At 39.6% G+C, this 72,089-nt stretch overlaps 1 protein-coding gene, 1 long non-coding RNA gene and 2 pseudogenes across 3 annotated transcripts; 2 read left to right on the top strand and 2 right to left on the bottom strand.

Moving 5' to 3' along the window:
• Positions 1-4,833: 4,833 nt before the first annotated feature.
• LOC149831003 (UDP-glycosyltransferase 88B1 pseudogene) lies at positions 4,834-6,267 on the bottom strand (annotated as a pseudogene).
• Positions 6,268-11,850: 5,583 nt separating this feature from the next.
• On the top strand, positions 11,851-17,283 carry LOC149831002 (uncharacterized). Its single transcript, XR_016432978.1, has 3 exons — positions 11,851-12,025; positions 12,845-12,931; positions 17,080-17,283. It is a non-coding gene; the product is annotated as an uncharacterized LOC149831002 (long non-coding RNA).
• Positions 17,284-26,174: 8,891 nt separating this feature from the next.
• Positions 26,175-28,890, top strand: LOC149831001 (squamosa promoter-binding-like protein 4 pseudogene; annotated as a pseudogene). Its single transcript, XR_016432961.1, has 3 exons — positions 26,175-26,312; positions 27,758-28,041; positions 28,483-28,890. The product of XR_016432961.1 is annotated as a squamosa promoter-binding-like protein 4 pseudogene (transcript).
• A 15,315-nt stretch (positions 28,891-44,205) lies between these two features.
• Positions 44,206-71,585, bottom strand: LOC149831000 (putative protein phosphatase 2C 39). The gene is made up of 5 exons (XM_090013604.1): positions 71,474-71,585; positions 46,286-46,552; positions 45,772-46,048; positions 45,143-45,297; positions 44,206-44,618 (listed from the first exon to the last, which is right to left on the bottom strand). Exons 1-5 carry the CDS (start codon positions 71,504-71,506, stop codon positions 44,481-44,483), a joined length of 870 nt encoding a protein of 289 aa, XP_089869730.1. The 5' UTR covers positions 71,507-71,585; the 3' UTR covers positions 44,206-44,480.
• Positions 71,586-72,089: the final 504 nt, after the last annotated feature.

Raw genomic sequence — 72,089 nt, 5'->3', positions numbered from 1 at the left:
CCAGATACACATAATAATCATTCAGATAGGATGAAGAAGCTCTAGATCTCTTATGACCACTTAAACTTTGATAAGTAGAGGAGCATGGATCAGTTGGTTCATTGCTTGACTGATCCACAGTTGGTTCATTACCAAACTGTTCATCTTGATCATCAAAATCATCTAGTAAATCAAAGGGATCCTCAATAGGATCACTGGATTCATTGTTGTGTCCTTCTAGGAACTCAAAATCTCTACTCTCAATCAATCCCAACCTTTCGTGGTATAACTTGTAGCCTTTTGATCCTTTAGGATATCCGATAAAAATACCTCTTACAGATCTATTGTCCAACTTATCCATAGTTGGGTCCAAGATCTTATCATGTGCTCCAGAACCCCATCTCTTAAGATGGCTCAGATCTGGTTTCATACCAATCCAGCTTTCATACGGAGTTGTTGGGACAGCTTTGTAGGGCACTCTATTTAGAGTATACATTGTTGTATTTACAACTTCACTCCAAAAGATTTTGGGTAATTGTGCTTCTATGAACATGGTCCTAACCATATTCAAGAGTGTTCCATTGCACCTCTCTGCAACACCATTTTGTTGTGGTATTTTTGGCATGGTTTTATGTCTATTAATACCAAGATCTTTACAAAATTCACAGAACTCATTCGAGGTGTATTCACCTCTTCTGTTTGACCTAATTATTTTAATACATCTTCCAAGTTATCTCTCAACTTCGCTTTTATATTCTTTAAATTTTTCAAGAGCTTCTTATTTATGTTTAATCAAGTATAAGTAGCTGTATCTTGAGAAATCATCAATAAATGTTATAAAATATAGTATTCCATTGTGAGTTTGGACTCTAAATGGTCCACAAATATCAATATGAATTATTTCTAACAATTCTTTAGCACGTACAACATTTGATGGAAAAGATTTGCTAACCATTTTTCCATGTATATAAGTTTTACATTTTTCAAAGTGTGCTTCATTAAACGTAGAAATTATTCCTTGTTGTGCTAAGTTTTCTATTTTTTTTATGCTTATATGTCTAAGTCTTTTATGTCATATATTTATATCAATGTTAAAGACACAATCAATATAAGCGAAAACTGATTTTTTATTATCACACAACTTAAATATACAATGTTCTTTTACAAAAGTTTCTTCAAATAGGACCCTGCTATGTTTCTCTATTGTGACTTTTTTCGGAATGAATCTGACTTTAAAACCTTTTCCAGTCAATGCCATAACAAAAACCAAGTTCCTCCTCATTGAGGGTACATAAAAAACTTCATTAAGAAGGACACTTGTTCCACCTACATTAAGTCTATAAGACCCAATTCAACGTACACCATTGTAGGTGTTATTACCCATGTACATCTTGTATTCACCTGGACCTAATTCTTTCATGTTTAAAGATCCATTTATGGTTTTAGCTATATGTCAGGTTGCTCCATAATCAACCCACCATCCTGAGTGTTCGTCGTTTGCAAATAGGCATTCAAACACCACGTCGACAACTTCTTTATTATCAGGTTTTCTTTTGTTGTTCTGTTTCCCATGCTGTCCATTGTTCCTGTTGAAGGTCTTCGTCCCGCATTTTCTTTGGATGTGTCCCATCTTCCCATATTTGAAGCACTTTACTTGAGGTCCAGTTCTCTGAGGTTTTCTGGAGTTAATATCATATCCTTTATTGAACCTGTTGTTTCCTTTTCCATTAAAGTTATTGTTGTTCATTTTAAATGGTACTTGATTGTTGGATGGGGCATCTTGAGCTATCATGAGTTCTGACTTTTTGTCCTTAACCATGTGTTCTTGCTCTATCGCCAGTTGCAGAGGTAACTCATTAAGGTTTAAACTTTTAGTATTCAGCCTAAGTGTTGTGGTTATCATCCTCCAAGATACAAGCAGACTATTCAAGATTGTTGAGATTTGCATCCTTTCAGGTTTCACGTTTTCATCTATTACTAAGTCTTTTGCCATGACCAACATACGGTTTACATGATCTACTACGTTTTCTGACTCTTTCATTTTATATGAATTGTATTGTTCTAAGAGTAGTTGAACATGTACTTCAGATGTAGTATCATATTTAGACCCAATTGCTTCCATCATTTCATTTGTTGTTTTGTAGTCTTCAAAAACTCTAATCAGGTCATCATCCATATAAGTCAAATAATAGTTCTGGCTATAAGATCATCTCTTAAGTATTTTTCATATTTTTCATTTTTCTCTTTTGACCCTATTTCTCCAGGATTTTTTACTTGTTTGTGTAATACATATTTCAAACCCTCAAGTGTAAGAGCTAAAGGTATTCTCCTTTTCCAGATTGAAAATTTTGTTCCATTTAGCTTGTCAATTTTGGCAAGTTCAGAAGCACACACACGACTAGTCATCCTATCTCGTTTTATATAGCAATTTATTTATTTTATTTTTATTATTTTAATAATAATTTATTATTTTTATTATTATTATTATTATTAAGAAACGAAAAAATAGACCACGAATAAGTTTTCGCCTATAAAGTATTACGCCAAAAAAATAGTAATAATAGAAGCGGTCTTTAGCAGGAATTATGGATAAACACTAATACTAAAACAGAAAAGCTTGTTTCTGTAAATTTAAATATTCTTGGGCTTTATAATGGAATTTTGATAAAATCACACATACAACACTCTTTTAGCAAAAATTAAAAAAAAAAGATATGTGGGTTGCAATTTAATCTTTAACAACAGTTTTTCTAAATAATCTGCAAAAAGGAGGGGTTTTTTGGGTAATTTCGACCACAGGGTATAAATACCCTAAAGTCAACTGAAAAATTATTTTTTCAGTCGACTTTCTCTCTCTTCTCTCGAAGGTTCGCCAGGGATGCCGCGAGACTCTTTCGAGTTTCCAGCCACGGATTCTGGTGGAAAGCCTTGCCGTGTGTTTGGGTCGGTGTTCCTGGCTCAGATCTATCTTTGAGAGAAGACCCAAACCAGAACGTTGGCCAAATGCCCGACTTCCGGTGTTCTCTTTGTTTTCTGGTGTTTTCTCATATAAGTTTTTCGGTGTTTTTGTTTTGATTTCCTTTTTCAGAAACCTTGGTGGATGTCTTCCCTACCGGTTACAGATTCATACGAGGTGAGAGAGAAAACAGAAAAGGCCAGTCAAAGGTCGGGGTCGTTGATAAAATAGCAGTGGTCGCCAGAAAAGAAAATCGACGACAAATCAATGGAGGATAGTTTTCTTCTTTTTTATTTGATTTGTATTCTTATTTTAGATTTCTACAAAAAAAAAAAAACTATTCTCACATATATGATTTTTCAGATACGCAGAGGCAGCACAGAAATCAAACGAAGAAAAATCTTTAAGCAGCACAGTTCGAGCCCCGTCGGGACCACATTGATGTTTTTCAGTTTCGGGTCTATGCTCTTAGAGTCCCTCAGGCGAGAGAAAAAAAAATTCTGTGACTGTGCAAGTTTACAGTCACAAAAAAAAGAGAGCTTTCTGAAGCTCAACTAACCTGTCACACTTTCCTTGCAGGTTTTGATAGGCGAAAGTAGAAGGATGCAGCGGACTCCAAGGATCTCAATTCGCTCTGATGCCACTGATGGGTGGATTGTGCAGCAGATGAACGAAGCAGCAGAAGGACTGAGCAGAGATCTTTGAAAACAGGAGAAGAGAGAGAAGAAGATCAGTTGTTTTAACCTTTTGTAAGGTTTGCTTCGAGAAGCTTTTTGGCTTGTGCTATATGTCTTACACATCGTGTTGAGCATGATTTATAATTTTTCCCATCTATCAAATTCCTTTTTTTTTGGGCTCAGCTATGCAGATAGGTTCAGGAACGGGCATTTTAAACGGTTTTATTAAAAAGCTTATTTGAAACTTTGTTTTTATAACTGCCCAGGCATATTCACGAATGAGCGCATATTCACGAATGGGCCCATGTTCGTGGATATGCCGAGATGAGCGGATAATGGCCACTCATCCCAACAAACACAAGCTTCCCTTTTCACGTGGAAAGGATGCACGGTTTTCAATGCATTTTCACAGGCCCCCACTGCGGTAACGCAGAAAAGGGCTTCCCTTTCCCTGTGGAAACTGGGAAGGGTACTTACCCTGTTTTCAATGGGGACCCCCCCCCCTTCTGCAGTATCCTTTTTCCATGGGGAGGTTGGTCCTACTCCTTTTCAGTAGGAGGGGTTTCCGCGGAAGAGATGCTGCGGAGCACTGTTTCTTGGGACACAAAACGGGCGCTTAGGGCATGTCTGATAAGTGAGAAAGTGAACTGTTTTCATATGAAAGTTGAAACTTTCACATGTTTAACAGTAAGAGCACGTTTGCTTGGTCCCAGATGAGAATTGTTTTCCTCATAGTTGTATGAGGATTTATTTTTTACTCTCTCTCTCTCTCTCTCTCTCTCTCTCTCTCTCTCTCAATGAACTCAATTACTAAATCAGTTGGATGTAGATCTAGGTAACATTAAAATCAACTTAATTGAAACATATTAAATGGATTCAGAATTAGGATTCTCTTTTGAAAGCATCACACATCATTCGGATATAGATACGATATATTTGACTTTACATCTACTCTCAACATATCTCAAACGCACTCGATTGCTACAAATACTGAATACATAAGAAAGCTTTATGAAAGTGAGAAATAAATACCCACACCAAGCTAAGAAGAAAACCTTAAGGGTGTGTTTGCAATGCGCGACAAACTATTGGGGAACAACAACGCGGTCCTTGAGGCGGGTTTGTCCTGTGTTTGAGTAATGCCTATTTTTGGGGATGCAAGAGTCGGACCCCTCAAGGCCTAGGCCAGACGAAAGTGTCAAACCCTCACCGAGAACCGGGTCACTTAATGGTCCATCTTTCAATTAACGTAGCCAGATTTGTGTACGAAGAACCCCCTTCTTCCACTGCTTTCCTTCCCAGCTCTTTCATTTCCTTCATCTTCTCCCTCACCTTCTTACCTTCCTCACCTTCCATCAAACTCCTCACTACCCTCTCCAACTCCTCCCCTTTCACTAATGCCTCACTGCCCCCACCCTCCTTCTTCAAGCCCAAACCGAGTCCCAAATCGTTCACCAGCTCGACAGCGTTCATCGCCTGCTCCGCGTATAGCGGCCAAGTGATCATGGGGACGCCGAACCATACGCTCTCGAGAGTCGAGTTCCACCCGCAATGCGACACGAACCCACCGACCGCCGGGTGCGACAGGATTGCGATCTGTGGAGCCCACCTCGGCCAAACCAACCCGCGGTGTCTGGTCCGGTCCAAGAACCCGGCCGGCAACACCTGGTCCAGGTCCGCGTCTCTCGGCTGGGAGAACCCTAGAGACCCGGTCTCCCGGACCCGGACCGACCACAAGAACCGCTGACCGCTCCGCTCGAGCCCGCACGCGATCTCCCGGATCTGATCCGTGGAGAACGCGCCCATGCTGCCGAAGCACATGAAGACCACGGAAGAATCTGGCTGTTGGTCGAGCCACTTGAGGCACTCGTGACCGGATGATTCGGGTCCGGATCCGAGACCGAGCAGGGGTCCGACGGGGTACACGGGCGGGGTGCGGAGACCCGGCAGGCAGAGCCCGTCGGTCAAGGCCTTCATGGCTCGTGGCTGCAACTCGTGGAAGGTGTTGACCAGCACTCCGTCTAGTCGAGGGTAGAACCCAGCGGCGCTCACGAACCATTGATAGATCGGGTACTTCTTCTCTTTGACCGGAACCGGTACAGCAGAAGAAGGAAACGGATCCCGACCCGGAATCTCGATCTCCTCATCCCTCAGGTCCTTGAAATCCGACTGGTACTTCTGGTCCAGCGTCGGTATGTGGAGGAGGAAGGCGAGCATGGCCGCGCCGGAGGTGTAGAGGACGTAGGTGGGGATGCCTAGATTGACGGAGACGCCGGTGACGGCGACACAGAACATGTCGACGACGAAGCCGGCGATGGTGGTGGTGGTGGTGGTGGTTGACAGTGAGGCGAGGGTCTCCGAAAGAAGGGGCTTGTGTGCTTCTATGAGGCGGAGGTTCTGTATGAGGCCCTCGCCTTCCGGGGCGTCCAGTTGGGGGAGGTCGATGAAGTCGATTGCGAGGCCGGAGGCGGCGGTGAACTCGACGTGGGAGGAGGTGGCGGAGGAGAACAGAGCCGAGGTGAAGGGAGGGTGGATGAGGAGGATGGTGACAGAGAGGTTGGGGGTGTGGTGGAGGATCCGCTTGGCGAGCTCGACCATGGCGACGAGGTGCCCCGCTCCGGGCGTCGGGAACATAACCACTTTCCTTGCCTTCATCTCTCTCTCTCTCTCTCCTTCGAAAGCTAGAAAGGAAGGTAGTCCTTTAGTAGATGAGTTTGGCCCGACAGTCAAGGGGTCAACCTCATCCTATTTTTTCGGTGAAAATTGACCCAATTCAATTTGTATTAATTTATTTTTGTTTTATAATTTACAATTTTTTTTTATAACCTCAACAAACCACACCAGACACAGACCTGACCGACTCAGCCTGTCATATTTATGTTCATCATTCTGATGACAACGTAAAACTCCGAGACCAAGACTCCTGCCCTTGGGGCTTATGCTAAGCGTTGGCATGTGCATAGGAGCGACCTGAGTTCCAATTAAGATTCATAAATTTTCAATGTAAAAATGATAAAAAAAATATAGTTTTACCAGGTCTGGTCTGGGTTTAGTTCATGCAGTTTTTATCGGATACAAGTATGGTTTTTCTTATAGTGAACCCAATTAGACTCAGGTTCAAATCCGATACCATACCCAAAAATCTAATCCAAGTCTGGCTCTACTTGAGTCCGACCCGTTGACACCCCTACTTTTAATTGGAGTTTTGCTTCTAGAGTAACAAGTTAAGGCGGAGAAAATGGTATCCGGGTTTGATGTTATTGGCTTATGTACCATTTCTGTTGCGGAAAGAACGTGTTTGCAAAGAGATTCTAACAACAATTACTAACGAAACGCAGGGTTGAGCTTCAACCCAGTTTGGCAAACCTTTTCCGTGAAAGAGAAGAAACGTGTTTGGCTCTTACGACTCAAAGTTGAACTATGTTGTAATGTCATCCGTGACGTAATCACTCGTAAAGGAGAGCAAATCAATTTAAAAAAGTGATTTGACATCTTCACCGTCCCTTGACAATTACACATTTACTCCTGATCGGTTGATACATATCGTATCGTTACTGACCTGAATACGGATGTTTTTTAATAAATATAAAAATATTTTAAAATTAATTTTTTAAATTATTTTAATAGTTGTATCAAGTTGTGTGATTGACATGAAATATTTTTTAATTATTTTTTTCCGATTCAGAACGATTCACTTGAGCATCACGTGATCGGCCGATTCAATTGAATAGTTGGCCAAACTATATATACTGACAACATTTCATAACCACCACGTGATACGTTGTTTTCCCATTAGTTGACGTGCTCGCACGGAAAATCACAAAGCTGTCTGCCAACTGTTTAAGTTTTTTGTTTTGATTCGGTTTTTAAGAAAAATAAATAAATAAATTGAGTGCTTATCAGCTCAACCTTGGATGCCGTTGATCTATGATATGAACGGCAATTCAAACACCATCATTTTTTGCTTGTTTTTCAGCCTTTAGTTTTTTGTGCTTTAGATGCCGTTCATCTTGAACACGAAGGCTCTGAAAACTTTTGTGGGATCTATCTGTGAAATAGGTATCCAAACATGTCCTCCATGGCATCAACGAATGCATCCAAGCACAGGGGAGTCAGGATTCTGGGCACAATCACAAAGTAAAAAGAAAAAATGATTATTAATAAACTGTACTAATTCATGACATTAAAAAAAATAAATCAAATATCTAATCCTACAAACAAGCTTTATAAATTATGTATTTATGTTTGATAAAAAAAATTAACATGTTAATTGAGAAAAAACTTAGAATCATAAACTAATATTTATGTCATTCTAAAAACTCCACATCAAAACCCTAAATCTTGATAAACATCATTCATAAATATGTTAACTAAAAGAAAAGCAAAACTCAAAATTAAATATTTATGCTATTTGACAAACCAAAATAAAAACTTAAATTCTAACAAAAAGCAAAGATTTAAGGGTTTGATAACCAAAAAATAAGCATTCATTAATAGAATCATACTTAATAATAATTGAAAAGAAAATAGCACAAAAAAACCCTAAAAACTTAATTACATACATATTTATATCGTTTGAAAAAACCCAAAACAACACTCAAAGTCTTAAAAAAAATCATAAATAAGTTAATTGAAAAAATCCCTAATTCTAACAAAAATCAAGCATTCATTACTCATGCCTATTGCTAATTCAAACAAACAGACAAAAACCCTAACTAAACATTCATAGTATTTTCAATAAAAAAAAACTACATAAAAACCTAAACTCTAACAATACATTAGGCTAATTGAAAAAAAAAACATAAAATTTAAACCCTATCAAGCCTTTTGAATAATATAGTTTGAAAAGAATAAGGAGATTTAGCATCTTAACCACCAAGGTTAGGGTTGTGTGCCAGAAAAGCAGACAGACCCAATTCAGCAAAGCTAAATATAGTGAGAGAGAGAACCACAAGGGGGTGTGCACTGCTGTTGCCCATTCGTCTTACAACGAATGGGCAGACGAAATGGCAAACATTGGCATCGGGGAGAATCTGGGGTGTAGAGAGAGAGAGAGAGAGAGAGAGAGAGAGAGGAGGGCCGGGGCATGGGTCGGGTCTAAGTGTGCCAACCCTGACCCGACCTTACATAGAGTCTCAGGATGAGAACCAGCAACCTACCTAAACGGGTCAGGTTGGGCACTTTCCACCCAGATCCAAAACCCCTATTGGAAAATTTTAGGTTACGAAGAATAGCAACAGAAGAAGCCCCCCTTTTGTCATCTCTCAAATAGAAATATGACCTCTCAGGGTGCCTTGAATTGGGCCTGCTCTGCCCGACCCGATGGCCATCCCAACTCCCAACTCCAAGACCGTATCCTATTACAAGAAAATACGATTACGACGATCTACCAGAGTATGGTCCTTTTATATCTCCAAGTGAAACTGCATTCCCTTTTCTATGAGAAGCTATTGGCAAACGAGGAGTTTGCTTCTTCTAGTGTGCAAGTAAACTTTTTTTTTATATAAAAATGACCTTTTAATGATAAGAATTTTCTATCCAAGGGGTCTCCGCTTGCCTGGCAGGAGCAGTTAGTACCTTGTGTTGGGATGTCGCAAGTTCGAATCCCAATGGTATATAGTTTTATATCTGATAGGGTCTGCCAAACCCCAAATTTTTCTGTCAAAAAAAGATAAGAATTCTATATATTTTTTCAAAATCAAAGGTTTGTGTGTGTTTGAATTCCTTTTCTAATAAAATCTGGTTTTTACCGAACCTTCATCTATAAAATAACGTCTTAAACCTCTTTTAACCAAAAGTAGAGATTTCTATATTTGAAACCACCTAAAAATCACTTCAATGAGGGGAGGAGTTATAACTAAAACAAGGTTTTAGATCTTAAAAATGACTTGTCCCCAAGCTAGGGCCTACTTTAAGAGCATTCTTGGCTTTTCAAATGATCAAATTTGGTTTTGAGCCAACGTTGTTAGCTTTCAAATTCACCAAACCTTTTGTCAAATAAATTTACAAATCTCAAGTTATAGGTTTTTTCTTTTAATGTGTCAAGAACAAGTCCTGAATTTTTATATGATCCAAAACCAAATCCAATAAGATCCACACAAGTGCTAAGCACTGGTGTCGATCAGATTGGGTTTGGACTCGATCCAAACCTAAATTCAGTTTGATTTGGTTTCAAATCCAATAGATCCATGCCAATAGAAAGTCCCGGTGTCGATATGATTGGGTCTAAATTGGATCAGATAGATCTTAATCCAAATCCAAATCCATGAGATCCAGGACAATACAAGGGTCAATCTATTTGGATTAGCACTAAGCCTAGATCCAATGTATTAACAACATGCCTAGATCCAAATTCAAATCCATGAGATCTAGGCCTAGATCCAATGAATTAGCGCCCATCTAAGAGAATGACACCAAACTATTTAGGTCTGGACTGGATCTGAATCTGATTCAACCCAGGTTCGACCCATTTTGGGAGATCAACACAATTCTTTGGGCCAACATTGATTGGATATGCCCCAATCTTTGACACATGTTCCAGATCCAGATCCAGATATGAACCTGACCTAGATTTGACCTAGCTTGAGGGGATCAATGTGGGCTGACTAGATTGTCGGCAGTGCCATAGATTGGTGCTAATCTTGGGTGCATAATCTAGCAGGAAACCTATAAATACTTCCCATTGCACCTCAATTTACACATTATGAATTTGGGTGAGCTTCCCTACTTGAGTATGTGCGCATCGATGGAGAATTGTGACTGCATACCTTCTTCCTTCAGTTCGGAGAGCGGCTTCTCTAGGTAAAATTTTCAACTCTCTCTAAGCAAGGTAGCTCATTTAAGTAGCTTTCTTAACTAGTTTTCCTAAATCTTAAGCTAGATTTCTCATTTGGTTGACCATCAAGCTTGAAAAATATAAAAGAGGTACTCTTTTTACCTACGAATAATTTACTTTTATGTTGTTTTCTCATTTTATAAAATAGCATTTTCTATGAACAATTTCTTTTTCACATAGGATTCTTGGTCATAGTGGGGAGACGGTGCCAGATTGTTGGTTCATGCTTGGGTGAGGAGATTCCACCAATGCACGAGCAAGGGCTCACCAAAAGCCTGAGTAAGTATTTTCTCTCCATCTCTTTATTTAAATATTTATTTTCTTATAATTTTTCTCAAATCACTTTTATTAACTTGCATATATATACTTGTTTTCTTTTTTTAACCCTTGGGTGAGTCTATCACTCTAGACTTACTTCAGAGTTGCTCAAGGAAGCTTGAGAAGATCACATTCTCAAGAAAATCTCTACCTTAGTTGGGTTATCCTTCGTGACATGGGGATGAACGCTCTGACCTCATATCGACGAGGACCCCACATCTCTTTGAAAAAAAGTCAGTTTTCTAAAAAAAATATCTTCTTTTAAAAGTCTCTTTCCAAATAAAAGATTTTCAAATGTAGGATTTTGGTCCTATAATTCTTTTGTGGCACACCTGATGGGACTCACTAAAAGAAATTGATTTCTCTAAGCATCTTTGAAGTGTCAACACATTTTTAGGACATTGCATATCACATACATTATAAAAAAATAAATTTCTACCCCCAAAAATGCTTTCAAAATTTTGTTTGAGAACAATGTATTCGTCATTCTTGCTCTCTTCTCTTTATCCTAATTCTTCCTAGGTGAAAGCCACTCAGTTTTCATGTGTGCTCATTTTTAAAATACTTTGTCCTATTTCTTGGATCGAAAGATCCCCTTGCTCATACCAAGAGCATTCACTCATGTATATTGACAGCTAACCAAGGAGTTAAAATTTATACCACACAAACCAAAAGCATTAGCTTGGGTATATAGTGGACGATCTAGAAGGAAGATCATTACCTATAGAACTCTGGAGTGAGCCTACATGAAAGCTTAATAACTAAGATACCCTAGTTTTCAAAATTGTTTGTAAGGTGATATTATTTGCATTCTTGTTTATTGTCCCAAGCCATGATAGACCTAAGAAGGAGGTTATCGTGGAACCAACCAATGATGTTGAGTTGTTAGCTGAGGATGTAAAAACTCACATAAATTTTTTTTGACCCGGGTCGGATCCATATCCGACTCGGATCCAAACTTAGTAAGACCTCCCCCATGCTTATTTAAAGCACGCAGGGGGGTAGGGTTTCTGCCTTTCTCTCTCCTCATTTGCCCAAACCTCCTCTCTCGAGTTCCCTCTGCCGCCAGAGCCCCATCTCACCGACAAGCTCAATCCGACGAGCACCTCCCCCCGCTCTCGTCTCCCGCTCCTTCCTCTCGGGTTCTCACCCTCTGCTAAATACCCTCTCTCTGACTGCATCAACGACTTCCATCAGACGCTCCTCTCTCTCGTGCACATCGTGTTCCGATAGACCCCCCGTCCGACGACCCCTTCTCAGGTAACCCCTCCCTTCCCTCAAGTCTTCTTCTTCTTCTTCTTCCTTGTCTTCTTCTTTGTCTCCTTCTTTTCTTTTTTGGCAGGCTGACAGGGACAACGCCCCCTACCGCCTATGTTAGATTGATCAGCGGAGCCTATTCCCCTCCCTCTCATTTTCTGGCAGGCCAGCAAGGGTGATGCCCCATGTTGTCTGCATTTGATTGATCGACAAGGGCTTTGCCCCTGCCTGCTGGAAATACACAGGTGGCAGGGGCGTTGCCTTTGTCGGCCTGCAGGAAAATAAGAGGCAGGGCTGCCTCCGCCTCTCTATTTCCCTTTTTCATAGTGGAGGGGTTGAGCCCCCTCCCTGTGTCCCCTGTTTGCAGGAGAGGGGCTGAGCCCCTCCCCGTTCCCTCCGTGCGCAAGAAATGGGTTGAGCCCCTCCGTGCGTCCTCTATTTGTAGGAAGGGGGGTGACCCCTCCTTGCTCCCTCTTTATGTAGAGGAGGGGTCGGACCCCTCTCTCCATTCTCTCTGCATTCTTAGGCATACAATGGCTAAACCCCTTCCTCCCTCCTCTTCCTTCATCAGGTTGGGGCCAAGCTCGGCCTGACAATCGAGCCCACCCTTGCTCCCCCTCGACTGCCTTTGAGCCAAGGTTAGGCCTGGCTTGGCAGCCAAGTCGACCCCACCCCTCCCTCCTTTATGTTTTCAAGGTTGGGGCCTAGAGAGCTCACTCCTGTGAGTGAGCTAAGTCCCCTCCTTCTCCCTGTTTAGGGTCTTCGACCCCTTTATTTTTTTCGAATAGTTGTATATATATTCACACTTTTTGTCTTTCACAGCTCACACAACGGATCTTGCTCTCATCTCGCGGCCTGAGCCCTTCGTTACTTACTCCTGAAGGCAAGCACAACCTCAAGATCCCCAAGGTACGAAAAAGTTACGCAAAGGACAATAAACAAACTAAATTAAGCATTTAATATTTAAACAAAAATAAATAAATATATGTGCATTTTAACTCAAGGATGTAGTTTTGCGATCCTTGTCATTTTCTTTATGTCATTTTATTTCGCCGTCGTGCTTTAGTGCATAGGCTACTGCTTTTGTATTTATTACTTTATGTCATTTATTTTGCCACCGCGCTTTAGTGCACATGCTACTGCTTTTGCATTTACTGCTTTATGTCATTTACTTTGATGTCGCGCTTTAGTGCATATGCTACTGCTTTTGCAATTACTGCTTTTTGTCATTTACTTTGTCGTCGTACTTTAGTGCACAAGCTATTTGCTTTATGCATTTACCTGCTTACGCATTTATTTAGCTGAGGTACGGTTTCGTACTTCATGCACTGCTTACGCATTTTTCTACTTAATGCATAGTTTCGCACAATAAGGATTACTTGCGTCATGCAGTTGCACTATATTATGCTCGGGCTCACATTTTTACTGACTTACACTTACATAAGTGCAGCCTTGATCATATCCTATTTTTGCTCGTTGTTTTAAAAGATGTGAGTCACACTTATGCACTTGAGTTCTCTAAAAAAGGGATTCCTAGTGTGAACCTATTTTTCAAATGTGTAGTTGTAAAAAGCAGAATTTGAAAGTCCTTCCTGATTGCAAAATCACAACAAGTCTCCTAAATCGATGTATTTGGAAAAAGTATTTTTACTACTTCGGTTTGTGTATCCGATATGACTCGGATAACCCCGATTAGGGGCATGAGCATATGTTTGGGTGTAGTTCTGTTGAGAAACCCTTACCTTGTTTATCAAAACCAGTATTGTGAGATATGTGCATCATACAGATACTGCGATAGATGGATGAGAGATTCATGGAGATCTCGTTTCTTGTGAGTTGCATAATGATGTACCCACGATTTGAAGGATAACTCATGTCAAAATAAGATATTTGGTTATAATGTATTCTATTTATGCTCTTTTTTGAAAGATGCGGGTTTTCGCGTGGGCGCTGAAATTCTTAAGAAAAAAATTTCTTTTTGTGAATCTAACTTGTCAAATATATAGTTTTGCAAAGTAAAGTTTGAGAGCGTATAGGTGAATGACGCATCACGCCTACAAATGATTAGTTTTGACTTATTAGGTAAATTGAATGATGCATCATGCTTACAAATGATTAGTTTTGACTTATTAGGTGAATGATATATTACGTCTACATAGTTTCATTGCAAATGATTGCATTATGATTGTTAGAGTGAATATATCATACTTGTATATCATAAATGATGAGTATCATGAATATCTAACTAAATTATTTAGAAAGTATGTACGTATGTTTTACGCTGGAATGGTTGAACGTGATTCGACTTATTGTATATAAGAATTATGAATACACATGAAAATGATTCAATGATCTAAATGTCTTAGATGCATATATGACTTGAATCTTGTGTGCATAACTCAAACTACGTAAGAGTAATGTATGTTAAGGTTTAGTCGTTTCATATTATGAATTATGCATGTTCACGTGTGCATACATAAAACTTATGTTTTTTTTCGCATGCTTTGAGGTTCAATTTACAAAATAAAATATTTCTTATTGCCATGATATGATGTGTAGAACATTATGCTTCTGTATGATATGATTTAAATGTCACGTAAAATAACATTATGAATGTATGCGATAAATGTTTGAGTTCAATAGTGAACAATAGTTCATGAAACCTTACCGGTGAAATATATGGTTTTATGATTTAAGTGTCATATGAAGTGATATATGATGTGATGCATATTGATGGTATACATGTTTGTTCCCGTGTTGGTCGCTATCAACCCTGAAAATGGTCAATTGTATTTATGCATGTATTATAATAGTTTTCACTGAATATGGTACCTATTGAGGACATGTCCCCAAAGGATTTTCTGTAAGGGTACATATGATCAAGATCAGGTAATCCAGCTAGAGCGGTAAATCTCTATGAGAAAGTACATTATCCAAGAACGGGTAACCGCAAAGACGGTATATTCTTGTAAGGAAGTATATTATCCAAGACCAGATAGACCATCTACGACGATAACTCCTTGTAAGGCTATACATTTTCCAGACCAGGTGATCCAGCTTGGATCTTGTGAATTTTGATTATATAAAGAGTTATGGTAAATTGTGATGATTTTCTGAGGTTGATTGAGATAGCCAGTTACGAATCTATAGTTTTGGCTTTTTTGTTGTAGCATGATTAGAGAATCGGATCTTTATTGATTTTAGATCTCAATATGATGTTATGTTTGTGTCTTTTGTGAAAAGATAGACCATTCTGAAAAAGAATGACACTTTAAGCGAAGTCACGATAGAAGACAACTGTCCGCACAAGGCCTTGAGAAATTGGAATAAGTTAAGATTATTCAGGACAAAGAGTCTGTTAAAAATAGTGAGAACAATAAACGATGACCTAAGAATGATAAAATACAGAGAACCCCATTCAAGAAACCTGTATCGTAAACAGTATCGCGAGTCCTGTGCAACATGCTGATGCTGCGATATATTGGATGAAAGATCTATGATGATCTCGTATCCTTTATTTTATATAATGTTGTTCAAGTGGTTAAAAGACATGATCTTATCAAACTAAATATTTGTTGCATCACTTCTTTTGTGAAACAAAGCTGGAGTTTTTTTTAGAAACACGTACCTCTCTTATCGTGATTGTACTTTTAGACAAGTACGTTACCCTACAATGAGTAGGATGAGAGGTTTGTGGTTACCTCGAATGTGCAATGGCACATTATTGATGTTTCGCCTTCACCGGCAAGATGCTTGTGATGGTTTAAAGGACCAGAGCATGTTAAATATAAATTAAAATGATTATATCGCTTCGTCCACACCATATTAAAGTTGGGGTTTTCTTTGAGAAACTCATATCCCTCTCATCATGGTTGTACTTTTAGACAGGTACGTTACGTACTACGATAAATAGGATAAGTGGTTTGTGGTTACCTCAAATGTGCAATGAAACGTTGTTGATGTTTCGCCTTCACCGACAAGGTGCTCGTGTTGGTTTAAAGGACCAGAGCATGTTAAATATAAATTAAAATAATTGCATCATTTATTTTACAATGCATTAAAGTTGGGTATTTCTTTGAGAAACTCATACCCCTCTCATTGTGGTTGTACTTATAGATATGTACGTTGTATACTATGATAAGTAGGACAAGAGGTTTATGGTTACCTCGAACATGCAATGGCACGTTGTTAATATTTTGCCTTCACAAAAAAGATGTTCGAGTGAGTCGAAAAGATCAGAGCATGTAGAATGAGTCTTTATTTAAATAAAACTCGAAGCACTCATTCAATCTGTTGTTTTCCGTCAAGAGAGAGGATGGGATGGTACAAAAACTCTAATGGATAGGTTGTTAACAACCACCCATTGGGAAAATGACTTGGTGTTCCTAGTCATCGAAGTTAGGGGATGAGACTACCAAAAATTATCCTATGTGATAGATCTCACAGACTTCTGCAGAAGTTTGATGCATCATTTGTTATAAATGCCTTTGAAGAATTCTCTCTCGATCATTCTGTCTCCTTAGAAGCAGACTGAGCAAGCTACTTGGGGTATCTAAAATACATGACATAATAAACTCCCATATTAGTCTCTGTTGTTTCTATGTGTCATGCCTTGTGCGCACCCGCATTTTAGCTAATATCGAAATAAAGTTATTGTGTTGATATTACTTGTTGAATCTAGATTTGTTCATGTTAACTTATTGAATTGTGTATCATGAATGCATTTGATGCATATGTTAGCTTTATTCACACTACTTATGATTGAGCCTCTTTGTGTTAATTAATTGTTTATTTGTGTTAATTAATTGCTTATAGCTTGAGATTATAAATTGCTTATATTGTGATAGTTAACTGCTTATTTGCTTGCATTAATCAAATGCTAATGCTAGAGATAGATTACTTCTTGTATAGTTAAATGCCCATGCTAGTGTAGTTTAATTACTGAATTAAATTGCTTATCATGCTAGCATAGTATGCTTTGCTTTAATTTGTGTTTCATATTGTCTTACTTGAACACCTACCAGTTTTTTATAAAACTGACCTATTTTATGGTACAGGTGATGTTTAGGTTTACGAGATAGGCGATAACACGATGACGTGATGGTATTAAGATGAAACATTTTTCCTGGTGTTTCGCTCCTGAGGACATTTCTATAAGTTTGCATAAAGGTTTCACAAGTAATGCGTCCAAGGTCTGTTAACTTGTTTTAAAAATACCATTTTCACTAAATTATTATTTAAAACTCTGATAAACGAATGATTTCAAGGCTTTCAATTTTTTTTCTAAAAGTTACAAGTCTGGGGATTTTGGGACGTTACAGAGGATCCTAAGATAGAGGGGGGTGTCCAAAATCCTAATTCATTTATGCTGCTTACAAGGGGACAAAGACTCCTTATTCAAAATTTTGAGATCCAATAAGAGGTCTAAGAGAAAGAAAGTGACCCGAGTGACCAAGACTCAGTGAAGGGAAAATCCTAGGATGAGAATACCAAAAATGAGGAAGTAGAAGCACATAAGAAAAAAAAAATCCTTAAAAGGGAAATGAAGAAAAAAAAAATAAAATCATTAAAAAGAAAAGAGTTGATTCACCACATAGCTCCCGATCAAAGAAAGCCCAATGATAGCCTGAAATTTACAAGTTCATAGAAATTGCTCAATCCTATAAAGAGGTTATGAACATCATGATTTGTGCATGATTGCTAAATTTGTCAGCTATCCTTGATCTACCAATAGTGAAGGAGAGAGGCCCAATCAAGTACTGCAAGTATCATAGACTCTCAGGTCATGACAGCACACAATGCTTTGTTCCAAAAAACATTGTTCAAGATAACTTAGAGAAGGGTGAGATAGTGTTGAAATGTTTAGATCAACCTTTAACCTCAAACCATGTTCTAGGTAACTACCAAAATCCTTTTTCCCAATCATCAATGTTAAAATCTATAGGGCAATTAAAGAAATCCATAGTTGGCCTATATTCCTTGAGAAACCTCAAAGCCCTCCAAATTTCAGTCATTCAGTCTTCCACAATAAGTCTTCATGCATGACCAATTGACTTTTCTCTTGAGAAAATCCCTAACATGTTTCAAGTTGAGTATTCCTGAAAAAATTCTCAAAATTTCACTGACTCTATCTTTTTTAAAGCATTGATGCCTAATCCTTGGATCTTTGAATCCCAATAATAGAAAAAATTGACTATGATCAAGCACAATAGTTCTCTAAAAAGAAATTTTCTTGTCAAGAAAAGACACAAGATTTACGTAGTTCGACACTTAGGCTTACATCTATAGGCAAAGTAAAATAAAAAATCCACTAACAAGATGCAAGAAAATACAAAAGCTAATACCGAGCTCTCAAAACCTAAATCCCTAATACACCTGAAACTCGCACTCTTAACTCTCAAAAGGAGGTGGATATATATATATATATATATATATATATATATATATATATATATATATATATATATATATATATATATATATATGATAAAGGGCATAAAACCCTAACCGGTACAAAAAATAGAGAAAATTACCAACTAGATAGGTATGATCCCTTAGCTGCCACCGTAAACTCCATTAAAATTTTATATTGTACGGTCACCATAATATTTTAAGACCAGCCAAGGATCAGAGTGAGTCTAGAATTAAAGACACCCACACATTTATAAATTCTACATTATGCCCCATGACTACTATTCTCATTCTTGACACCTAATCTACTTGTGGTACTTAGGTGTCCAACAAGATTATCTATTTCATGTAGAAATTCGTCAGGCATAGTTTGAAGCCACGAACAATCCCCATGAAATCACGAGAAAATAAATGAACTGCAAGATTTGTAAGAGCAAGTAAGATGGGCAATAAAAAGGATTCAAATATGTTCCTTTGACACTGAAAGGACTTCATGGGTTGGAACAGATGTAGCAGAGTTTTTAGCGATCGTTTGATCTGCTTTCACTGATACCACAAGACAAAACGAAGAAGGGGAGAAATGTTTAATGCCATTTAGTCAATAAGGCCTATAGTGAACAAGTATAAGAGGTTCAATTTAATAATATTCCTCTACAATTTGATAGAATTTCATCTCTTTCATCTTTCTTAGTCATCTCCTTTAAATTTAAGAAGGTTTACAATTAGGGGTGGCCATCAGGCTAGTCTGATTAGGGCCCGACAGGCCCAATCCATATTCTAGCCTGAGTCTGGCCTGAAATCAGGCTCTGCTCAGGTTTGCACCACATCCAACCTAGTTAACAGGCTGAACCGTATACATTTTGCAAATGGGCACGGCCCATTTTGGGCCGGATTAAGCCTACCAGGCCCAAGTTTAATCAGGCCTAAGCCCAACCCAAAATGAACCGGGTACCCGACAGCCCATCAGACGCGCCCCTATATACAAATTACATTAGTTTTTGGTGATTCATCCTCATTAGTATCATTGACAACTTGTATAGAGAATCAGATTGCATTGGATCTATGTTTTAATCACTGAATTTAAATCTTATGCTGTTTTATGATTGGCATGATGGGGTTAGGCAGACCCTTACCAGAATTACATAATAAGATCACAATCACATAAAAAAAAAGAAGGAAACCAATATGGGGGTTTATCTTTGCATACCCTACCCCTATCAATGCAATTTAATTGAGCAAGTCCACCCACAAGGGTAGTTTCCGATCTTTGTGCAATTAGAGACACTAAACACCGTCTAACCTCCATAACCTATAAAAGAGAATATAAAAGGAGATACTATGCCCTTTTTTACCTTTGATATTGAAACATATTTTTATTGATCAATCAGGATTACCTCCTAAAAACCGTCTCAAAAAGTCTAGCTTTGTGACCCATCCCAAAGATAATTCCTCATCAGTTTGTTCATGCACTGACATATATATATAATCCAACACACACTACAAATGAAACACCCATTTTTTTGAAGTCGACCAAAAAAGCCCATTTTTTGAGAGATGTTTAGAACATGAAAAGCTACATTTAAAATCAAAATATATTCTTCAAGAAAAGACCCAATTAAGGGTTTAATTTTATTGGATATCAAATTTTATACTTCACACACGTGTAAAGACACGTACATACATGCATACTTACATGTATATTTTCAAATCTTGTTTTATAAAATGGAAACCAAATTGAAGTTCTCCACATTGTACGTTTTAATGATCATTTATATGCCGTTTTCTCATCTGTTTTTTAAATGCAAAACCCTTTTAGTCATGTTTCTATTGAAAGTGGAACTCTATGTTTCTGAGAAGCTCATCCTAATGAAGACTCCAAACTCCTTCCATCTTCGTCTCTTGATAAGCTCAAGAAGGAAAGTATGGAACGACTTCTTAAAAAGGGTTTCCTATCACCCACTCCAAAAAATTGGTCTTCCTAGGAAAGTCAAAACTTTAGAGTTTAATGGGTAATCAATCTATGGGGTCTTGGATCTATTGCTCTTAGATCTAGATCAAAAAGTAAAAATCCAGGTCTATTATGGTGATATTGGGTTTGAGTCTTGGATTTTTACTTTACTGAGTATTCTATACTCAGTTGTGGGTCCTAGCTTTCGCAAATTGTCTAATTTTTCTTTTGGTTTGGGTTATAGATCCATGTTTGAATAATTCTGTGTTTTATGGATTAGCTTCTTTTTTTTAACATTTCACGGACCTTTTTTTTTTATATATATTTACACAGAAACCGCCTCCAGGATCATAGACCTAGCAGCGTTAGCTCTGCCTGCCGTACTTACGAACTCCGTCTTGGCAGCGTAAAACTCCATGAGGTGCAAAGGCGTAAGCCCACAGAGTTTTATGCTGTCAAGAAAGTAATCGTTAGTACCACAGGCAGTGCTAACTTGGCTAGGTCTCTGATGCAAGAGGCGGTTTCTTCGTGTAAATATCAAATAAAAAAGGAAAGCGACCCTCGCTAACTGCACATTTGTAGGCCTCTGGTTTGTAAAACCTCGTTCTGTCCACTGGGGAGTGCACTTTGCATCGATCAAAACTCAAATTCCTCTGCCCATTGGGTTTTGAATTGTGGTCGTTATTAGGGTTGCACAACGAGTCAAGCCAGCCTGAGCTGTGCTCGACTCATTTAAACCGACCCAGGATCAACCGACCCAGGATCGTTAGAATCATTAAATGAGCCGAGTCTGTACAACATGCACAGGCTTGACTGAGCATACGAGCCGAGTTTGATCAGATGCTTGGGCTCCTTTAGCCTGTTTAAGCTCGATTAAGCTCGGCTTAATCATATTAAGTATACATTTAATTTACAAAATACAGTAATGCTTCTTAGATCTGAACCGTTAATTCATAATGTATTGAATCTTTCATATAAATATAAAAGAGCCAAAGACGACTAAGGTTTAGATCTGAACCATTGTACAACATGCACAGGTTCGAACCGAGTTTGTACACAACTTTTCAAGTTCGGCTCAATTTGAGCCGAGCTTTTTGAGCCTGCTCGTGTGCACCCCTGGTTGTGTCATCAGGGGCACAGTGAAAATGGCATGTCCTTGTGACATAACGTGATATCTTGCAGATGCCATTCACCTAAAACATGAATAGCTCTAAAAAAAATATATTTGCTGAACCCATCTAAGAAACAAACTATCAATCGATGGCTTTCTGTTGCTGTTCATCTGAGTAACAAACTATCAACTGATGGAGTCAGAGCTCACCATGATGTTGTGAGTTCAGAATGCCTTGGATGAACCTATGTTTTCAGCCTTTCATTATGCAAACTCTATCACCAAGGGGGGTTGGCGTAGTGTGGTGGGGGCCTTGGCTCCTAGACGGGCAGTCAAGGTTCAATTCTCATAGGAAACAATATAAAACTTACTAGTAAGAAACTCACTTAAAACATGTGCAAGACTGGTAAACGATCTGAACCAACCGAACTGAGGGTGTTCAAGCTTGACTCGTTTTTTTGTGTCAAGCGTGAGCTCATGAAAAGCCTGGTCAGTTAAACGAACTAAGCATGAGCAAGCTCATTTGCAAGAAAATATATATTTAAAAAGTTAAAAACAATATAATTTGTACCCTAGACCTACTAAGCCAAGCTCAAACTAGCTCATTTACAAAATAAATATTTTTTTCAAACTTGTAAGCAACAGGATTTGAACTCTACACTTACTGCTTACATGCCAAACACTTCAACCATCTTCATTATATAATGTAAAATATAATTATTATTAATAAACTAGCCTATAAAGCCGAGCCGAGACAAACAATGGTTGTGCATACTCGACCTTGTCAATCCCATTTCATAAGTTTGAATGAGCTCTTTATGAGCCAATTATACGCCATCTCGTTACCTTCATTAAAGAGTTGAATGGTTAAGTGTGTTTGATTAGCGAACAGGAGAGGATAAGGACAGCGTGTCCTGTTCTGTTCTGTCCGCAGCCAGCCTGGGACATGCAAACAGGACAGACACTTTTTTATTTGTTTATTTATTTAATTTTTTTGGCTGGTGTTCACACTGTCATGTCCTCCCTGTTCCACGCAGTGGGTGGGACAGAATAACCCTTTATCCTATTACCCCAAGCTTAGCTCCAAGCTAGAAACCTGAGACTAAACGTACAGTCTTTGGTTTATCCTGAGGCTGCTGATCAGTACTGAAGTTTCTTCCAGCCTCGAGTTAACTTGATGTAACTATAACAGGCGCCACCTTGGCCAGTGAATCATACTTAGCAATACATGAAAGTGAAACAGCAAAAAAAGTAAAAGTAAATGAGCATTCGAAAAGATGGACAAAGAACACCAAAAATGAGTAAAAAGATTACAAACAATATATCGGATTTAATTCAATTTTAATTAAATAAAAATAAAAAAACATATATATGATATTTTTGCTTTAAAATCATGTTGGGATATAGGAACTACAGGATTCAAACTCAAGACTCAATGTAATCCAAATAAACTTGATTTTTTCTGAAAAAACGTTCTTTAAGAGCATGTTTGGAATTGATGAAGTACAAGAAAAATGCAAGTCAGAATGAAAAATTGGCAACTTTTTCGTTAGTTTCAAACAAAAAAAAATTGAAGTGAAATTTTCTCTAGTTTGCCTTGATTTTTACAGGAAAGATTTTTCCCATTTCAGAGATGTTGAAGTTTTTCCTATTAAAATTTTCAGTTTTCTAACTAGATTTTCTCATGTCACACAAACAAAAGAAAAAAAAAATCATAAAGAAAAGTTCTCATAGTCAAAATTTTCTTTTCCTGTAAAATTTTTTGTTGCTTCATGCTCTAATTATTCTTGTTAAAAGCAAACTCTTTTTTTTGCCAATGTTTTAGAAAAGACAGTTTTTTTTTTTAGTTTTACTAGAAAACAGCCCGTCCTCACGGACGGGTTGGAAACAGCAAAATAGGTAGCCTTTGTACGCACAAACTGTTTTAGATACAAATATGAAACATATTGGTAACTTTCAGTATAAATTTGTAATTTACAACATTAAAAAAAAAATAACAATCTCGGAAAAACAATTGTCACTGTTTTCTTTCCACTGCTTTCATAAAATCAAACATATTAGACCGATTTAGTTGAGCAATCTTCATATTCGCTATCATCTTCACGCCATCATTCAGTAATGAAGGGATGGGATGAATGAACTGCTTAATTTTACAATATATATATGACACAGTATATATGAGTAGACGAGGGTGATGAATGCCAAAGAACGGAATCTAACGTGAAGGGTTTAATATGTACATCATCTACTATAATTAGGGGTGTCAACTGGTCTGGTTTGGTTCAGACTCAGGTGGAACCAGACCAGACCTTAATTTTTGGTTATCGTATTAGGTCCGGACTTGTGTCTAATCGGACCCACCGTAAGAAAAACCATACCCGAACCCGATAAGAACTACATGAACCAGATCGGAGCCTTTTTCACCATTTTTACATTGAAAATTTGTGGGTCTTAATTGAAACTTGGGTCGGGCCTGTCTCCTATAAAATTTCACAAACTATACCAAGATCTATGTATTAATTGGACCTTTGAGTCCAGATCTGGCTCTTAATCGGGTTCTTCTTATTTATCACCATACCCAGATCTATACGGGGTTCGGGAAACCCGACCCGTTGACACCCCTAACTATAACCATCAGACTAACATGTGCGTGGGTGCAGTTTTGTGCTTGATTCTAACCGGACCTTTGAGTCCAAAAATGCCATTTTGAAAAAGATACAACTGTGCAACAAATTTATGCAGCCATTAAGAATACAAATGTCCTGTTTGAAAGGGAGTTTTGCTAACTATTAATTATGAGTGGACCCAACACAACAACGGCCCTTGTAGAAGAAGCCAGGTTAATTGGATCAGTGATTAACTATCAATATCAGGAAAAAAAGAAGGGGTTAAGAATTCTCTTTTTTTTTTTTTGCCTTTTTTACCTGACAATTAATAACGATACATACAGATTGTCCAAAAAAAAAGGAAAATTTATGCATGGCACCTATCTTATGATGATATTATGTTTAACCACCTGCCTTTACAAAGTTTTAAGATAAGCTACTAACTTATGACAAAATTGTTCGTACTTTCACCTCTAGGAATTAGGGATGCACAGGCTCGACCCATTTAAACTTGGCTCGAGCTCTCTTGTTAGAGTAAATGAGTTGAGCTTGTACACAAGTTCAGGCTCGATCTATATAAACGAGTCGAGCTTGATCAAGTCACTAGACTCGATAAAGCTCATAAAAATAGTATATATAAAATATATTAACAAAAGTGCAAACAATATTTAGGATACGTTCAGATGCTCTTTTCAAAAAGCATGATTCAAAATCCCCCTTGAGATTCATAATCACACACACGGGGTCTCGTGTGATTTTGAATCGCAAGCAAATTAGAAAGTGACTCTCATTTGCCATTGCTTAACTTTTATATTCCGCTGCTTATACAAATCAGATTCACTTTTTCATTTAAATGAGAAAGTATCCAACCCAACATGCCCTTAGTGTTTCTCTAACCGGCTGGCTTTGGACTTTTCATCTTAAGGTCACGGTTTCAAGTATGATGCCTTATAACTTTTCACATTTTACGTTACCCTAGCCCGTGATTTTAGAATACGTTAGTTTTTTCATCATGATATTAAAAAATGATCAGTTTTGTCTAACGATGAAGCATTTGTACACATTTTAAAGAGGTAGGGGTTTGAATCTTATCTCTTTAAAAGTGAAAGACACATTTTTTTAAACTCGGGTAAGGCTCGGCCCAAGCTAGGAACCAAGCCGAGTTTGAGCAGTGTTGTTTAAGCTCAGCTTGAATACATGCATTTTGAAACGAGCCAAGCTAAGCTTGAATACATGCATTTTGAAATGAGCCTAGTTTGAACAGGCCAAGCTCTGCTCGTGTGCATGCCAGCTAGGAATCCCCAATTTCAATGGTCAAATGACAAATTTTTGTTTGAAATATTGCAACTCTTTATTCACTGAATCTAAAAATGGTTAGGTGTGATGAGTGATTGCAATAAATTGGGGTTTACTCCTTAACATAATTAATTATGAACATGCGTTTTTTATCGTAATTTCTTTATAAGACAAGTGCTTATACAGAAATTTCTCAAAATAAGGTAAAAAAATAATAATGATACAATCATACCATAAGGTGGTGCATGTTCTCCCCCGTTGACTGAATCTCACATTTGTGTTCGGGTTCCGAATGAGCGTCACGTATGTAAGCACATAGGGTTCATATTCTTGTGTATGTTGACATCACTTAGCATCGGAGTCTGGTGCAGCTGCAAAGACTTAAGTACCCTTTCTTGCTATTCTTGCTATAAAACGATGATTTGAGAAAATGACAAAAATGTTCTTCATTCAAAAAAAGAGAAACAAACGGTTCAAAAAAAGGACAAACATGTCCTCTATCCAGAAAGTCGAGGATGATGTTGACTCTTCAAAGTCTACGCAGCGAAACGAACCTTAGTCGGTAAAACGATGGTGAGCCGGCGAAACGATGGTGAGTCGACGATTCGATAGTGAGTCGGCGATCCGATGGTGATCCGGCGAAACGAACCTAAGCTATAAAAAAATGTCTGTTTGAATTTTTCATCGTCATCTTCTTCTTCTTTTTTTGTAAAACATTGTAAAACCCTCTCTCTCTCTCTCTAGAGAAGAAATCAAGGGAGGCAAAAAACTGACAATCCGATGGTGATCGTCATCCTCTTTATACTAGCAGTGGCCAGAATATTGCTCTCATCCAGCAGGCAACCGATTGTGGTGGCTCGTCCTCCGCTTTCGAGGGACACCTACAATGGGATCTTTCTCCAGTATACTTACAACGGAGTACAGCCTCTGGCTTCCCCATCATAACGAAAATCGCAAAGCGAAAAAAAAACAAAAAAATCATGAGAAAAGGTGTTACGAAATCCTCGAGCAAAAAACAACCAAAGGAAACATGAGCATCACGTTTAACAAAATATTTTATTGTGATTTATAGTAGAAATCAGATCAGAGAGTAGTGATTTACAGCAGAAATCAGATCATAGAGTAACAATTTACAGTAAAAATCAGATCAGAGAGTCGTGATTTACAGTAAAAATCAGATCAGAGAGTAACGATTTACAGTAAAAATCAAATCAGAGAATAGCGATTTACAGTAGAAATCAGATCAGCGAATAACAATTTACAGTAGATTTTAGATTAAAGAGTAGCGATTTGCAGTAGAAATCAGATCAGAGAATAGTGATTTACAGTGAAAATCAGATCAGAGAGTAGCGATTTACAGTAGGAAGCAGATCAGAGAGTAGCGATTTACAGTGAAAATCAGATCAGAGAATAGCGATTTACAGTAGAAATTAGATCATAGAGTAGCGATTTATAATATAAATCAAATCAGAGAGTAGCGACTTATAGTAAAAATCAAATCAGAGATTAGCGATTTACAGTAAAAATCAGATCAGAGATTAGCGATTTCCAGTAGAAATTCGATTAGAGAGTAGTGATTTATAAAATAGATCATATAAAGGCCTCAAAAAAATTTGGTCCAGGGGGCGCTGCCCTCTGAACCCCCGTTTGTTAATCGCGCAGCGAGACCCGTGTCGGGGGGAGCCCCCAAACCTCTCTCCTGTAAAGGCAAAAACTTTAAATCAAGTTTCACAACTCATCAAGTTGAATAATGTTACCCACGTCGGGGGAGCCCCCAGACCCCCCTCTTGTAAAGGCAAAAACTTTGAATCAGGTTCCATAACTCATCATGTTGAACAATGCTACAGTCAGTGCGCAGGTCAGTTGATGCTTGATGAAGCAGTGTAAGATCGTCTGTTAAAAATGCATAGAAGCAGAAAGAAAAGGAAGAAAGAGTGAGAAGGTTTATGTTCACCTTCTCCAAAGAAATTTCTTTCTCAGATAATCGTGCCGCGTAGTCAGTGAGACTTAAATAACCATCTTGAACGTACTTAAGTCTTTATCACCACCCTTTTTCTAAAATCCTCATTTTTTTTTAGCACTAACGAAAAAACAAAAGGGTACTTAAATGAGATACTTTGACGTTGCAAGTTAGAATCCCAATGGGACGGTTGTATACCGAACCCTAGCTTTCACGGGTATGGGGAGAGAGAGAGAAAATGGCGGTGGTTACTGGTTAGAGTGATCGTCATCTCACAGATTAAACCCTACTCCCTCACTTCATTCCTTCCTTCCTCCCGCATTTCTCTCTCCTCCCTTTCTGTTTCAGCAGCCACCACAACGGTGTTTGGTTCTGAAGATGCAGCGGCGAGGCCCAGCAGTAGCAGTGGCAGCAGAAGAGGCAAAAGGGAAGGAGAAAGAAGCAGGAAGTAGTGGTCGAGGAGGAAGAAGATGAGGAGGAGAAGAGGAAGAAAGCCACTACCGCCGGGCTCAGCCGGAAGGGCTCCAATTCCGTCCAGGGGCCGTGCTGCCAGGGGGAGAACTGCTCGGCGGACCTCACCAACGCCAAGCGCTACCACCGTCGGCGCAGGGTCTGCGAGCCGCACTCGAAGGCCACCGTCTTCATGGTCGCCGACCTCCTCCAGCGTTTCTGCCAGCAGTGTAGCAGGTACCACCTTTGGAAATTCTGGTTCTTCAACTCCCCATCTTCCTCTTGGGAATTCTGCTTGATTCTGAGCTCTTCTTTGACTATTGTTCTTCTTGAAGAAGTACCCGTTTGCTCTCTTTTGGTTCATTTTTGTTGGTCTGAAAGGATTTCTCCACTGTCGTCTTCCTTTTTTGTCAATTTTGCTTGGTTTTGGACTCTGCAATGAATTCCTTTTCTTGGGAATTCTGGTTTATTATGAACTTTGGTTTGTCTACTGTTGTAATTGCTGAAGCATCTTATTTGCTCTCTTTTGGTTAATTGTGTTGGTTAGAAAGGATTTCCACACTACCACCTTCCTGTTTCTTAGCATTTCTTCATGGTTTTGGACTCTGCAATGGTTGTTATTCTTGTGAAAGTTGTGTCCATTTGTTTTAAGTCAAACTAATTATGGTTTTTGTAAAGGTTTCATGAGCTAGCGGAGTTCGATGAGACGAAGAGGAGTTGCTGGAGGAGGCTGGCTGGGCACAATGAGCGGAGGAGGAAGAATTTGATGGACTCGCAAGTGGATGGGACAAGCAGAAAAGAAATCGGGAACCAACTGAAGGATAATCTCTGCAGGCCTTCCGAGCAAGCAGGAAGGATGCAGATAACGTTGTAGGGGGCTCCCACCTACAGGCATTTTCAGATCAGATAAGATCTGGGATTGTTTCAGGGACCCTCGCTATTTAAACATGCTGCTCTCTCTCTTCTGTCATCTCTCTCTGGATTCTGTTTTTATGGGCTATTTACCGTGTCTTGGGAAGATATGTTACCCACTAAAAACTGTATGTAGTTGATCATTGCCCTAACATAATGAATCCTTGGTTTCTCTTTTGGATTTATATTTGCCAGATGGGTATCTGGTTCTTATTTATAATTATTGAAGCGTCTCTATGGTTCTATTACCTTTTGTTGAACTTGAGGATGTCTGTTTTTCTTTCTTTCTTTTATTTTCTGTTTTGATATTAATGGAGAGAAATTCAGATTGATTCTTTTATAAGGATGCAAAGAGGCCAAAATATAGACATGAAGGAGATGATATTTATTTTGGAGAAAGGTAAAAACTCCATGATTACATAACCTAACTGCAACTAAAGGTAACATGTAAACCTACCTCACGATGGTTATTTTTTGAGGCAAAATTCACAATAATAGAGCTTACAACTTGGTTATATATTGCTTTGCTTGTTTTTCATTAATTTGATGGTCATCCATCTGATTTGAACGACTCACTGATTATCTGTGATATATACTTCTTACATGATTGAAATCAGCATGCAGAAGCAACTTTATTGCAATGAGATGACGAGAATATCATTTCTGAGTGTTACCGATTCTAGAATCATGTATAAATTTGATAAAACGAGTACCATTCATTTATATTTGATTGAGTCACTAAGGTAAACAGTGTTCTTAACTGATTGTATGTATTCATCATCCTCTGCACTTAGGAAATTCTTATTTTTTTGTTTATTTGTCTTTTTAATGTATTGTATTATAACTGGATTAAGTTCTACGACTTCGTCTAATTCTGAAAAATGCTGAAACTTTGAAATCATGTAATTTCAGTTTTTCGTCATTGATTTCTCTTCAATAGCTGAAATCCTTGTTTGAATCAGTAGGCTGTCAAAGGCCATATTTTTTTCTTTAAGCAATGGAGTATTGAGAGGTTTCTCTGACCTTTTGTTTTGTCCTCGAGTCTGGTGGTGTTGTTTGATCAATGTGCTGGAAGACTGCAATGGCATTTCAGTCAAGGTTCTGCATTATTGTTTGTTGTCAGGTCATATAGTTGGCTGCAGAGTGTCCAGCATCCTGGTTTGCTAAATTCAATTTTTATCAGTCAAAGCATCCAGTTTATCGGCCTTGCTTCTTTTAATTTTTAAGCTTTAGTATGGCTGGCTTGATTAGTTCTTGTGCTTCCTTCTATATGAACTCTATTAAATCCATCCTCTCTAATATTATAGATGTCTCCAAATCTTTTTTAGTGGCCTTTTATCCTTTAATATACTTTATTTTCCTATTTCCTTCAAAGTTTATGCTTTTTATGAAGTTATCTGGTATATGTTTGAAGCTGTCTTGTTGAAACCATAACCATAACTTTCTTTTGATCCATTAATGCTGTTTATTTATGTTTTGCATGGCTACCTTTTGTTTGCAGTCACAACTTGAAGTCGGTCATAATTTCATCCTTATGACAAATTCTATTGAAGCCGCAGTAACTAATACAATGTTTTGTTTTCTGAGGGAAAAAAAAAAGCTTTAAGGATTGGTTGTATACTTTGTCTAAGCCAAAATTCATTAAAGATTGCTTTGCGGTGTTACCAGTTGTATAGCATGGCCATGCCCAATACTTTTCCAAGATGCCAGTGATTTTGCTCTCAAGCAATGTCTTCAGCTTGGTTTTCTCAAATGCTTCTAGTATAATACTTGAGACACCAGCCTTTGGCTTCAGGCATCACGTGACTTCAGTTATCAGTATGTGCACTGTAGTATATGTGAATTCACTTAACCTTTAGGATCTAACTTTTGTCTGAAGGCCTCTTTGTCACAGCCAATTGCTGCCAAAAGATTCGTACCTCCGGTTCTTGAAGTATGGCTCTTGGATTTTAGCTTGCAGGACATGTACTTACAGAATACAGACTGCTTCCCTCATCCCCTATCCCCACCATTTTGTGTGTATCAGCTATCTCTATTGTGTTCAATCATGCCATTCTGTTAGTCAACAAACAAAGGTGTACTAAAATTTCAGATCATCATTTGTCATGAGTTTACAGGTTGACGTAGCCTTAGGCAATCAACTGTCCTAGCATAATGTGGATACATTAATTCCCTTATATGAGCTCTCCAACTATGATCATCAAATAGCTTTTGTTCCGTAACCAATGTCTGTAATTGGATATTACACAGTTCAAACAATTATGAATTCAACTCAAATAAAAATATCTATAGATAAACCCCTTGATTCAAGATTACCAATTGAAAGATCATTTATTGGTTCATCAATTATTAAAATGCTCTGACCGATAAATTCTTGACTAGCAACAGAAAGGTGCTGAGGATAAGCATGCTATGCGAAAAGGACCACTAAATGTTGTCATTTTCTTTGCAATTGTGCACTTCCAGGCCTTCTGTGTTTGTTGGTTTTTGTATAGTTCTATGCATAATAGATGAAAATTATTCCTTGTCGGTTTCTTAGGGAATCTGGTATATTGAATCCTGGTACATGACTTTCTTTGAAAACTCTAGTCATCATAACATTATCTATATCTTTCCCAAGGACACTTTTTAAGCTTTTGGGATTTGGAACCATGCTATGAAATTGTTTGGCACCCACATCCTAACGTTCCCAGATGAAGATAAAACATACTATATTAATTTTTTTTTATAGATGAATACACACATCTACTTATTTATGTCTCTGTTTGGGAGCACCTTAAATTGGTTGTGTTGTGGTTTTCCCAACACTGTCTCTTGTTTAAAAGCAGTGTGTTACAGTTTCCCGGTGCTCTTTCGTTTAGAAGCAGTAGTGTTGCCAAAACATTACAGTGGGGATGGGATTGGCAAACCTTAATGCCACATTTCAATACCGTTCACAAGAGCTGTTTTTGACAACTTTATGCCAAACACTATTTTTAGCAACACCATATTTTGGCGAAACCATATTTGGCAACATTCTCGAAGTTCTACGCAGTTGAGACAGCAACTGTAGGACATAACTGCCAACCAGTTTATTTTATAAAAATAGCAATATAGATGAATTTGTTGTGCAATTGACGTGTGTAGTTACGTTCTTACAAATTTTTTAAGAACAATCATTATTTTGTTGGAATGAGTTTGGGGAGTCCTCGACAAGTTTTAGAGGTATTTTGGTCAATTTTGGGTTATTTTAAGGCTATTTTAATTTTGAAGGACATAATTGTCCAACCTGAAGTTGACCAAAGAAGTCAACTTCATGAGGAAACATATTCGGTATTATTTGATTTGTTTGAATGATATAATTATAGTTTTAATTTAGAGAAAAGGTTAAAAAGCGGTTAGATGGGTTCTCGTGGCAAGCAGTTGCTTTTGGAGTGCATGGCGATCATTTTTGGCTCAACCAACCTCAGTAGGTTAGACCTGCCGAGGTCAGCTGGGTCTTGCCACATGACAAATTTCCTTTTAAAGTTATTTACCTTTTGGTTAGGTCAACTGGGTGGGATCTTAGTTAACCTAACTAGCGGGCTAACTAGAAGTCCATGCCGCTTTGTGGTTGGGGTTTGGTTGGAACCCAACGAGATCTGGACCTCTTAAATCCAGCTTTGCCCAAACCCATACTCTGGTTTATATGGGAGCCTATTTAAGCTCAAGAAGGGTAAGAATTTTCATTCTCTCTCTCTCTTCACTCTCACACCCACACTCTCTCTCTCACACCTATCTACACCTTCTTTCTGCATTGATGGACAACCCACCAGCTTCACCGTCATCTTGTGGTAAGCTGCACCATTTTGGAGGGTTGGTTGTAGCTGAAATTGTTTTTTGAAGGTATCTCAGTGTTTGTTTGGGTTGTATTCGATGTGGACAACTCTCTAGTGCATGTGGTAGCCAGGAGTCTGGGTTCATGTGTGTGAGTTGCACATAGTACGTTGGAGTGTTTGTATTGTATTTTCTGTGAACTTATACCTGTCAGATAAGTGTTTGGAGATAGGTGTTCGATCACCGTTTCATTGGTGGCGAGCATGATTGGACGACATGTCGTATATATGGTGCTTTTGCGAAATAGCATGCTAGGGATCATGTTTGGAGCATTAATTCACTGGAAAGTTTTGAATGTCAATAATGTTTTTTATTTGTGTATGTGTGTAATCAATTTGAAACACCCCTAATGTGTTGGGGTTGAGTTTTAATCAAGTTGGGCGCTTTGAACACCGAGTTTTTGGTGTTTTGAAATCATAAAATGATGCTAGAATGGCACAAAGGTTGACTCCTGCAGTTCAGGGGTCAACTCCTATAAAATTTCAGGTTTTGGTGGACCCGAGGATCAACTTCTGCAGTTCAGGAGTCGACTCCTGCAGTTCAGGAGTCGACTCCTCCTTGTTTCATGTTGTTTGGTGTTGTTGAAAGGCAGATGAGTCAATTTGCGTTAGAGATGAGTCTTTTATCTAAGAGTCGACTCAGGCACTTTGATGAGTTGACTCTTTTGGATGTGAGTGGACCCATTTTGTGGGTGAGTCGACTCTTGAAAACTAGAGAGCCAACTCACACATAATTTTTTAGGGCAGTTTAGCTCGAGGGTCGACTCTTGAATCAGAAGAGTTGACTCCTGTAAGATGTTTTTACCTTTTTAGCTCATGAGTCTACTTCTGTGCTCAGGAGAGTTGACTCTTGAGTGAGTAAAATGATGAATAAGGTAAATTTTATGCAATTTTTGAAATGTTGGGCTTGGTTTTTGGTGAAATCAGCCCAAAGCAGTTGTGCATTGGTTTGTTGGACAGGTGTTTGTTGTTCTTTTTTTTATACTCATGTTTTCATGAACTTTTCAACTGAACCTTGTGCTTTTGACTTATATCTTTACTAAAGATGAATTATAAGACCAAAAATGTGTTCTATTGATATTGTAAAATGTGTATATGCAAATCTGCACTAGTTTCCTTTATAAAAGAGTGTTATAAACTGATTTATGCCCCTAATTTATGAACAAAAGAATTTCATAGCCATTTTTCTTGGCTTAAATGTTTTTAAAAAATCTGTTTTGGTACATGTTTGATGAACTAGAATTTTTTTAACTAGTTTTTAATGGAAAATGTGTTAAAAAGCTGGTTTTTGTACTGGTACTACGAACTAAAATTTTTGTTTTAGCATATGGGTATTTCCAAGTGTGTTTCTTTGAAATCTAGAATGTTAGTTTTTTAGGAAAATCATGTTTTTATGATAATTATTTTCAAAAATTGTATCTGCAACAAAATCCATGTGCAGAATGAACGATTTAACATGTTTGGATTTACATGCATTCAATACATTGATGTTTAGGCTTTGGGGTAAAAGCTATGCTGGAAATGATATGTCATTTTGAAAATGAAATCTGTGTGAAAGATTGTTAGAAATAAATCTTGGTTTGAAATATATATGCTTTAGATTATGCAACCCAAGTTTGTATTCATGATATGAATGCTTCAAAATATGTTCTATGCTTGAGATTTTATGAACAATATGTGTTTGGTTTATTCGTTCTAACTCCCAACATATTGGGTTGTAATCTGTTGGGGTAGAACCACCTTTTTATGGAGGTTCATAGCTCGTAAATGGGATTTTGGAGGATCTCTTTGAATCTGCAAAGCAGAGGAATCGACCTCTGCTAAACAGAAGTCAGCCCTTGTTGTTGGACTGGATCGACACCTATTTTTGGGGGTCGACTTTTTTTTAAAAGAGTCGACCCCTATATCAGATGAGCTAACTCTTTTTAGAAAGAGTCAACTCATGTTTCCTTTATAGTTAACTCTTGCAACAGAGAACTGACCTCTGTATTAAAAGAGTCGACTCATGTGAGTGGGTTATGAGTTGTTTGGCTAAAGAGTCGATCTTGAGATAAGAGATTCAACTTCTGAGTATAGTTTTGTGTTCAGTTTGGCATGTGAGTCGACTCTTATGCTCAGGAGAGTCGACTCTTGTGTACCAAAATATTATGTTATGCTGTTTTGAGCTTAGGTAAGGACTATTAAGCTCGGAATTCAAGTGAACCACTTCGAGAACAGGTTGGGTGACTTGTGTGTAAGTTGTACTTATGAGATTGATGTACTGATATGTGTTTGGTGGTCCAAGGAGGACATGATTTGTGCTGAGATGCACAAGTTTGCAAGTATTCTTGCATGGGATGTTGCATATGGATGTGTTCATGCATTTTTTTGAAAGGACATTGTTTTGTCAATGCAAGTGTTGCATTGCATAGTTTAAGCATACATGACCTTGTTCGGCTCGTATGTGCAAGTATGGCAATACGAGATTGTGGTGTTGATGTGGGAACAATATTAGTTATGTTTTATGGTTGAGAATACATAGATGAATGCATGATATAATGCAGATTGAGGTACATGAATATGTGCAATAAAGGTTTTTGCATAGATAAAACATATTACTTTTGGAGTAAACTTATGTAGCTTGTTGGGCAAAGACTAAGTTATTGTTGTAGATACATAGATAACTTGCATTAATTCACATGAACTAAATTTAAACAAGTTACACAGAGATTGAAGCTTACACCCTAAAAGATGGGGTGAACTATAAATGGAATATGCTCGTTGAACGAGTCAACACCAACCCCATAGAGTGTTGAGTTATCAAGGAAGTGCTTCTGAATGATGGTGAAACTTGTTATTTTAAGCCTCATCTTGATCACTGAGGGTAGACCAATCTCTAACGACGAGGGCTTAGGGACGAGGATTCTTTGTGGAGGAGATTCAGCTACGTACGTCAACGGTAGTGTACTACAACTTTTTCAAGTGAAGAAACACCTTGACGAAGGGTGTTGGACTCTTGGTGTCAGTGTAACTGATTGCTCTTAGGGTTAATCAAATATGAAAATTATAAATATTTGAAAATACACTTCTAAGTAGACCGATGAGCCTATAGCGTCTCAGGCAGTGGTGCTCTTGTAAACACAATTAATTAATATTGAAACAAATAAGTTGCATTTGCACCATGTAGAATGCAAAAGAGATAAACTTAAATAAAAAAAAGTAATTAAAATATGTGTCTGCATTTAAGATTGAGCATGTTTTGGTCTATGTAACTTAGTGTTGGCCTTTTCTCTAAAGTTGAAGTGTTGAGTCAAATCCTATATAGAGATGTGAATATGATTTATATTTATTTTATGAACATTGATATGTCAGTTTGCTTGTAAACCTAGCCATGTTGGCTATGGTGGAATGGGAGATTGATTTACTTGCAGAGACAATTATTGGTCGCAGTCCTACTTACTTTTCTCTTTTTAGGTACCCATGGTTGGCGTTCTTGGTGGCAATGGATGCGAAGATCAAATATCTCTAGAGCTGGATCTCAGATTCTTTTTGTCTTGGGATCGTTTTGTATTTTGAGACTCGCACTTGTATTGAAGGTTGATATTTTGTAAATAGACCGTGTGAATGAACACTTTTAAATGAAATTTAAAAAGCTTAGTTGAAATTCAACTCTTGAGTTCAATCCAGTTTTTAAGAATGTTTTCTCCTGAAATCGGTTTTCTTAAACCAAGTCTCCTTTTGTTGCTTTCAATACTCCTTTTTAATATCATTAAAAAAGTGGTTAAAATTTTGCGAATTTAGAAGGTTTGTTTCAACCTAGGTCTGAACCAAACTTGACTCGTGGACACCTCCTAAGTGTAACGACAATGTTGTGCAACATCAGCCAGACTGAGAAATTGCACTGCGTACTGCAGTAAGGTTACTCAATTTTTTTTTTTGAAAGGCAAGCTGGGTTTATAAGCAGACCCCTACCAGTTATGTATTGGGGTTTTGAACATGCAACGTTCCAACACAAGGTGACGTGCACTAGCTGCTCCTACCAGACAAGCGGAGCACCTATTGGTGCAGTTAGGTTACTCATTAGGACAGTAAAATTTTGAGGACCCACATAAGTTAATGAAAAGATACTCTTATTTAGGTAATTGACATATTGATGCAGCTCTCATATCCTTAAGATAATGCTCACCCTTTTAAGAATTTGCTGACAGAACCGCCTCAGTTACTTTATAACCCACCCAATTCTAGGGGTGGCAATCGGGTCTGGTTGGCGGGTCAGCATACCTCAACCCGAACCCGACCCGTTTATTAAACGGGTCGGCTGTGGCAAACACGAACCCGACCCGTTTAATAAACAGGTAACCCGACACGACCCGCCAACCCATTTAATAAATGGGTTGGGTCGGGTAAACGGGTTTTCAGGTTGGCGGGTCGGGTTGGCGGGTTGATGGATCGGGTTGGCAGGTAGGCAGGTTGGCGGGTCGGGTTGATTTTACTTTTTTTTCCTTTAATATTAGTAGTTGAGAGCAAATAAGGTAAGGATGCCAATGAATCAGATTTCATCCCATATCCAACCCAACCGAATTCAATTCCATTTAATTGCATTAAGTTCGAAACCCACAGGTGGCATCCTTTGCCGGAAGGTAAAAGCTGGGTGTACTCACCGGTGGACAGGAGGACCTCAAGGGTTTTACCAACAGAAGGCCAGTCAAGGTGTTGCAGGAGATGGGGGCTTTTTCCAATGAATTATCCAAAAAAAAAAAAAAAATGAGCTTGTGAGTGACCACCCAAAACCAAGCCTTGCGATGGCATACTGCATTGTGTCAATTTAACAATTTTGGGGATTTTCATATTCTACTCTAGATTGTTGGTGCCTTTCTACCAAACAAAGCATGTTAAGCACACCTATAAAGTATTTACCAACGGTTGGGGGGTGGTGCAGGAGCAGTCACCTTGTATTGGGACGTTGCAAGTTCAAACCCCAAATGGTATACAGCTGGGAGAGGTCTGCCTAACCCAGCTTTCTCTGTCCAAAAAATAAAAGGTTAGATTGAGCATATATAACTTGCACTTATGATTTTCCAACTACTGTAGACAGTAGCAAAAATATTTATCTTTAGACCAATTTTATTTTTAAACTTAATTGTTTATAGTTTTTAATCTGATATTTAGACAAATTTTATTTCTTTTTATATTTTTTAAACTTAATTGTTTATATTTTTTAATCCAATATTTTATAATTTTACTACATTAATTATGATTTGTGAGTTTAATGATTAATCAGACGAGAAATTTGAATGTCTGAGATCACCCATTCTTGTCGCAATTGATCAGGTTTGCATAAGGGTGTCAATGGGTCGGGTTTGGTTGTGAAACCAGACTTGAACTAGATTTTCGGGTATGGTATCATGTCTGGACCCGGGTCTAATCAGGTCTACTTTAAGAGAAACCATAGCAAGACTTGATAAAAATGACATGAACCATACTCGGTAAAAATAATATTTTTTATTATTTTTACATTAAAAAATTGTGGGTCATAATCTGGACTTGGGTCGGGCCCAGGTGTGGTATAAAATTTCACAAACTATACACGGGTACATGTATTAATCCGACCTTCAGAACCGGACCCGGGTATTAATTGGGTCTTCTTATTTGTCATCATACCCGGATCATATAGGGTTTGGTCCGGGTAAACCCGACCCGTTGACACCCTTAGGTTTGCCGAGTAAGGCAATTCGCGCTTGCCGAGAACAGCTGCTACGCTCCAAGTCCCGTTCATCAAGACCGAGGGCATTTTAGGTATTAAGAAAAGATGTGCTCATGCTCCCACTCCTCCTTTTAGCTTTTCCAGGAAAAATCCGAAAAATAACCAAAAAAAACAAAAAGAAAAAGCAATGGGGGTGGAGAACGTCACGTGCGACCGGTGAGCGCGCACGCACGAATCACGTGATGCCCGTGTCCGCATTCGATGCGTGTGCGTCCCCTCACGAAGCACGTCTCACATGAGCCCATCTACCAAGCTGTCCCTATCCTTTTCAGCCTACTCTGCCGCGTGTCAGTTTTGTACGGTTCGCACAGTGTTTCCGTGTGAGTGAAAGTGCCTTTTGCGCCGTTCATCGTCTGATGAAAGGCATCCGAAACATCTTCGATGGTGCGGTCCCACATCCTCTCAATGCATTAATAGCGAACTAAAGATGAACGGCTTACATGCAATACAGAAATGTTGGACACCGTTGATGAGGGACGTGGTCACGTGAGTAGCCCAGGTAGGGGTATCGGCGACCCGACCGGGTTTACCTTACAAGGGCGGATCCAATAAGTGACCCCGTTCTCGGCGAGGGTTAGAGATAGGAGTGTCAACGGGTCGCATTTGGGTATGGTATCGGGTCCGGACTCAGGTGGAACCAGACTTGGACCATATTTTGGCTATGGTATCGGGTCCGGACTCGGGTTTAATCGGGTCTACTATAAGATAAACCATACTCAGATCCAATAAAAACTACATGAATCAGACCCGGTAAAATAATATATTTTTATCATTTTTACGTTGAAAATTTATGGGTCTTAATCAGAACTCGGGTTGGGTCCAGGTCTGGTATAAAATTTCACAAACTGTACCCGGGTCCATGTATTAATTGGACCTTTGAGTCCAGACCCGGGTCTTAAACGGGTCTTCTTATTTGTCACCTACCTGGACCTTATAGGGTTTGGACAGGGTAAACCCGACCCGTTGAGACCCCTAATTAGAGAACATGGCGGAGCAATTACTTCAATTAAATTTACCAAAGTGCCCTTATTTTGTCTTCTTCGAATGGGCCCCTGGCTGCATATGATGAGACCCAAATTGATGGCTCCGGATTTTGGCTTCATTTGGACCAGGCACATATTGCAGTCACGGTTTAATCGAATCGTTTTTTCATATTCGTTTCTGTATTTTGTGTCGGATCATTGTCTGGATCCAGATCAAATCATGTACGTTTGTATTTTTCTACATGTAAAATGCTTGTTATCTGTCCCCTTTTCGCTAGATCCAATGGCATCATATATATATTTGAACCCAAATTCAAGCCTACCCCATCAGATATTATTCGGATACAGAGTCAGATTCGGGCATATCACATCATTTCAGGTTTCAGGTTTGGATCTGACACGATCCAGCCCTTATTGCTTTTGCACCCCTAGTTGGATCCTAGTTTATGCCTGAGGCATGCCCTTCTATTGGACTTGTAATGGAAGTTCATGGTAGCCATGGATCAGGTCTGTCTAGAATCAAACAATTTCAAGAAGGCATGGGTCAGTAGGCCATTCTCGATGGTGTGCTAATTATGATCAGTAGGCCATGTTTGGTACAGAAGTGAAGCCATACCTTATCTTGAGGTGGGCCCAAGTAAATAGCATCCAATTTAATTAGGTTCAGACCATGGGCCAACATGTCTTTGCTGCTGTATAAGGGAGTTCACCCTCTTTTGGTTAGAGTTGGGATCTGCCTGCCTGCCAAGATCCAGATCCAAACACCTACTATTTCACAACCACAATACTTTTTCAAAGTTAGTAAAACACAATAAAAGCAAAAATTGTGATTGTGATTTCCAGCTGTAAGTGTTTTATCTTCAATCTTGTGAAAGTTGGTCACAAGACATTGTGATCAACAATCACAACTTCCACTTTTTCAGCTGTGATTGTTCAAGCAAACATCCTCAATTGTGTGTAATCATTTGCAAGTTATATCCAACCCTCACCTGGCATATCACTTTTTGGGAAGCGTGAAAGTGGAGCCCACATACATCTTCATCAAGTTAATTAGATGTGTTGTGAAGATTGGATATAACCAAGAAATCGGTCATATACAATGACTTCATTTGCTTTAATGTGTATATTATATATGTAATATATTCATAAAATATATAATATATAAGTACATAATATGTAAACGAGCCTATGAGCCGAGCTCGCCATGTTCGTGCTTAGCTCAATACCTAAATGAGCTGCATCGTAGCACAGCTCGACGAGCTCAATTTTCAGGCCGAGCTGAGCTTCTCACGGGCTGACTCAAGCGACGAGCTGCTCATCTCGTTTCCCAGCCCTAGGTTGGTTGTACATATCAAGAAATGTTGAAATGGATGTCTCTTAGATGCTCGGCTGCATGTCCCTGAACACGAGCTAGCTCGTATAAAAGCATTTCATGTTATTTATATATAGTATATACATTTTTATATATTATACTTAAAAATATATATAACTTTTTATAAATTACACTAATAGCTCATAATTTATGTATATATTTTTCATTCATCCTCTTTTTTATATATATTTTATGCATTCTTCCTTTTATATATTTCACAAAATATTATATATATATATTATCGATATGAACACTATCCAGCCGAACCGAGCTGAACATCTTGTGTTCAGGCTCGACTTGTTTAAGCTAAACGAGTTGCTCGTGACTCGGCTCTCCAACTATATGAACCAATCATGAACGAGTTTGTGATGAGCCGAGTCAAGAGCTGCTTTGTTCGTTTACCAGCCCTACCATGGCACTTAACCACTCCTTTGATCTCAACTCTTCGGAGGACTGACCTGTGATAGAAGTGGGGTTAACATCCTTTAAGCAAAGGGATATGATTCAAGATCCTTCATCTTGAGCATCTTCACACACTCCCTGTTAGCCAGGTTTGCTCAACCTCACAGGAGAGAGAAGTTACCGAGTAGAAATATGTGAGGTGGCTGGGAGCCTGGGAAGATTGTGTCCATATCCATAATAAACAGAGAGAGATGGGACGGCAGATCATGTAAAATCACATTGAACACTTTAGTGAGCTGTTACACCTGATCTGCCTTCAATCTTCTATTGGGCTCCACAGCAGAGAGGCTGTATTCCAGAGATGAAGGGGTGCAGCGGCACGTACAATGTGGTTACACCTGATCCACCCTCAAGTGATAATCATATTGCACCCGATCCAGACTAGGTCAGATTTGATTAAACTGTCACGATTTACTTGATACATTGTGTGCCTTGATTGATTGTATCCTTTGAATGATAAGGCGGCTAAACTGGAGCCCTTTATTTAGAAAGGCAAGCTGGGGTTCAGCAGACCCCGCAAGTTATTAGTCAACCTACCACTGGGTTTTGAACCTGCAACGTCACAGCACAAGGAGATGTTCACTAACACAGCTCCTACCAACCATGGGGGCTTGGTAACTTCAGCCCATTTTTTAAGGAGTATAGATCCCTTCATTACGGTGGGTTTCGTCCTACATTCAATCTTAGCCGTCCAATCAATGGTTAAGATTCGTCCACATTCTCACCTGGATGTGGACTTATCTTAACTGTCCAGATGCATCAGCTGGATGGCTAGGATCGACAGACCTGTGACGGCCTCATCATAAAACCTCAGAGGACACCCTGCCCACCGAATGGAGCCCCCTGCTTCAGCCTTGCAAAGAAGGAAGGATACACCCCGCGAGTATCGAACCGGTTGAATTCATGATATTTCTTCAACTTGAGGCAGATGAACCGACATCTTAGCCAAAGTACAGAAGCCCTTGAGGGGCAGAGGGGGTAACTCTTTAAGATGAGAAATGTGACGATAGAATAGTTTGCTTGGACAAGGAATCGAACAGGCTATTATAAGTACATTATATTTGTCTACACAACCTGGAAGAATGCAGAGCGTTGAATAGGTTATTAGTCACAATGTAGTGTGTAAACTTTTAAAAGGCTCAACTGATTTCATTTATTGTAATATATGGTTGGCAGGTTATGTCGACCTGCCGCGGCCCGCGCATGTGTGTGTGTGTGTGTGTGTGTGTGTGTGTGTGTGTGAGAGAGAGAGAGAGAGAGAGAGAGAGAGAGAGAGAGAGAGAGAGAGAGAGATGTAAACCTTTTGGAATCAGGTCAGATGTAGCCAAATACCAAATCCGACTAATTGGTTTGCTAAACAGATCAGGGTTCAGATTCGAATGATGAAAAGCTCATACCGAATCTAATCTTTTACATGCGACCGAATTCATGTCCATAAAAAAGATCCAGGTAGCCGTCAGATTTGCAGCAAGAGAAAAATATCAGCATCTGATTATAACTGGTATATGTTTTTGGCTAATCAAATCCATCTAGGAGTTGGATATCAGATAAAATCCGATCCACTCACACTCACGCACACAGAGGCAGGCTATTCGTGCTGGAGAGGGTACAATGAAACCCTACCCAAGTGAACAATCTTTTTTCAGCTGGAATTTACTTTGGTGCGTTCCCCCATGGTTGAAGCTATTATCTAGTCAATCAAACTCGACAAATGTTTGCTGTGAATTATTTAGTAAGAAACACACTCACAAAAATATTTCAATTTAAATTTGATTCTTTGAGTGCATATCGTTTTGATAAATTGTCTTGATCTTTAATTCCTTTAGAAAACCTATACACATGTAATCTAATGCATGTTCACCTAAAAAGGCCATGGAGATAAATATACATGATTAGATCTGCAAAAACATTCAATGGATACATTCGAAAATCGAGGACTCTGCTATGTTCACATCAAACAGCTTATGGACAATGATAATAGAGGATTGGTCAATGAATTATTCATGAATGACCCCTCAAGTCTAATGTTTCATATCTTGCCTCCTAGAGCTTTTAATCCTCCCAAATCAGACTAAAGAAATAAGAGATTAACCCAATCAACTCACCAAGAACACAAAAATTCCTTAAGCCGCAGCATGACCTTGAATTATGTCCAAAGTATATTAAAATATTTACATGCATCCGAATGCATAGCAGAAGTTTGTTTTATAGAACACAAGGGACTGAGCAACTCAAATGAAGAACTACTCTACTATGAAACACCAAGCACCCAGACAGGAAAATGGTTTTAACACTATAATGACAGTGAAACTCGAGCCATAAACCCGTCAACATAGCAAGCATGGTTACCCTAATAAAATCGATCAAACCTCAACTCACCATAAAACAAAGACACTTTATTGCTCATGATAAATGAGGTATGGGTGCAGAGACAGCCAGGAGGTTTACCTAGAAGCAGCCACCTTTTTTCCTTTTTTCCATGATGAACCGGGAAACCACCATCGGGATCATAGACCTAGTCATGGCGGCTAAGCCTGCCGTCCTTACGGTCGCTGACCCGATGGTGTAAACCCATGGAACACCCCTTTCCCCAAGGGAGTCACCTGGCTTCGGCTGAGCAAGGGCTTATCCCTTGAAAGAGTGCACCAGGACATGTTAGGCAAAGCATGCATACATGCAATTGCACAAGCACTCCAAACACATTAATTGATTTTAGCCAGCAGTGAAGTAGCGCTCGGATGTAGACACAAATGGCAGGAGCCTTGAGCTTCTCCCTCCAATCTGCACCACCAGCTTTCCTTGCTCTTATATAGCATGATATAATCATCAGTTAGCAGAACTCTAATAATTCCTGCAGCACAACAGCTATCACATGCCACTCCATACCATGCATGTAAACACGCGCATGATTTCCCCAGGTTTTTAAGCATGTTCTGTTTAGCATCTTAAGACCAAATTCTATATGACATCATTATTTCCTACATGCTAGGTAGAATTACAGATCAAACAACTATGCAGCCGAGCAGTAGATACACCGGGCTTATGATTGGTGTAAAATCTGTCAGAACCATCCAATAATCAAAAGCCATGCTTTAGTACAGTACATTACCAAAATGATAAAGTACAGTACATTAACAGTCTTATTTCATTTACTTTCAATCTGCAACATTGCATTCCGTCAGCTACATGAAAACTGTGAGTTTTCAATTCACTACTCGATAAGTTGCATATACACAGCAACACTAATTCAATCACAAACAAATAAAAACCAACAATTGTTTACAAATTACATTATCATTGCAAGCTCCCCTAAATATTAATCCAGAGCACACCAAGATGAAAACATAAGATCAATGGAAACGTACAACAATGCATGAGATGTCGTCCTTGCTATTTCTTGAGAGAGCCTCCTCTGTCAGCCGTTTCGCTGCTGCTTGTGCATCCTTAAAATTTTTTATAGTATCCACTGCCTCTTGGTTTGTCATTACCTGAAAATAAACAAGAAGACATTAGCTTCACTTTGCATCCATTCCATCTTCAATATTATCTTCTTCCATGGGACACCGACAACATGAGCTCACATTCAGCCCTTACCTAAAAGGCTCAAACCAGAGCAGGTGTCACGCAAAAGCTTTAGTGAGGTGGGCACAATTCTTAAAATCATAATCTTGAGAGGATCAGGTCAACTAGTGATTAGTGAGCATTTGTAATACTAGTTTTTAAATTAATGGATATGACATTCATGTAAGATGGTTGGTTGTATGAGCATTTCCCCTTGGACCATCATTTTTTACCCAGGCATTTTAACCAGGTGCACACCAGTTAATGTGAAACTCCGTATGAGTCATGCTATTGTTGGACCAAATTATATCAAGCTATGTAAATATTAGGCAAGTTTCTTTTGAGCCATGCTATTGTTGGACCAAATTATATCAAGCTATGTAAACATTAGGTAACTTTCTATGAACTCTATACGTCTGGATTTTATTCCCAAGTTTGCAAGAAATAGCACCTTCCATAATCCGTCACTGGCGAGAATAATGAATTCTGCATCATTGTCAATCATCTCAACTGTCACATGTGGTTCGGAACTGAGATGCATCTTTAGGCTCTTATCGCCAAAAGCTCGTGCTACTGCCAGTCGCCCATCAACGCGTGGGACATCCCCTGAATTCAGTAATAAAAACACATTTAGCTGCTCCAGTTTACTAACATCAAGGCCAAGAGATTGGTAAAGTATTGCTGTTCCTACATTAAAGACCATAAGAGTAAATGTTGTTCATGACCTCACTCTAATATTCGCATGATTGTTGACACGAAGCACAGAAGGGGCAAGTTCCAGCCTGTGAATTGGCCCATCACTAGGAGGGATCAGAATTTTCCCTTCAATTAGTTATTTTGGCCTGATTGGCCACCGGACCTATACCCTGTCCTTGTATAGGCTGGATAACCAACAAAGACAAGCCATTGAGATTGACTACTGGATAGTCGGTGTAGCCTCTTTTTGAAGAAATATGCCATATAAGGATGCCAAGAAAGAGAAAGAAAGCAACAAGAATTACATGTAATAAGCATGGAGAAAAAGAGAATATATATATATATATATATACCTAGAAAAGATTAAGAAAAAATTTCTATAACCTGGAAAACGAGTAACAAAACCGCCTTTGTTCTCAATGGCAAAACGTTCTTTGTCAGGTTCATGATCAACAGATAGCTGTTTGGCCACACCCTTTCTACGTATGACTGCACGAGAGTCTCCTACATTTGCTATTACTAATTTTTCCCCATTGATCAGTATAGCTGTGACAGCAGTGGAACCTCCTCTGCCCAATTGACCTGACTTCTCCAAGATTGTCTCATCAGTTATCCAATATGCAATCTTTATTGCCTCCTCTGTATGTGTCCAGAAGTCGGGCTGGTGACAGAAAACAATAAATCTGTGAAGTTTCCACCAAGATATCCTGAATCCCCACGTAATGAGATTGGCTAAATAATAAGATAATGGGGAAACGATAGTAATTTTACTGCAGAATGAGATTGGAGGACCAAAAATTCAACATCTTGCTAAATAGCAAGTACAGGAAACAGTTGCACCTAGTTTTACAAGATAGATTAACTACAGAGAATGTTGGATGAAAGATAACATCCTTACCTCATTTAGAATGCTGTCAAACAGATTTGATTTCAGGTAATTTGCCACATTATGACCTAAGTGGCCATCAAATATTGCAAACAAGCCCAATTCAGAATCCTTGGCTTCAGAATCCTTGACCTGCCTAAATTCTGCTACAACGCAGTCTTCCATTTCATGTCTTGATTTCCCTTTGACCAAATGAAACCCATGTGTGACGCGCCTTCTAGATTGCTTGCTCTTCCCTTTTCCTGTGTCTGATGTAGAACTACTAAAGCCAGCTACCACCTACAATGAACAGAAATAACCACCCGGTCTGATGAGAAACAATATATATTGGAATTGTTTGCACAGTTTGTTGACACAAATGCCCTGATACTTAAAGAATTAAAAAGCACGCTAACAACCACTAACAATGTTGTGGCTAGAAAAAAACACCACTAGGCCTTCGGTCTCACCATTTACAACAAGATACAGGCTTTGGAACTCAGACAAACAGTCTAAGAGCCTTTTTGGGGGGTTTCTAACCTTTCTCCATTTTCTGAAGAAGCTACAAGCGTGGATCCTGTTGATTGTTGCATAAAAGCAAGAACAAGAAGACAGGAAGCAAAAGAAAGAGGGCACATAGATAGGGCAAGAAGAGAACTTCATTCAATAGAGAAAATGAGGAAAGCAATACAACATATAAGGGCCAACCCCCTTTCCCTAATGTTAAAGACTATTCTGGACCAAAATAGCCCTCTTACATTGACCATTACACTTTTGAATGATAAAATACAAAACTATCCCTATGCATACATAATAATACATAAATGGGCATTACCCACAAAGTCTACATCACAATAGACCCTAAACTCCAATAGAAGAACCAGAAAAGAGAAAGGCATAGTGCAGGGTATCCCTGACATATCTGATTATCCCTAATACTATTGCCACATGGGTAGACCTAAGATCTCTCATAAACTGCCTCACAACATTCTCTGCAAAACTAATGTCAGGTTTAGAAATAGTCAAGTAAACCAAACTCCCTTTCAGCTGCCTATACACTACAAGATCATCAAGAAGTTTTTCCATTTGTATCTATGTCACATGGGTGCGGGTGAGATTCCAAAAAACCCGGGTGCAGGGGTGCGGCAGGGGCAAAAATGTAAATATATATATATAGAGGGGGGGGGGTCCGGGGGTCCGGGGGTTCCCCCTGCGCGGGTGAACAAGAGGACCACGTGGGTCCCCGTCTATGTCACATGGGTTAGGGGGTGCGGCAAAAAAAAATATATATATATATATATATATAAGGGGGTCCCCCCCGGTGCGGGTCCCGGGACACCCCTTCGGATCTTATTTTAAAAACCCGTCTCTGGAAATAAAGTGTGATTCGGATTGGAGTTCCAATGAAAGCCAATCTGTTTGCGCCCCTAATCTGATCTGACCTGTTCACGTCCCCTCTAAAAAGTTAACTGGATCTGGATTTGAACCTCTCCCTAACTGGTTCTGAATTTTCGGTTATATTGTATCCAATTTATGTTTGGTAATCACCACGCATAACTGATTCCAATCCACTTATATCCCCAAAGCCTTGGAGACAACCAGATATCCTCAAGCCAAATTCGAATTCAAGAACTGAGACCCAATCTTATGGTCCAGACCAGTGTTGTGAGAGGCGTACGCCTCAGAGGCGAGGTGCACGCTCAAGGTACTGAGGCGTTGCTGTGATGCGCAAATTGCCCCTCATCAACCTCCGGAATCCCCTCCTTCATCCCCAAGTCTTCCTCCTCCGCCCGATTCGTCGGTTGTGCTAACCCCAAGTGTCGGTGGATCCACCGCCACGTGCCGGCCAACTGCTCCTCCGCCGCTCCCTGTCCCCCGTACATCCTCCTGTCCAGCTCCGACATCACCGGCGGCGGCCTCCTCCTCTCCGATACGTTGTCGCTGCCGGGGAAGCCCCCGGTGGCGAACTTCGTCGTTGGCTGCTCAGTCTTCTCCGACCACCAGACGAACGACATAGCTGGTTTCGAACGTGGCCCCCCTTAGCTTCCGTACCAGCTGGGCGCGTGGTCCTCCTACTGCCTTCCCTCCCACCGCCTCGACGACGTCCCTGTTGTGAGAGGCGTACGCCTCAGAGGCGAAGCGCAGGCTCAACGCCTCGCTTCGCCTCATCGCATTTAACAACCTTGGTCCAGACATCACTTTGAAGTTTGGACTCAAAACTCAAGTATATCCAATCTGAAGCGACGGATTGAACTGGTTAGATCTTACCCGATTGTTATAGACCCATGGGTTGGTGGAGGCCAAGCTATGAACCCCAATCCAAATTCGAAACTAGTGTAGATCTTAACCAATTGCTACCCAACCGATACGGACCTGATCATTTATTTCCTAACTCAATTCATACCGGAACCGGTAAAGACCCAACCCACTAAACCCTGACCTGACACACAATACGAGTCTGAAATTATTTTCATATCCAGAACCGAAAACTTGTAAAACCCCCTCCGGCGAAGTCGCCGGAGGGGATTAACTTAAAAAAAATAAAACGGTTTCCCCAAAGGGGAAACCGCGTAAAGAGTGGGGGTGAGGATAAACCTCACCCCCCATAATCCGCGGAAAGGGGGGGGGGGGGGGGGGGGCGAGGTTATCTTCAGCCCCTCACCCTGCGTGAGGGTTATAAAAACCCTCACGCAGGTTCCCCTTTTCCGCACCCTGCACAGAGAGAAAGAGAGTGAGAGAGAGGAGAGACTTACCGACGACGGCGACAGCGGCAGAGAGGTAAGCCACCCCTCCGTCTTCTTCTTCGTTCTTCTTTCCTGTTAGAAGCTCAGAGGACCGGCAGCCATGGCTGCCGGCGAGTTACAGTTAAAAAAAAAAAATTTACAAAGAAAGAGAGAAAAGGGGGGGGGGGGGGGGGGGGGTCAGCCGACACTATGGCGGCCGGCCCCGGCGACCGGCCGACACCGATGGCCGGCTCCGGAGACCGGCCCAGGCGTGTGGGTGCAGAGGGAGGGTCGGCAGGGGCCGACCCCCCCCTGCACCCGAGATCGGAAGGGGCTCAGCCCCTTCCGCTGTTTCAATAAGGGGGGACCGGTTCGATCCAGGTTGGACCGAACCGGGTCGGTCTGGGTGCGACCCAGACTGAGCCCACCGGTCTGGGTCGCGCCCAGACCGAGTACTTTGAAAAAAAATAATAATAATAATAATTTGGTTTGGCCTGGGTGCACCCAGACCGAACCGGGTCGGTCCGGGTCGCACCCAGACCGAACCGGGTCTTATGAGATGGGTGAACCGGTTCAGATCGAACCGGTTCAAGCCGAACCGGTTCAGGTCGAACCGGTTCAAGCCAACTGGGTTGGTTATTCTGGTTCAGGTCGAACCGGTTCAGACCAAATCGGGTCTGAACCGATCCGGTTGAACCAAAGTCCAAACCGAACCATTCGGGTCTGGATCTAGGTTTTCCAGTTCGGACCCAGTTCAATTTGGACCTGTCTCAGATCCAGATTAATCAGGTCCAGATCTGACTGGATCAGTCTCGGATCTGGACCTAGTCAGACAGGTCTGGACCTAGTCGGATGATCCTGGATCCAATCAGACTGTCCAAGATCCAGTCCAGCAGGCCCAGATCCAATCAATCTATCCTGGATCCAGTCAGGCTATTCTGGATCCAGTCAGAATTGAATGGATCCAGTTCGGACTCAATTAGACTTTCTGGATCCAGTCAAACAGTTTTGGATCCAGTTATGCAATGGATCTGAACCCAAACAAACAGGGTTGGGATCCAGATCAGAATTCGATCAGAAAATAGTCTCGGATTGGCCCGGAATCCGAAATGTGCCAAGATATCCATTTGGATACTTGAGATCCATTTTAGTAAAATGGACATATCTTCGCACTCCGAACTCGGAATCGACTGAGGTTTGGTGCGTTGGATTCGTATTGAAGAGGGGAATCCATTGGTCTATGAACTTCAGTCAAACTAGTAATACAAAAACCATGGTTTCTTTAATAAGATTCAGGAGGGGTATTTTGGTAATTTTAGTAAGAGGTTTGTGAATTAATTCAAATATATTGCTTTAATGATCAGATCCTATTGTTAGAGCATCTTGAGACTCACCTTCGGTGGAAGTACAGTGTTCGCACTTGAGGTAAGGGATATTATAAGTAATTTTAGAAGTGAATAAACTTGTTTCACGTTGTTTTTCATCGTAGTGCTATAGAAGTTATTTGATTAGCATGATAGCTTTTAGTGAGACCATGACATGCATAAGTTCCATGTTTGACATTATGAGTTCATTTAAATACATGTTAATTGTGAAATACATGTAGTTGTAATATGTCCTGCATGATAGAAAGCAATTGTAAATGCATGTCTATTTGATCATTACTATCATGCATTGTGATGAGATTTGAGTTTGGTTTTGAGTCTCATTTAGTTCATTCATGTAGTATGAATGGATATTTAGAGTGCAGCATGCAGTACCCCTTAAATCCCGAAAGTGGCGACCTGTGGCAAGGGCTACCTGGTTCGCGGCCAGAGTGCAGCCACCATGGAGAGTGGGCCGTCGGTGATTTAATGATGTAGAGACACCACATCATTGCGTGCTAAGTGAGAGCGGTGTGAGTCCTAACGTCAACATGAGATAAAGAATGAGATTGTTGTGATTAGTCATGACACCACTCGAGAGAAGACGAGTGAAATATGAATGTGAGAATATTGTTCAATGTGTGAACTTAGTTATGACTTAGGATTTCACTCACACTGGTTTGGGACTCTAGAGGATCATGGATGGTTGATAACCATCATATTTAGGATGTAGCATGAACCATGCCGAGATTGAGAGGTTGACCTCCCGGCTAGCTACCGGTGGGGTCCCCGTGGTAGTTCACTGCAGTGCCTGATGGTCTGGGGACCACTGGGAGTGTATGGTTCATTGTTTGGCCAACATGTAGAATTGGGGTGTTCTATAGGGTTGCTACGCCCATAGATGACTATTACCGGTATAGCCAGCCTAGTGATAGTTGAGAGAGAGAGTATTTGAGAATGGAAATGGAGGAAATTAAAATATACAAACATCTGTGGTGTATCGAGAATTAAAATAAGATTAGGGGCTTAGAGCCCACTACAGTTCTAAATTGTTGTTTATTTACTTATAATTATTCTTTACTGGGTTGTAGACTCACCCCATTCTTGTTTAATTACAACTGTAGGTTCCAGACAGTAGTATCACACTGAGCAGTTTTAGCAGAGCATTTGGTATAATTTCTTTTCCTTGTCATTGAATAAATTGTAATTGCTTTTTCTGTCATGAATGATGAACATTGTAAGAAAAAGTTGATTATGGAAATAAAATAAAAAGGTTTTTTTTTTTAGCCACGTTTTCTCTGTGTAAGCTTTGCACTCTTCCCTCTGGGAAGTAATACCAACCGAACTCGGACTCCTGAGGTCCCAGATCGAGGTGTTACAAAGTGGTATCAAAGTCAAGTTTACACAGAAAAAATGTTTATCATTCATAATAAGACTCAATGACTAGATGTAAGTCTCTGCTTAAATAATACATGTTAGTGATTAAATTATTGTGTAATTAAGAATGGCTAACAAACAAGGAAACCACGAAGTCCCACGGGCTCAAGACCCAGCTGAACCTCCTATTGTAGGAAGAGAGGAGTTTTTCGCCGCAATGACGATGATTACTGGAGTCATCACAAGCATGACTCAAGTGGTTAGAGAGTTGACGCCTCAGCCTCCTCCGATCTACATCATTATCGGAGACTGAGACGTTTATTATCAGAACTACCCCTACACTACCCAGGGGCCACATCCTCCACCTTACGGAAGGAGGAATCGACAATACAACTGTCAGAGAGCAAGGTCGGCACATAGGCGGATAGGGGGAAATCGGATGGCGGCTCGAGGAGGCATCGGGAGAAAAGCAGCTCCGAACACAAACTTTGTGTCTCGGGGAGGGTCTCGTATGGCCAGAGCACGAGGACGACATATGTCCCGAGCTAGTTATGTGGCTGCCATGAGTGGGGGAAACCAGAGGGTTCCACCTCCATTCCACGAGCTTCTGGCTGAAGAAACTCGGAGAGCGGCATTTCAGGCCACCGAAGCAGCTCGACAGGCAGCAGGAGCCAACCAAGGTGACCCAGGGTTTGGGCAAGGGCGAGCGATTTCTGGAAATTTGTGAGAGGGAAGTGAGGATGAAGATCTTACAGTTGATCCTACTTCACCTACCTACACTTTTGCTTTACCCCAATATGACTTGAATACTTCTCCTCCGACCCACCTTCAATCAATACAAAAGAGTTCAAGAAGAGAACCCAGCTTCAGATAGATCGAAGAGGAACATGACGATGAATTTAGGGATACTTAGTTTTATTTAGTCTAGTTCGATTATCTATTACTTTGCTTTGTGTTCATCTTATTTGCTTAGTAATATTTTATTTATGTGTACTTGGATGAGCAATGAAATAAGACATTTTTAAGTAACTGGATAGCGTAATCGTTAATATATGATAGAATTTTTATACGAGTATAAATGAATCAAATAAGAAGCCTATTACGTGATTAATTTAATGTAGCACATGGATTGTTTGACTCTATAGCTACACATAGTTTTACCATTTCAACTTTTGAGAAACGATTGTCAGTGGCACCTTCACGATTGAGTGTTTCTTACTTGATAGAGACACTCATAGGAGCAACAACCACTGTGGATACGGAGTATCTTAATTGCGTTGTAAAAAATTAAGATCGAGAGTTGCCTGCGAACTTGTTGTAACTCGACTTTAAGGATCTACATGTTGTTCTAGGCATGGATTGGTTGTCGGACCATCATGCCACTATCGATTGTAGAAGAAAGTGTGTCAGCTTTCAAATACCCTATACTCAAACTTTCACATACCGGGGTGTTAGAAAGTTACATAAGTCAGCTATCATATCGTGCCTAAAGGCCAATATATATATTGAAAAGGAATGCATGGGATTTCTGGCGTACATGAAAACCGAAGAGAAAGAAGACCTCCCAATATCAGATGTAGACATAGCCCGTGAATATGATGATGTTTTTCCAGAAGATCTGCCAGGTCTCCCTCCTGATCGGGAGACTGAGTTCCAAATCGATCTAGTTCCGGGAACAACACCCATTTCGAAGGCTCCCTATCGGATGGGCCCTGCGGAACTCAAGGAACTCAAGGAGCAAATACAGGAGTTATTGGAGAAAGAATTTATTCGATCTTCAGTATCTCCTTGGGGTGCTCAAATTTTGTTCGTGAAGAAGAATGACGGATCACTGCGTATGTGTATAGACTATCGTCAATTGAATGCAGTAACCATAAAGGATAAATACCCTTTGCCGAGAATTGACGATTTGTTCGATCAACTGCAAGGAGCGGCATGCTTCTCAAAGTTGAATTTGAAATCAGGTTATCATCAATTGAGAATTAAGAAGGAAGATGTGGCCAAGACAGCATTCAGATCAAAATATGGCCATTATGAATTTATGGTCATGCCTTTTGGTCTGACCAATGCACCAGCTGCCTTCATGGACATGATGAATAGAGTTTTCAGACCCTATTTGGACAAGTTTGTCGTAGTATTTGTCGATGACATCCTCATATACTCTACCTCGAAGGAGCAACATGAAGAGCATCTGAGGATAGTTCTGCAGACACTTAGAGAACATCAGCTCTATGCCAAATTCTCTAAGTGTGCTTTTTGGTTAGAACAAGTGTTCTTTCTTGGACACATTGTTTCTAAAGACGGGATTATGGTAGACCCTGCAAAGATTGAAGCAGTCACCAATTGGTCAAGACCCAAAAATCCTACTGAGATTCGCAGCTTTTTGAGATTAGCTGGGTACTATCGGAGATTCGTTGAAGGTTTTTCTTTGTTGGCGGCTCCTATGACGAAGCTCACAAAGAAAGATGTAAAGTTCGAGTGGAATGAGAAATGTGAGCAAAGTTTTCAGGAGATAAAGAAGCGTTTGACCACTGCTCCAGTGTTGGTCTTACCTTCTGGATCTGGAGGTTTCACTATTTATAGCGATGCCTCTCACAAAGGATTGTGTTGTGTTCTGATGCAACACGGAAAAGTAATAGCTTATACATATCGTCAGCTCAAAACTCATGAAGTCAACTATCCGACGCATGATCTGGAGTTAGCAGCAGTGGTTTTTGTCCTTAAGATATAGAGGCACTATCTCTATGGCGAGCAAATTGAGGTCTTTACCGACCATCAAAGCCTTAAGTATTTATTTTCTCAGAAAGATTTGAATTTGAGGCAAAGGAGATGGTTGGAATTTCTGAAAGATTATGATTTCGAGCTAAAATATCATCCGGGTAAGGCGAATGTAGTCGTTGATGCTCTTAGCAGAAAGGCAGGAGCTCTAGCTAGACTTGTAGATTGGGAGTTATTTTCCTCGGTGGCTCATCAGAAGGCAGAAGCTCAATGCTTACCAGGTCGATTATTATTCGTTCAAACCACATTGAAGTCAGAATTGTGGGATCAAATTAAGGAAAAGCAACCCTTAGACCCAGAATTTATGCAAGTAAGAAAGAAGATTTCAGAAAATGAAGAATCAGAATTCAAAATTGATGATCAAGGACTTATTAGATTTTGTCAGAGAGTGTGCATTCCCAAGGATGATCAACTTAGAAATCTGTTGATGGAAGAGGCACATCATTCTAGATATGTCATCCATCCCGGTAGCACCAAAATGTACCGAGATCTGAAAGATACGTTTTGGTGGAGTGGTATGAAGAGAGACATTGCTGAGTTTGTTAGCAAATGTTTAGTATGTCAGCAGGTGAAGATCGAGCACCAAAGACCAGGTGGTCTTTTGCAACCACTTCCAATACCCGAGTGGAAATGGGCGGATATATCAATGGACTTCGTTTCGGGGCTTCCAAAGACGAAGAATGGGATGGATTCGGTGTGGGTGATTGTCGACAGGCTAACTAAGTCAGCTCACTTTTTAGTTTGTAAGACAACTCACTCGTGTGACCAACTGGCTCAATTGTTTATTAGAGATATTGTGAGACTTCATGGAGTACCAGATTCAATTGTTTCAGATAGAGACTCGAAGTTCACATCGCGGTTTTGGCAAAGTTTTTAAGAAGCTATGGGGGACACAATTAAAAATGAGTACAGCTTTTCACCCTCAGTCAGATGGTCAGTCAGAGCGAACCATTCAGACCCTTGAGGACATGCTTCGGGCATATAGTTTGGAGTATAGCGACTCATGGAATGATATTTTGCCATTAATGGAGTTTGCCTACAACAACAGCTTTCAAGCAAGTATAGGCATGGCTCCATTTGAGGCATTGTATGGTCGACGATGTCGAACTCCCTTGTGTTGGGATGAAGTCGGAGAAAGAAGTTTGTTAGGACCTGAGATGGTTCAGCGAATGGCAGACCAAGTAAAATTCATTCGAGAGCGTCTTCTCACAGCACAAAGTCGACAGAAGAGTTATGTGGATAAAAGACGTCGAGAGTTGGAATTTGAGCAAGGTGATCACGTGTTTTTAAAGATATCTCCGTTTAAGGGAGTAATGCATTTTGGTCGAAGGGGAAAGTTGAATCCCAGATATATTGGACCATTTGAGATACTGGCGAAGGTTGGTCAGGCAGCATACCGGTTAGCTCTACCACCTTCCTTATCCCGAATTCATAACGTGTTCCATGTTTCCATGTTGCGGAAATACGTGTCAGATCCCTCTCATATATTGGATACAGTTGAGACTGTATTAGATTTGCAAGATGATTTGAGTATGAGAGAAAAGCTCATCGAAATCCAAGACACGACAGTGCAAAAGCTGAGAAACAAGGAGTTATCTCTCGTATTGGTTAGATGGAGCCATCACAGCAATAAGGAGGCTACTTGGGAGCGTGAATCTGATATCCGCAAGCAATTTCCACATTTGTTTCCAGGTAAGATTCGGGACGAATCTTCTGTTAAGGGGGGTAGAATTGTAAAAAACCCTCCGGCGAAGTCGCCGGAGGGGATTAACTTAAAAAAAAAATAAATAAAATAAAACGGTTTCCCCAAAGGGGAAACCGCGTAACGAGTGGGGGTGAGGATAAACCTCACCCCCCATAATCCGCGGAAAGGGGGGGCGAGGTTATCCTCAGCCCCTCACCCTGCGTGAGGGTTATAAAAACCCTCACGCAGGTTCCCCTTTTCCGCACCCTGCACAGAGAGAAAGAGAGTGAGAGAGAGGAGAGACTTACCGGCGACGGCGACAGCGGCAGAGAGGTAAGCCACCCCTCCGTCTTCTTCTTCGTTCTTCTTTCCTGTTAGAAGCTCAGAGGGCCGGCAGCCATGGCTGCCAGCGAGTTACAGTTAAAAAAAAAATTTACAGCGAAAGAGAGAAAAGGGGGGGGGGGGGCGGGGTCGGCCGACCCTATGGCGGCCGGCCCCGACGACCGGCCAACACCGATGGCCGGCTCCGAAGACCAGCCCAGGCGTGTGGGTGCAGAGGGAGGGTCGGCACGGGCCAACCCCCCCTACACCCGAGATCGGAAGGGGCTCAGCCCCTTCCGCTGTTTCAATAAGGGGGGACCGGTTCGATCCAGGTCAGACCGAACCGGGTCGGTCTGGGTGCGACCCAGACCGAACCGGGTCGGTCTGGGTGCGACCCAGACCGAGTACTTTGAAAAAAAATAATAATAATAATAATCTGGTTCGGCCTGGGTGCACCCAGACCGAACCGGGTCGATTCGGGTCGCACCCAGACCGAACCGGGTCTTGTGAGATGGGTGAACCGGTTCGGATCGAACCGCAGGTCGAATCGGTTCGGATCGAACCGGTTCAGGTCGAACCGGTTCAAGCCGAACCGGTTTGGGTTGAACCGGTTCAAGCCAACGGGGTTGGTTATTCTGGTTCAGGTCGAACCGGTTCAGACTGAATCGGGTCTGAACCGATCCGGTTGAACCAAAGTCCAAACCGAACCATTCGGGTCTGGATCTAGGTTTTCCAGTTCGGACCCAGTTCAATCTGGACCTGTCTCAGATCCAGATTAATCAGGTCCAGATCTGACTGGATCAGTCTCGGATCTGGACCCAGTCAGACAGGTCTGGACCCAGTCGGATGATCCTGGATCCAGTCAGACAGATCTGGATCCAATCAGACTGTCCAAGATCCAGTCCAGCAGGCCCAGATCCAATTAATCTGTCCTGGATCCAGTCAGGCTATTCTGGATCCAGTCAGAATTGAATGGATCCAGTTCGGACTCAATTAGACTTTCTGGATCCAGTCAAACAGTTTTGGATCCAGTTATGCAATGGATCTGAACCTAAACAAACAGGGTTGGGATCCAGATCAGAATTTGATCAGAAAATAGTCTCAGATTGGCCCGGAATCCGAAATGTGCCAAGATATCCATTTGGATACTTTAGATCCATTTTAGTAAAATGGACATATCTTCGCACTTCAAACTCGGAATCGAATGAGGTTTGGTGCGTTGGATTCGTATTGAAGAGGGGAATCCATTGGTCTATGAACTTCAGTCAAACTAGTAATACAAAAACCGTGGTTTCTTTAATAAGATTCAGGAGGGGTATTTTGGTAATTTTAGTAAGAGGTTTGTGAATTAATTCAAATATATTGCTTTAATGATCAGATCCTATTGTTAGAGCATCTTGAGACTCACCTTCGGTGGAAGTACAGTGTTCGCACTTGAGGTAAGGAATATTATAAGTAATTTTAGAAGTGAATAAACTTGTTTCACGTTGTTTTTCATCGTAGTGCTATAGAAGTTATGTGATTAGCATGATAGCTTTTAGTGAGACCATGACATGCATAAGTTCCATGTTTGACATTATGAGTTCATTTAAATACATGTTAATTGTGAAATACATGTAGTTGTAATATGTCCTGCATGATAGAAAGCAATTGTAAATGCATGTCTATTTGATCATTACTATCATGCATTGTGATGAGATTTGAGTTTGGTTTTGAGTCTCATTTAGTTCATTCATGTAGTATGAATGGATATTTAGAGTGCAGCATGCAGTACCCCTTAAATCCCGAAAGTGGCGACCTGTGGCAAGGGCTACCTGGTTCGCGGCCAGAGTGCAGCCAACATGGAGAGTGGGCCGCCGGTGATTTAATGATGTAGAGACACCACATCATTGCGTGTTAAGTGAGAGCGGTGTGAGTCCTAACGTCAACATGAGATAAAGAATGAGATTGTTGTGATTAGTCATGACACCACTCGAGAGAGGACGAGTGAAATATGAATGTGAGAATATTGTTCAATGTGTGAACTTAGTTATGACTTAGGATTTCACTCACACTGGTTTGGGACTCTAGAGGATCATGGATGGTTGATAATCATCATATTTAGGATGTAGCATGAATCATGCCGAGATTGAGAGCTTGACCTCCCGGCTAGCTACCGGTGGGGTCCCCGTGGTGGTTCATTGCAGTGCCTGGTGGTCTGGGGACCACTGGGAGTGTATGGTTCATTGTTTGGCCAACATGTAGAATTGGGGTGTTCTACAGGGTTGCTACGCCCATAGATGGCTACTACCGGTATAGCCAGCCTAGTGATAGTTGAGAGAGAGAGTATTTGAGAATGGAAATGGGGGAAATTAAAATATACAAACATGTGTGGTGTATCGAGAATTAAAATAAGATTAGGGGCCTAGAGCCCACTACAATTGGAAATTGTTGTTTATTTACTTATAATTATTCTTTACTGGATTGTAGACTCACCCCCATTCTTGTTTAATTACAACTGTAGGTTCCAGGCAGTAGTATCACAGTAAGCAGTTTCAGCAGAGCATTTGGTATAATTTCTTTTCCTTGTCATTGAATAAATTGTAATTGTTTTTTCTGTTATGAATGATGAACATTGTAAGAAAAAGTTGATTATGGAAATAAAATAAAAAGTTTTTTTTTTAGCTACGTTTTCTCTGTGTAAGCTTTGCACTCTTCCCTCTGGGAAGTAATACCAACCGAACTCGGACTCCTGAGGTCCCAGATCGGGGTGTTACAAAACTGAAGCCGTTCGGGTTTTTTGTCTTGTCTGACCCGACCCATTTTCATCCTGATCTAAGAAAAAATAGGAAGCAGATCAGTTCATGCTGAACATGAGTGTTTTTGCTCATGTTGACATCGTGGTCGTCTGTTTGCATTTTGGATGAATGCCACGTGGTTTTGTTGACTTTTGAGCTTTTTAAAATGCAAATCGGATGGCCAGCATGAGCAAAAACGCTCATGTTCAGCATGACCTGATGTGCGTCCGTAAAAATATGGTGTTTCACTTTTTTATTTTTATTTTTGTTTTTTTATTTCCTTGCAAATTCAAATATTCCAAGGGATTTTGCCATGGAAAACTCTGCCCACCATGGACGCAAATCCTTCCTCAGAAACCCTACACGCCGACGATGCTGGAAAATCATCGACGGAATCCGAAAATATGGTCATCCACGGCAGCGTCCCGGGTACGGAGGCGGTCGGAGAAAGTGCCGAGGTGTTGGGGAGAGGGATCTTGTCGATGCTGGAAACCCTAATTAGGGTTTTCGAAGATCGGTCGGAGAGGGTGGGGCGGAGCCAGGATCAGCTGTCTATAAGCATCGATAGGTTCACTTGAGGTATTTTTCTGTTTTCGATCCTTCTCCTTTTCTTTGGCGTGTTTTCGTCCGACCCCATTCCTGTTTCGTTTCGCCTTTTGAGATTTCCCTTTACTCGGGTTTATGCGATTGAGGGTTTTTCTGCGATTTGGTTCCGCAATTTAGGGTTTTGAATTTCTTTGCTCAATTTTCAAAAAATGGGAAAAAATGAACCAAAATAACCCTGGGTGCGTTGACCGCACCGGGTGCCGCACCCGCACCCGCGTCGCGTCGCATCGACGCGGGTGCGACACTTGTCTGGCCGAATCCCTGTGACATAGGAAAGGAGTATTCAGTAACTTTCATAGGTTTTTCAAAATCAAAGAAGCCATTTTTTTCTAGGAAAGAGACATTCCTTGATACATACAAATTTCCATTTTGAGAATCAAAACATCTATAACCTTTTTTTATTATTGGCATATCCTAAAAAGGCACAGAGAATTGCACGATGAGAGAGTTTTCATTTTTGTCAGTGAAAACAAAGCACTTGCATCCAAACACTCTCAATCTAGAATAGTTTGGAGAAAGATTCACAACTTTTTCAATTGGAGTTATATTTTTCAAAGAATAAGATAGCATTTGATTAATCAGATAGGTACCAGTTAGGGCAGTTTCTACCAAAAACTACTTTGGAACTTGGTTTGCTATCAATAATGTCCTAGTTGTTTCCATAATGTGTCGATGTTTACGTTCAGCCAGTCCATTTTGTTGTAGTGTGTATGGACAAGACCTTTAGTGTGTAATGCCATGTAAATTGAGATAATCTTTGAATTCTTTGGACATAAATTCTTCCCCCGAATCCGTGCGAAAAATGAAAAGATCATTTTGAAACTTGTTTTTAACTATGTTATGAAATATTTGAAAGTATAAAAAGACTTTAGATTTATGTTTAAAAAAATAAATCCAAGTATGTCTAAAAAAATCATCGACAAAGATGTCATAATATGCAAATCCACCTTTTGAAACAATTGATGCAGGACCCCAAACATCTGAATGTACTAATTCAAGTGGTCTAGAATAAACAAAGGTTCGATCATGAAATGGTAATCTTTTCATTTTGCCAAGAATACAATCTTTACAAGCGAAATTCTCAGAATTATAAATTTTTTCTAAATTTGGAAAATGTTGGATTTTGGCCATATGAGGATGACCAAGTCTTTTGTGCCACAAATCCAACTCTATTTTCTAAATATTATAACATAAAGCATTCTTAGGCAATTCCAAAAAATCCATATAATAGAGTCCTTCTCTATGACCTTACCCAATCAGCTTTCCTGATTGGCGATCTTGTACTCAACAACCATGAGAAAAAAAAATGACACATTACATCCATGATCAGATATTTGAAAAACAAATAAAAGATTTAAATTTAGTTTAGGAATATATCTAACTTCTGGAATAAAAAATTTCTTTATTTTATGGACTCTTTCAAAATTTCCTATTCCTTCTATTTCAAGGGAGGTTCTATCTTGTAAAAGCTTTTGACATACTTGACTTATTTTTTAAACATTCGGATAATCTATTGTCATTTGGGCTTATATGAAAAGAAGCATCAAAGTCAAGAAGCCAAGTTACCTAGATCGGAAAAGGATGAAACAACTGCTCCAGTTGAGGCTTCAGATGAGGAGGAAGCTCCTTTGATAAGACGTTGGAGAATTTCCATTAATTGATCCATAGAAACCAGTGCATCTTGATCTTTGGGTTATGATCCAACAGTCGCAGCTCACTTTTCTTTTAGCTCTCTAAGTTTAAGACATTGAGGCCTATAGTGCCCTGGTTCATGACAATGGTGGCAAATGACTTTTTTCTTGTCAAAGTCACCATTTTGTCTATTGAAATGAGGTGGCCTGTAAGAGCGTACATGATTACCCGATTTAGACACAGCTACAACAAAATCATCTTCTGGTTTTGGAGTATCCTTTCTAATTCTGTTTTCCTCCATAGTTAGTTCCTCTATAATATCGATGATAGAGGAAACTTTTCCTCGATGAAGAAGAACCGATTTAGTCTACTCGAATTCCGGTCTTAACCCGTTTACAAATTGATAAAAATGCTCCATATCAAGTTATTTTTTACGGAGCTCGATGTCTTCGGAACAATGCCATTTTGGCTCTAAAAAAGCAATTTCTTCTCAAAGTTCGGATAACTCATTGTAATATTCTCTAATGGTTTTCTCTTTTTGAGTCATTGTCCGAACTTTGTCTTGTAAATTGCACACATGTGCAATATCTTTAAGGGAATACATATTTTTAAGGTATTCCCAAGCCTTATTGGCATGTTCGAACTTAGCAAGGTTAGAGCATTTTTTAATGTCTATGCTATTAATTAGCCATAACATAATTTTTGCATGCCCTGTTCTCCACTCTTTTCATTTCTTTTCATAAGTGGCTAACGCCTTGCTTTTCTCCTCTTCCGTTAGAGGAACTTCTTTATCACCCTCTATTTTGGTGAGAGATAGTTTAGGTTCCGAGTCGGAACCATCCACTATACCCAATAGCCCTTTTTCCCAAATGTGGTGTTTCATAATCGAAGCCCACATTACATAATTAGTATCATTTAGCTTCATGGGTATGATGGTGATCTTATCATTGTCATCCATCTTTTACAAGGGTGAGAAAGGAATAGATGAGAGAAGAGAAAGAGAAAGGAAGAGATAAAAGTATACGAGAGAGGATAGATAATACAAATTTTTGCAGCAAAATTTTCTTCAATAGCCTCCTTCAAGCGAATCTTCTTGATCCAAGAACAAGATGATGAAACACCTTTTGCAACTGAGGCACAGAAAATGAGGCAAGAGCTTTTTACGATCTAAGATCTCCACGGCTTTGATACCATGTAATGAAACTGTGGTCTTTCACAAAAGCACTTCAAAAGAGTGTCTATAAAGACACTTCAAGCAAAACCCATAAAAGAGTATAAAAGGAAGAATACAACAATAAAATAATAAAATCTTTATTAATAACAAAAATGCTTAAGAAGCATTGTAATACAATGGAGGGGGAACACCCCTATTTATACAAGTGGGAGAGGGTAGAGGAGAGCTCTTTTAGAGCTCTCCTTAAGAGTCGTTGGACCTAGTCCAACGGCTCTAAATATAGCCGTTGGACTAGGTCCAACGACTATATCCTTAGTCAAGTTCTAGTTGAGACTTGACTAGGATGAAATATCTAGTTCTAAATGAACTAGATAAAAAATAAAAATACAAAAGAAAAGGAAAAGGAAAAATGAAATATACATATATATACAATATTATTATATTAGTATTATTATTATATATATATATATTGTATATGTTACATTTTACATTTTAACAATGAATAGCAATCATAATTGACTCTTCAGGTGCAAAAGTCCTAAGAGACTTCATCTAAGTCACTTCATCAATAAATTTCGAGGAGCTTGAGTGACAAAAGGCAAGAAAGTCTAGTGAATCATGAAACTCCTCACATTATCAAACTCCAAAGTGTCACAAGAAACTCTCACTCTGACTGCCTCTTTAGACTGATTATCCATATCCATGCAGGTCTTATAACCTTTGCGCTTCTGATACTTCCTATTTGCATCTATCAAAGCAAGGGAGTTCCACATTTACTATATTTACAAATAAAAGTCCTCAATTGAAAGATTTATAACAATTCAACCCAAGAATCTACGTTTTTATTTATGCATGGCATTTGGTTTGTCATTAGTCCCATCTAAGAAGCCAAGTCCCCCTCTTTCCATCATCACAAATATGAAATCCAAACAATATGCATAATTGTTTCCATCCAGTTTCACAGAGATGAGCAAAACAGGTTCTCCTTGCTCCATGGCTCACCAAACCTCCAAACTACAATCAATATTGCAAAGGACACAAAATATATCAAACCAATATAATATCCACAAATACGACCAAGTATATAGCTAAAACTGATTTGCAAGGGGGCCAATCTCCACACTATAACTTCAAATAATAAGCAGCATTGCAACAGAACTTGCAAAATCTGTAATGCTCTACAGAAATCACAAGCTAAGTGGAAAAAAACACCGCAAATAGTATTACCCTATAGCCAATCATCCACAAATAGGTTACTACCTGATGATAACCTCACAAAAATTCATCAACTCTCTACCCAGTCATGATCTCAATACCCAAAACCACAATCAATACTCTTCTTACTCGATTTCGACCAAAATAGAGCAATCTTGAGCATTGAAAAACCTCACAACTGATCAGTTCCTTAAATTTTTCAGAATCTGACCAGATTTTCCTCTACGTCAGAAAGATAAATTGAAAATTTCATGGAAAATAAAATACTGATCCAAATCAAGTGAAGTTTGATCTGCTTATCTTCTAAAATCATGATTTAGTAAACCCCCATGCCAAACTACTCAAACACGAATCATCCATCCCAGTCAATCTTCCCTTGGATAATTTCAGCTGGCACACAAACCAATGCAAGAACGAAGTCTTGAATCCTCTTCAGAATGATCAGATCAGAGTTACCGGAAGCGCCTATACAGTAGGGGAAGCACGCTTCCCTGATACACGTTTCAGAAGTGCAAAACGTCGCCCTTCCAAAATGCGTGGGGAAGCATCCCTTTTTTTTGAGAAGCGTGCTTCCCCCACGCTTCCCTCTTTTTTTATTTTTTGTTTTTTTTCTTCTTTTTTCGCTTCCTAGGTCGCTTCCGGTTCGCTTCCTAGGTCGCTTCCACGACGGTTCTTGATTCGCTTCTAAGTCGTCCCACACTTCCCGCTTCCTAAATTTTTGAAAGTGCCTCGCTTCCCGTATCACTTTTCGCTCCCGCTTTCTCGACTGGCAACCATGGATCAGCCCTGGTGTGAATCTACTTCTAATACCATATTAAAACAAGACCAAGAAGATAGGAAGCAAAAGAGAGAGGAGACAAAGATAGGGCAAGAAGAGAACTTCATGCAATAGAGAAAATGAGAAAAACAATACAATATATAGGGGTTAACCCCTTTTCCCTAATGCCAAGACTATTCCAGACCAAAATGGCCCTCTTACATTAGCCATTACACTTTTGAATGATAAAACACAAAACTGCCCCTATGTATACATAGTAATACATAAACGGGCATTACACCCACTGATAGTACATCATAATACAATCCTCAACACTCAACAGGTTGAAATAAAAAATTTGGAATGAGCACTTCTCAGATAATTGCAGCCTCCAGAAACTATTTTTGCCTAGTTCCTCAATTACAAATAGTTGCACTGCTGAATAGAAGTGGTTGTTGGAATGATAAGAGGATTAATGAGGTTTGAAGAATATAATAGACAATATGATGTCACCTGGGTACAAGTACGGGTCCAAACAATGCAGGTACAGGGACACGGCTATATATATATATATATATATATATATATATATATATATATATAGAGAGAGAGAGAGAGAGAGAGAGATGGGTAGGTGCAAAATGATACGTGTTAAATGGTTTTTTCTACAATTCCGGTGTTTTTTTTTGCAGTTTCGGCCCTATAAATGTGTTGGGCATGGTCAATTTACGAGGAATCCACACATAGATCATGTGTTTTCGATGAAAAAATGATAGTTGGAGCCTCAAAAATTTACAAAGATTTTGGACCATTGACTTTTTGAACCTTATAAAAACCCACCCATGTGTCGAAATCGAATACTTCAAGAGCTGATCCCTATAAAATCAACTACACAGATCACATATGTACGGTCAGAATTTAAAAACAAAACGAAAACCCTGAAAAAACTCATTTAGCACCTATCATTTTGCATCTACCCATTACTCTCTCTCTCTCTCTCTCTCTCTCTCTCTCTCTCTATATATATATATATATATATATATATATATATATATATATATATATATATATATATATATTGTTTGGACTGACACTAGTCTAGTTCCGATCTGGGTCAGCTTTGACACGGTCTGATTCAGACCTAGGTTGAAACAGATCTGGATCTGGTCTGAATAAGACTTGGGTTTGGACTTTGACACAGGTCTAGTTCTGATCTGGGTCAGCTTTGACACAGGTCTGATTCAGACCTAGGTTGAAACTGATCCGGATCTGGTCTGACCCAGGTCTTATCATAACACCTGGTATGTGCCAGGTGTTATGAAAGACATTAGAAAAGAAAAAAGGAAAAAACATGAGAGAGAAAGAGAGAAACAGATCCGGATACGAATCTGGCCCAGGTCTGAATGGACCCAAATTATAACACCTAGTTTGTGCCAAATGTTATGAAAGGCATGAGAGAGAGAGAGAGAGTTGTCCTGACCCGCCTGGTATCCCGCTGCCAGTGAAGGAGGAGGAGCCCTCCAGTATCATCAAAAGAAGAAGAAAAGGAAGAGAGGAAGCCAAGTATGCATCCCCTCCTCCTCTCTCTCTCCACCATTTGCTTCCTCCTCGGTTCTTCTCTCTCTCGTCCTTCTTCTTTCCTCTCTTTGGTTTTGTTTCCCCCCTCACTCCTCTCGTCTTTCCCCATCTCTCTCATTTTCCCCTATCCCTATTTCCCTCTCTCTCTGGTTTTCCCTCTTGTTTTCCAAACCAGAGAAAGGGGGAGAGGGGAATTGACAGAGAGGAAAATCAAGAGGGGAGAAGATGAGAGAGAGTGCAAGAGAGAGAAGGGGGAAGACGAGGGTTTGGGGAGCGAGAGCCGAGGGTTTCGGTGGGGGCATGTTTTTTTGAGTTTTGAGTTTTGAGTCTGAATTAGACCCGACCCGACCCGGCGCAGTGCAGGACCCGACGTGTGGTGTATCCACACTCTATACAGTACCCGTGCCTGTGTCGACACAGGTACAGCCGCCCAAATGGCGTATCGCTGTTACATAGACAATATGATAAGGCATGGAGGTCATCATGAAAAAAATGATAGAAGGTTCTAGAAGTATTTAGCTTCAAGACCATATATCAATAAATCAGCCTACAGAGAAAGGTCCATGGAGTTTAAAATAATGTATCTTAAAGTGGATTTTCGAAGAAGGAAACTGTAGCCTTTTAAAGACAAGATGTTTCATCATCTATAATCTATAGATAAAGAAGTTCCACTAAGATGTGTCCATCTATCTTCCATTTGAATTATTTGTAACAGTTGAATTGTTTGGGCTATGATTGCCTATCATTTCAATGTACTAGCCAGTTCAGATGGAACGAGACCTTCATCTCCAGTCATCAACTGGATCACAATCTTCTATCCTCTGGTACTTAAGAAAGGCTCCTGTGAAATTATGCATCTGGGAATATATCATGATTTATGGCCATCTACCTCCAACAGTTTCCCCATCATCTCAATATAAATGGACTTAGAAGTAGTGACTAAATTAATTTCATAAGAAGGCCAGGCACCATCAATTTTTTGTATCTCAGGAATATGGGATTCTATGAGATAACTAGAAAAATATAACAGTTCCCTATGATGCCCGATTTGGTCTAGCCTTAACTTTGACCTTCGTTCTGCTCTATACCATAGTTGCCAGAAGTGCTTACGTGCTTCCTAGGAAGTGGATGCATTTCATGAATCCCAATTCCTATGATCAGAATACCAATTTCCATGACAACGAAATCCTATTCTCACATGGTTTCACATATTGCTTTTCTAAATGATTCTCCATACTGCTTCCTACTCACTTCCCACATCTTGAATCCTTTGAATTTTGAAATAACTGCTTCTCGACTATGATTTATGTATTGCTTTCCGATTTCAATTCCCATTCTGGCAACAATGCTACATACCATAGTGGGGCTCATGGTAATTACTTATCATACTTTAAATCTTAAATTTGTAAACATGCATGAGACATGCACAAACATACAGATACCATTGTCCTACAAAAGATCTTTAGTGGTCGCTCAATAGAGTTCATTATACCAAGACCCATAATGAAGTTTCTTATCCAAATGGCCTGTGACGAAGTCTCGTATAAAGCAATAAATTCTGCCTCCCATGGAGTGGTAGACTACTTTTCACTTCTCCATGAGACAGCACCACCTGCTAATAGAAAAATGTATCTAGTAGTGGATTTTCCACTGTCAATACACCTTCCTAAGTCCGCATCAGAGTATCCAACGACCTATAGGTGGTCAGCTTTCCTATAGAACAACATATAGTCTTTCGTTCCTTGTAAATAGTGCATAACCTACTTCACTGTCTTCTAGTGCGCAATGTCTGGATTTGACTGATATCTACCAAGCATTTCCACAGCAAATGCTATATCAGGTCGAGTGTAGGTCTGCGCATACTGCAAACTCCCAACTGCCGAAGCATATGAGACAGATGCCATATGAGCCTTCACAATATTATCCTACAATTTATCCCCTTTCACTAATGGGTGCTGAACCAGGAGAACAATTCTCCATCCCATATTTTTTTAAGAACCTTAAGGATATAGGATTTCTGAGAGAGACCAAGGAAACCCTTAGTTCTATCACGACGGATCTCGGTTCTAAGGACATATGTGGCCTCACCCATGTCCTTCATATCGAAATGAGAGAAAATAAAATCTTGTTTCATGTAATAGACTCAAATCATTAGTTGCAAGAAGAATATCGTCAACATATAAATCCAAAATTATAAACTTACTCCCACTAGTCTTTATGTAAATGCACTGATCAACAATGTTTTCAGTGAAACCAAAGTTCATAATTACCTGATTGAACTTTTCATACCACTAGCGGGAGGCTTGTTTAAGTCCATAAATTGACTTCTTCAATTTGCAAACTAAATTATTCGAGTCATCTATACTGAAACCAGGAGGTTGTTGCATGTATACCTCATCGTCCAGATCCCCATTCAGGAAGGCAGTTTTCACATCCATCTGATGTAGCTCTAAATCAAAATGAGCTACGAGGGCCATGATTATTCTCAATGATTCCTTAGTTGAGATAGGAGAAAAAGTCTCATTATAATCAATGCCCTCTACCTTGTGAAACCTTTTGCAACAAGCCTAGCCTTGTACCTCTCTACATGACCTTTAGAGTCCGTTTTGGTTTAGAGCTACATCAGATGGATGTGAAAACTACCTTTCTGAATGTAGATATGGACGAGGAGGTATACATGCAACAACCTCCTGGTTTCAGTATAGATGACTCGAATAATTTAGTTTGCAAATTGAAGAAGTCAATTTATGGACTTAAACAAGCCTCCCGCTAGTGGTATGAAAAGTTCAATCAGGTAATTATGAACTTTGGTTTCACTGAAAACATTGTTGATCAGTGCATTTACATAAAGACTAGTGGGAGTAAGTTTATAATTTTGGATTTATATGTTGACGATATTCTTCTTGCAACTAATGATTTGAGTCTATTACATGAAACAAGATTTTATTTTCTCTCATTTCGATATGAAGGACATGGGTGAGGCCACATATGTCCTTAGAACCGAGATCCGTCGTGATAGAACTAAGGGTTTCCTTGGTCTCTCTCAGAAATCCTATATCCTTAAGGTTCTTAAAAAAATATGGGATGGAGAATTGTTCTCCTGGTTCGGCACCCATTAGTGAAAGGGGATAAATTGAGTCCAATAGAGTACATCTCAAGAAGGTGCTTGCTCATGATAATGTATCTTTTCCTGTAAATCTCAATAAAATCTTGACATTTTTTAAAAATAAAATAAGAATAATACAAAAAATGAAATATAGATTTGGTCAAATATTATTTTGCAGGTGTGTAAAAAAAAGGTTAAAAAGTTCTTAAAACATAAAGGAGAATAAACTAAAAACATATTTGAACTTTAGAAAAGGGAAATAAAAAGTACATTAAGTACCAAGATAATATTGATTAAAATCTCTCAAATATCCATCAGAGAGAAGAGGAACAAACTTTCTCTTCAATTCTATATTGTTCAAAACAATTCACCATCAAACATCACCAAGGTTATCTTTGTCATTTTAACTAAACATAAAACCCATGAAGAACACTAAATTAGCTAGACATAAACCACACAAGGTACACTAAAGCAGCTAAACATAATCCCCATAAAGACTACTTTGGCTTATTCTCTTACACAAAATGCCCTTAAAATGCTTCAAACCACATTTTCCAAACAGGCCCATCTCTTAATGGCATTTGGCCTCCTAAGATTACCTAGCGGTGACATAATCAACATATGTTCCTAGGTGACACTATCAATATATGTTTCGTATAACCTGTTTAGGAAATAAAAAAAAAATCTGTTACCCATGATAGAAAACCAACATACAATTGAAAATCAAGCTCTCATCAAATATAAGAGTACCAAACTCTGCATATGGTGAAGGTAAGATTATTTCATAGCCTTGCTGATGTGGACGTCCACATATTTGTACTAAATGAAATTATTAACCATAAACTGGATGGAGGCCTTTATAGAAAGGTGTAAAATCATACAAACAAATTTTTCATCAGTGTAATGACAGTCTCCTATGCAACTGGTTAGTGCAAATTCTTGAACAACAATTCTAAGTCATTATGATTGATTAAAATTAAAACATAATGTGATCAATGGCAAATCTTTAAAGGAAAAAACTTACAGCCAGAAAAATGAATCCTTGTATACCCTACATGATACAATCATGTACAGTTTAGTTGCTAGCCCATTTAAAAAAAAGAACTTTTCGAAATTCATCAGAAACCTGCAGAATGTGCATATCAGTATAATGAAGCAGACCTACTGTATTATCCAGAAATAATTCAACATCTACACAACCGTGCAATATTATACTCCAAGATCGCCATCAACCAGTGACTTCTTGAGAAAAATTATTGTGCTAGTTTCATATAATCTAAAGCCCAATTTATAGAATCATAAATTTCATTTTTGCAAATCATCCACAGGTTTGCATTGTTAAATGAGTTTTATGCAACTTATCTACCACTGAGGTGGAATTTCCACAATCTTCACAACCTGTCCAGATTTTACCTATCCGCAAAGTTGGCTTAGTTTGAACACGCAAACAGACAGATTCCCAACAAAATTCCTCTATAATGACAGGATTTTCACCTACTAACAGTTACAAAGAAAATAAGTGGGCTTTGCCAAATACAATCACATCCTATATGAAATACAAAATCCACATTCTCAAACAAAAATTTGATGAAAAGGCACTCTTGCTAATTAGGTAAATATCCTTTCATCCTTCCACATGATTTGTGGATGCCAGGGATCAAACAAGACTTTCAACTTCACTAACAAAGTACGCTACTACAAACTTATCCATCACCAACAAAACCCTCTTTCCAAGTCTCTGTGGAGCGGTTCAACATGGATATAAGAGTGAGAAAAGCCAATAGAACACCCACCACCATTTTCGTCAACATGGTATCCCCAAATTTGACAAATTTCTACTGTTCATGACACATTATCCCAATTACCATCAATGGACATATTGGACTGGCTGTCCCAATTTGAAAACCTACCCAATAGCTACCTTTATAGGTTCAGAAAACAACCACCACCTTATTTTGGTTCCTCAATAGCAACAAGTGAATCAACAAAAAACAATAATCTTAACAAAAGAAACCACCCAGATGCAGACCATCATATGCAAATCGACACAGTTTTAGAAGCACATGATCAACAAGGCACCATCCTATAATTAAAAAAAAAACAGGAAAAAAAATACAGCAGAGAGAGACCTTCATCTTGTGGAGGATCTCCCTGCCCGCCATGGCCTCTCTCTCTCTCCCTCTCCCTCTCTCAGTGGAGGGCACAATCAGGTAAAGCAGAGAGACAACTGGTGGAGCTAGATTCAGAAGACCCACTGAAAGAGACTATTTTTGTACGAGATGGTAAACGTTGACACCGTCGTCAGTTGGGCCCACAGCACGGAAGCCATTTCCTTCGGATGTCCAAAATGCCCTCCTTCCCCGTGTCTCTGGATGGTGAGTGTTTCGCGATTCACAAGGGAATGCCATTTCCCATCTTTTGGGGCCCAAAGGGGTTTGGCCTAGTGGGATGGGGCCTTGGGTGCTAGGATCAAATCCCATAACTGCCACCCCTTGTGCAAGCAGAAGCGTGGTGTCTCTACGGAGGCAAGGGTTAAGCCAAGAAGTTTATTATTGTCAGGGCAACAACCATAAGTACAACAGGTGGCTTCTAACGACCCAAGATTTTAAACTTGAAAAATATATAAAATTTTTTTATCAACAAAAACCTTTTTAACTCTCGTCTAAAAACCTTAGGCGAGTTACAGATTATACAATAGCGATAAAACTGAAATTTTAATGCAGATAACATTTCTAAAATAATTCA

Source organism: Nuphar pumila, chromosome 7 (assembly GCF_984573655.1).
Source record: "Nuphar pumila chromosome 7, dmNupPumi1.hap1.1, whole genome shotgun sequence".
NCBI classification, from domain to species: domain Eukaryota; kingdom Viridiplantae; phylum Streptophyta; class Magnoliopsida; order Nymphaeales; family Nymphaeaceae; genus Nuphar; species Nuphar pumila.
This window is presented reverse-complemented; position numbering and strand designations above follow the sequence as displayed.

Bases quoted from the DNA above. Each gene is read 5' to 3' on its own strand.
- LOC149831000 (XM_090013604.1), bottom strand. From the start codon at position 71,506: ATGGCGGGCAGGGAGATCCTCCACAAGATGAAG. The intron at 46,553-71,473 runs GTCTCTCTCTGC...TGTTCATTGTAG, and splicing joins AGATCCTCCACAAGATGAAG to GTGGTAGCTGGCTTTAGTAG. The intron at 46,049-46,285 runs GTAAGGATGTTA...TTCTGTCACCAG, and splicing joins TTGACAGCATTCTAAATGAG to CCCGACTTCTGGACACATAC.